Genomic DNA, 72089 nt, shown 5'->3' with positions numbered 1-72089 from the left:
GTAAATTCATCATGTGTGAGGGAAATCTCTGCATCTGCCAGCATGAAATGCGTCAGAGCTTAGACACAGAGCTGAATTTTACACCCGCTGAAGTAAGTGGTAAGGCTCCCATGGACCGGGACGTGTTCCTTAATGCTTTCTGTAGGTAAGAGCCAGGTTTCTCACTCAACTTCTTTGCTCTCTTACATTATAAGAAACCAAAGCTCACTTGCTGGGAATATAAAATATAATGAGTTTCAGCAAGATGTTAAAGCAGCTAGCTGATGAACACCGTACTTATGAGATCAGGCAGCATTTTACATCACTGAAACAGCATGTCCCATATTACACGAGGGAAAGTGCAGGTAGCTGGGTCTCATGCCCGAGGTCAGAGCTGCTCTGCAGCCATGCGGGTGGCATCCCCCAAGGTCAGACTCAGTTGCCCTGAGCAGAGGGGGAATTGGGTCGTACCTGTCACCACATGGTACAAAAGGTTAGTGCAAGTCTTCACAATTAGACAGTGTCAGTTCAGGTAACTGCCACTCCTGGTTTGGACCAGGATCAATAAGCTACAGCAGGGTAAGGGTCAGTTTTATTCCAACACACCTGCCCTCACCTTGGTGCTTTTGCAGGTCAGGTGTTCCGCCAGCCCAGGCTTCTTTCTAACCTGTCAGAAAGTGACAGCATTCTCAAGACGAAATCAGCAGCACTCCGAGGTTGCTGCAGGCATAATTAAAAGAAACTGATTGACATTTTAATATGCATTGCTCTTGAATCAGTAATGGGGTTGCTGAAAAATGCCTTGGTCTTAAGCTTCAAAACACGAGCCCATCAGAGAGTGTGCGTTATGACTTTGGCCAGTATTCAGACTCCAGTTATAAACTAAAATTAATGCAGTTCAATGTTAGACTGTAGCTTAACTGAGCCAGTGAACAGGAATGTTTTATGCTCCAGTAGGGTGTGAAGAATATATATAGAGACAAGGCCAAATTCTGACCCTTTCTACATTGATTTAGACCCAACCTTATTGCTGCTGGTGGAAGCTGTCCTAGGGAAATCTACAGGCATGCTAAAAAGTGCAAAAACGCCTAGATGGGTGGAACATCAGCTAAATGCATCCAGAAAGGTACCTTCAGAGGGTCCCAGCTGCACCACGTGTCAGCATGACTATAACTGGGTTCACTCCAGCTAAGCAAATCCTCCTCCAGTGAAAGACTGGGCTATGGGAGGCTGCAGCTCCCGGGATCCCCAGATGGCTGGAGCCCCACTGCAGCAGCAGGTTGCTGGTAGAGGAGCAGTAGTTCATGGTTCTGATACCCCACAGGGATGTCCCACAGAAGAAACCATTGCTGTTTCCTCCATGATGGCACCCAATTCACAGAATAAATCACCACAGGGCCAAATTAAATCATGAGGACTACCTCCACATGAGCCAAGAATAAGCAGTATACAGCAGGGCCTATTAATAACTTTATTCCAGGGCAAGATCAGTTTCTCAAGACTAGCTACAATAAGGATCTATTAAATCAATCACAATCAAAACCTAGTCTGCCTTCAAGTGACTTCCAATGAGGATGCAGTAACATTATTAAAGGGCTCAGACAGGCAAATTAAAGAGCTACACTGAGGAGGAATCATTTCCCAGAGAGCTAATTTTCATCATCTTCAGAAATAAAAGCCTCCAGAAGTTCATATTTCTGATTTAAAAAAAACAAAACAAAACCTACATTATCAAAATAAAAGACTTGCTAGCATTATGTCACTATTGAGCTTTTCCTTTTTGGAGACTTTTTTTTTCCTACCCAACTGCCACCTAACTGAAAGGGCAAAATCATGAAGCAGTGCCTTCTTCACATCTGAATACCCACACTTGATCTGAAGGCTTGATAAAGAAAAGGACATGATGACAGGAAAATATTAATTGCAGCTTTGTCAAACGGTTTGTATTTTTAGCAGGGGAACAAGGAGAGGAAGCCTACTTGATCATTCAAAGAATCAGGAGCCACCCTGAAACAGAGTGATGAGCTTGGATTAAGGGAGCAGATTAGAAAGTGGAATTTTGCAAATCAATATCAAAAATATGAGAGCAAAGAGGACATGATCCATTTATCTGTTCACTGATCCGAGCAATAACCACCTCAGTAACTCCTGGAAGTCTTTGCCATACATTCAAAATGAACCAAACACAAAAGTAGTAGTTTTCCATGCCTGGGAGGGGAAGTTTTTACATTTTTCATATATATATATAAAATTGATTACTATATTAAGAGACTAGAATTATTAATAACTTTATATCAACATATTATTTCTATATAATTTTTAAGTATTTTTATATATATGAAATTAAAATTAGCTACTCATCAACAGCAACATTTGCTCAGCCTGAACATTTAACTAAGAGCCTGAAAAAGTCATGTTCTTATATCACATAAGAGACCTCATCAGCTATGAGAGGCAGGTGGTGGAAAATTCATCTCCAAGAAACTACAGGAAGAAACATCCATCATCTTCCATGCCAGAGGTCAGGTGGAGCCCTAGCATAAGTCAGGGATGTCACAGCTTTTCTTATTTTCCTCTGACAAACACTAGTTTGTACAAGTCATCTCTGAACCAAGATTACTACACTTTATACTCATGCAAAATAAGGCATTTTTCAATTTGGAAGAGCCAGAAAAAAAAAACAAACCTGAAAGAAAAGACCCCAGCTTAAATCATTCCTGACCTGAAACATCATTGCTCTCACCAACCCCTCCCCACACCTCACATTCACTTGGCTTCAAGTTCAGCATTTGCTTTCATTCCTCTCCATACCTACCAGCCCTTTTTTTTTTTTTTTTATATGTGTAATTGCAATTAGTTCAACTCCTGAACAAAAGCCATTGAGAAACAATAGAGTTTTGCTTAGAAGTCTGAAATAAAATACTTGAACTTTCCCAAGAGAAATTTCACTCAAACAGCTGGCCACATTTGACTAGCAAAGTTGTCTGGCTGACCTGAAATTGCTTTCCACCCCTGCCAGTTTGGGGTAGGTTTGTTTTTCCCCTTGTTTTCCACCCCCCTGCCATTTTTTTTTTTTTTTTTTTTAATAAATAACTGTTCACACAAAAGTGCCACCCAGCCATATTTCAGTCCCCATCCCTGGAATGACAGCAACAGCTAGCTCAGGGCAAGCGTATGGTCACTGTACATGTATTTCCACATTGGGGGAAACCCTGCTGTTGGGAATCTCATCCCAGTTCACATACCCACTGCTGAAACCTGTCAGATACAAGACATGTCAGAGTTGATGCCTGTTTCTGACTTCACAATTTCCATTTGAACTGCATGGGAAGTGGAGCTGAGGAACCAGGCATGTTTTGAGCAGAAACTGTGGAAGGCATGGAGCCTGCTGCTCTTGCAACTAAACACATTCACACATGGCCATGGGAGCAATTGCCTCCTCCCCAGGCTCACCTGGCCTCAGCCAGCCCGTTATACCTACAAGCAAAATACATCTATGGCCTGAAACTGGAAGGAGAAGAAACATTTCTTCCCACACAATCTATAACCTGCATCTGAAAGGAGGACGTGGATGACTCCACTGGCATCTTTAACACCTTCCCCATGTCCTTTTTATTTAACTCTTAAAATATTAGCTGTTGAATGGCAGGACTAGGTGGCAATCACTGGGAAGTGACAGGAAATATTAAAACTGAAACAGCAAGAAAACAGAATTCAAGAGGTCTGGGTCTACTTTCCAACTGCAGTCTTGGCTGCTGTGTGACCGTGGAGAAAGCCGGCTCCCTCTCCTCCATGCTTCAGCCTCCCCATCTCCCTAGTGGGGTAGAAATTATTCTCCACCTATTAGGGGTCTTCTTTCACAATACATGCCCAGCTGAAGGAAAAACAGCTGGACTGAAGTATTTTTCCACAGCAAAGAAATTTCATATTAAAAAATTATTTTTTCCAGTTGGATTTGGCAATTAACCAAACCTCTGCCTTGCTCCTGTGCGGAGACACAAAGAAGACATATACAAGGATGGGTTTTGTTGTTTTGGGGGTTTTTTAATGTTATGGGATTTTTTTTTAAAAGCACCTTAGTTATCTTTGAGGCTGTACAGGAGCCCAGACACGAGGTCACACCTTGCTGTGCTGCTTCTGCAGTTCTGCGTAAACCCAACTCTAAATGTTAAATCAGAATGGAAACCGGCCTGCAGGTCTCACGCTGGGCTGCAGGAAACACCTACACTAATGTCATACAACATTGTTGTCAGCAGAATGAACAACAATTGTAGCAGCTGCTAATTTCATGCCTCACTTTCTAATTTCACAGGCCAAACAGAGCATGGGTGCAGGACAGCCGTAATTCCCCAGTACAGCAGCAGCCAGCTGATTCCACGGCTGCCTCGGCCAATGACTAAGGTGGCTGCTGATTTATCTCAGCAGAGAATTTGGCTCCATAACACAAGACTGAAAAAAACCCGTTGTGGACTAAATTAGCACTGGTTTATCTTCACTGACAGCAAAAGGCAACAAACAAATTTGGCAACATGAAACAGACGAAGGAGGTATGAATGCCGAGGCAGACAGCACAGGCTCATGTACTTCGTCTGAGAGCTCTTATGTTTATGGCTTTAAAATGCATGCCAAGTTCTTTCTCTAGAAGTACATATTTTTAACGTAAAATATGCCTTAAAGCATAAAACTATCTCCAGGCACAAGGTCATAAGCGTTTTGTGTGTAGAAATATTTTCGAGCATCATCATATATGGGATTACCATGCTTTCTGTGAATAGCAAGTCTGGAAATCACACCTTTTATGCCTTGCTCCAGGCACCACATGTGGTTTCTGCTGGATGTGAGATATCATACGTGCACATCACAGCTCCAACGTCTGGTAAACTGTGCTACAGAATGAGGCCAACAGGTTGGTTGCTTCTCCTTCACATGTAGTCTGTAGATAGCTCTCCAGCAGCTGCCAGCTATGACAGCCGTTTTTTCCTGTAGCATTTTGCTTGGAGAACGGATGATGTTTATCCTGCAGTGCCTGGCACCCTGAAGCTGTGATCCTCAAACACAAGCAACAACCCTGCTGTAGTACAGTTGCATGCACACGACCCAAGGCCATGGATGTTCTGCTAATTCTACAGAAGTCAAAATTAACTCAGTGAAGTCAACGCATCCTCCACTCATGTAAAACAAACCAGTGTAAGCCAGAATACTGTTCTGAAGATAAAAGAATCCCTATATGAAGGGTGGATTTGTTTTCACCTCCCAAGTCCTGACATACCTCAGCAAGCAATTTCTTTCAACCCCTTTATTATTTCTCCTTCCTGGAGGTCATCATTCTCTTCCTGGCCAGCCTCACACAGCAGCAGTTTGTCACTCCCAGGTGCTCCCAGTGGGTGTTTGCAGGGGTGCTGTGGAGCTGCAACTCCAGAAGGACGTGAAAGGGCAAAACAGGAGTTTGCTTGAGAAGCCCTCATGACAGGGTCTTGAAAACATCTGTGGAGATCATGATGGGTGGTAGGGGGAGAGGGGCAATGTTTCTGCAGCCAGGAAAATAGATTGGGGCACAAGGGACTGGTGCATATGATGACCCACTGCTGGGGCATTGTACTTTTGAAAGAGACACCCTTTCCCAAATCACTGCCACTCGCCCAGCTTACCAAGACAGACCCAAGAGCTGCTCTTCCCAAGGAGCAGCACCAGCCAACAAGGATTTATCCTCTATTTGGCACCTTCCTCAGGAAACCACGTAGGACAGCCAACATGCGTGGCCTCATCACACACAACTCTGCAGCTCCTAGCTCTGCCTTGGTGCCCTTCTCGCTGCCAAATTCTTCTTGGAAGCATTTGGAGAGAAGCAGGAGGGTGTAAAGCAGCTAAGGCTGGAGCAGAGCACAGACAACAGCGTTCAGAAGGATACATCAGCAGAAGAGGCTGTGAACAGACTGGGTTAAAATTGCAACAGTGGCCTTGAGAACAAAGCAGTTGTGGTGAGGCAAAACGTGCGTCACAAGCACAGCTGAGAGTCGGGCACATCCCTTTTCATCTACAGCCTGTTGCACACACTGCTCTGCTCAGTGGCACGCAGCATTCGTTACAGATCAGTTCCCTTGCACAGGGATTGATACAAGGTGAAATTGTGAGGAGCACCAATTCTCCAAGACTGTGAGCTATAGCCATGACTTGAAGGGGGCTCACAAATGCCACAGAGTCCCAAGGAGCTGGCTTTCACCTGGTGAGCAAAGTATGCTGTGAGAAAGATTATGGCTTTGTATAGGTTTCTGCTTGCTGTTCCTCACTGCTGCACTTGAGTAGCTCAGATATACACAGAGATCCACTTTCCAAAATGCTTCAAAGAGAAATGGAGTGATGACCAGCTAAGAGATCTATTCACTCCCTCTAAGAGAGTATAGGGGGCAAACCAAAGAATATGTCAGACACTCATGGCATGGCAGTGACTCAGCTCCTTCTCATGGAGTTTGAGTGATGGGATGTGGGTCACTCAGGCTCTCGTGGCTCCTTCGGGTGTCCTGTGCACCAGGAAGGGACAGGGAGAGAGCTGGGTGAGCCCCAAGCTGCCTCTTCACAGCTGGGGAGCTTTGTTCCCCATCCAGCCACACCTGCAGCATTCCCCCAGCTTACCCCAGCAGCTTGCCCACCCACAGCTGCTTCAGTTCCCAGGAGCTGCAGAAAGAGAGGAGAACCAGTGTCAGGCTCCGCTGCCCCCCAGCCCGTGGGCACAGGCGGGCGCCTGCATAGCCTTGCCCCTTGGGAAGGACAGAGGGGCAGCACGAGGCCCGTGGGGCAGGACAGGGGTGCTGCCTAAGCCCTGGCTCCCTCTGTCCTGCCAGAGCAGCTGCCCCTGCCCTTCCCTTCTGGGGACCAAAAGGTGACCAGGGAATACAGGATGTGGGAACGCACCCCCATCCCTCCCTGCCGGCGTGCTGCCCGCTCCCTGCCCAGGCTCTGCACGGAGGGCAGAGGCCGTTCACAGGGTGGCGTGGGCATGGTTGGGAACCTCTCCTGCCCGGCCATGGGACGTGGCACTACAACTCACCCGAAAGTGGCAACGCAGGTGCCGGTGGGCCAGATGAGGATGATGGAGGTCCTGTCCTCATCACTGCTTTCCTCCTCCTCCTCTTTGACCTCCCCCGCTGCCTGCTTCCCGCTGCTCAGCACCCACAGCTGGTCCAGGGCCAGGCGGAGCTGTGGGCGCAGGGTGGTGCCATGTCTGCGGAGAAGGCAGACAGGCAGTGAGCTGGAGGTGGCCGCCTTGGGGTGCCCCCGGGCGGAGCCCTGCCCCCCACATGACCTTGGGATGGACATTGCTGCATCCAGCACCAAGGCCCCAGGACCTGGGGCTGGTGCCAGAGTGTCCCTGGCCTGGTGCCAGGGATGGGGGAAAGGCAGTTGGGCTCTGAGGGTCTTACTGCAACTTGGCAACCACCAGTTCCTCTTGGAGGAGGAGAAGGCGCCTCTCGCTCCTCTTGTGGCCCCAGGTCAGCCACACGTCCGTGCTCAGCACCGCCTTGGCATCGGTGAGAGCCTCCCTGCGGAGCAGAGAGCGGTGGGCATGAGAAAGGCCACGGCTGTGGGGCCCGGCCGTGCCCGCCCCCGAGCCCTGGGGGGAGCCTACCTGGAGCACCAGCAGCAGTTGGCCTGGCCCATCCTGCCCGGGACAGAAGGACCCTCGCTCTGCACCAAGGACGTGGCCCAGCTGGCCACAGCGAGGACGGGAAGTGGGGTGCCGGTGCCGGGGAGCGCTGCTCGGCCAGAGCCTGCCTCCTCCCAGCGCTGCTCCGTGCCAGCACAGCCCCGTGCTGCCGGCTCCAACTGACCAACAGTCCGACCTCAGTGGAAACTGGGAAGGGCCCCGGGCTGGGAGTTCTCTCCAGCATGGCCCTGGCTGTCTTGCCCTGGGGAGCCCAGCACAGGTCAGAGCAGAGGGAAGGACTCCCTCCCTCCACTTGCGGGCAATGTCTCTTGCCTTGGGGCTCACCAGTGGTTCCTGGCCTCCAACTAGACTTGGTGCCACTGCTCACTGCCCTCTGAGCCTGCCCGCTTGGGCACTTTTCCTTCCACTGCACTGGTCATCAACCCAGGGGGTGTTTGCTTTCTTCCAGTCCTCAGGCACCCCTCCCTTTCAGAGTGGCCTCACAAGTCCATCTGCCAGCTCCCCCAGCACTCAAGGGTGCACCCCAGCAGGGAGTTGTGCATCTCTACTTTGTTTAAGTGTTGACTGATCTCATCCTCTTCCACCTGACCCTACCAGATTCTCTTACACTAAGGGTACCTCTTCTTTGCTCCATCTGAAGGCTGCTCTTGATAGGACCATGATGTCCCAGGAGGACTGGCAGAACCTAGACCAGCCTCAAGTGCTGCCACAAAATAGTGAAGGCCAGGAAAGTTTTGAGACGGAGCAACATGTGACCATATGATGAGCCTAATCATTACATTTCTTCATAGGAGCCCCTTCATAGGGGCTACGATTTGCATCTGTTTGGAAACAGCCTTGATGACCCAGGGATGCACTAGTTCTTACTGAGCAGTGCTTGCACAGTACCAAGAGCTTTTCTACCTCTCTGGCTGCCCCACCAGGGAGCAGGCTGGGGATGCACAAGAGATTGAGAGGGGACACAGTGGGAACATCTGACCCCAACTGACCAAAGGGATATCCCACACCATACAACACATTCCTCAGCAATGAAACTGGGGGGTGGAGGTTGGGCGGGGCTGCCCTTGCCGAGGCATCAGTCAGCTGGTGGTCAGCAATTGCTTTCTTTGCAACCCTTGCTTTTCTTGAGCTTTATTTTCCTCCCTCTTTCTTGTTTGTTGGTGATTTTTTTACCTATAAAATTGTCTTTACCTGAACCCATGAGTTTTCTCCCTTTTCCCCTTCTGATTCTCCCCCTGCACCCCACTGCAGAGGGGCAAGCAAGCAGCTCTGTGCTGCTGAGTTGCCAGGCCAGGGCTAAACCGCAACAACTTGTGAGCAAAATAGCTACCTAATGACAGGGAGAGTGCTCATCCCTCCTACTCTGTCAGGGTAAGGCGTTCCCTGGATGCCACCAGGGTGCACGAAAGCCTCAGCAGTCCTGCTGCTGTTGGAGCCACTTCAGAAGCTTTTTGGGTGAGCTGATGCATTTATACCGCCCGGTCTGGAAGTTAATCTCTACCATTGCCATGAGTTAGGGGGGAACCTCCTTAGCAGTAACACATACAGACATCCTTCCTTGCCTCAAAATATGCCTTTAGGCCAACGTAAGCACACATCTTAAGGCAATGAGATGAACCCAGAATGGTGTATTTAATTTGCCTCTGCCACCAAAGCCCTGCAAGACTCAGAAAGGAAAGAGCACCCCTTTCTTTTCTCTGGTTGATAGGACTCTCCAGGAGAAGTCTCGCCTGCCGCAGGCTGCCCAGGCATCAGGCCCCAGCAGTCCCTCAGTGACCGCACACGCTATCGGGGGGGGGAATAATTGGGAAAGAGAGCCTCAGAGCATAGATGTTTTGCTTGGGCCATCACTATTAATGCCCTTTAATAAGGGGTGATGGGGCAGAGGAGTGCCATAGCGGCAGAGGGAATCTGCATCTGGGGATCTGTTTCTTCTAGCTGCTGTTCAAGCCAGGAAGAGGACAGTGAGTCCAGTTTTGCTGCAGCCCTGAAATGCTCTGCGGTTTGCCCAGCCCACGGACAGGGATCTGCATGACTAGATTTGATTAGGTGCTCTTGGCACTGGCCTTGGCTGCTGGTCTGAGCTCCCCTATCATAAGCAGCAGTAAATGAAACTGGAATTATGCAACATGAGTGCCGAGTGATGGAGTAGCAGCTGGAATGGAAACAACTGCCCCTCAAACCAGTAATTTGCAGACATGCCATATCATTTACTATCATTTCACTGTAACCTTTCTCCACGAGGAAAAATGATATTGTGGAGCAGGGGGTTCTATGTGTGGTGTACAGCTAAAGGCTCCTGCAAGGAGTTGACTGCTGGCTACAAGATGTTTTCACAGCCAAGCCCTATGAAATAAGAGGCTCCCCTTTCAGTTCAAAGTCACCGCTGGATGCAAATGATTCAGTTTCTTCTAAGTCGCCATGGAATTTTTCAGCCTGAGAGCAGAAAAAAAAAAATCAAATCCTTTCTGGCTTTCTTTTCATTGGTAATAAATACCCACTTGAATTCACATCAAATCTCACAAAGCAGCAGGCAGGCACAGTGCCTGTTGCTAGTGCAGAACTTGCTTGTTTCTTCCATCTCCACACACCTTTTGGTCTGATTTTCCATACCCCCCAACTTTCTCTCCAAATTTCTGGAGGGGTCAGGGAAGGCAAACACACTTCCCCAAGGAACTTGCCCATGCACTGCCTCAGCCAACAAACTGCCTGGGGAAACATTAAACTGAGAAGTTTGGTATCTGCATTGCAGAAGATAAACACCTTGGCAAAGCAGGTCAAGCAATATCCAAGGACAAATCTCTGCTTCAAGGGAGGCAAACTCAGAGCAGGACCAAGGGGAGTATAAGCAGAAGAAAAAACAACAACACAAAGGCACTGGAAGCAGAAATAAAGATGCTAACTGTAGCATGAAAACTGAGAATTGGGACAATGCAAAAGAAACCTGAACCGCAAATACGCTCATACTACAGAGGGACACGCCTGATGGGGCTGGCTGCTGCCTCCATAAAGTTTTCCACCAGTGTTATGGAGGGACTTTAACCAATCAGCACATGTGCGGAGGGCAGAACTGCAAGTGCTCAACACAAGCCTTTACAACCGCGATGAGTTTTTACTCACCTGAACAGAAACACCCTACCACACTTTCAACTTTTTGCTAAGCAACATGCGACTTCCTAACTCGCTCTTTGAGGTATTTTCAAGAGCCTTCTGGTGGGTGTTGTAGGGGTTTTTTTTCCCCGTAACGTCCCAACCCATTCACCCCACACCACAAAGGGACCCACACAGGGAACTCGCTCAGTACACGACTCTGACTCATCCCTGAAGCACCATTTAACAGTTGATTCAAGACAAAAATCATAATGCACATCCTGAAAGAAACATTTCTAACCACCCTCACTGCACAGAGTGCTCCAGAGCTGGGCTCTAGCCGTGACAATTATGGGTTTGAGCCTCAAATTCTATAGCCACCAACAGTGCCACTTCAGTAAGTCTGGAGCTTTTGTCACCTCTGAGCCACTCGACACCCAAGTCATCCATTTTACCGAAAGCACAGAGTATGGACGAGTGTAACCACAAATGGATAGCTTTCAGAATAGGAGACAAAGGCTGTGACTTAGGAGACAAACCTTGTAGGGAAGAGAAAAAGCAGGTACAGCAATGGGACTGAAGTTGTTTCCTCCCAGGTTTATGCTGTGATCTCAAATATACAGAATCACAGAATCATTAGGTTGGAAAAGACCTTGAAGATCACCTAGTCCAACCATTAAGCTAACACTGACTGTTCTCAACTACACCATGTCCCTAAGCGCTATGTCAACCCGAAAAGTTGATGGCTACAGCCTTGCTGCAAACCCATTCAATTCCAGCTCAAATAAATGAAGTAATAGAAAGCACTTACTCATTCAGTGTGTATCATTGGCACTTAATACAGTTAACTAGTAACAATAAAGTTATCAAATGCATTAAGTTTTACTGGATGCACATGTTCCTCAGAAATACAGCTAAGTGGGGAGAAGAAGAGAGAGTAATTATTACCTGGTCTGCACAGTCCCACACACTCATTTATTGTTTCCACTGCGGTTTGGGTTTGCTCCCTAGCATGCTCTGTGTGAAGCAGCATGACAGAAATGACTTATCAGCAAGCGAGACCTTCTTGCTCTTTTATGAATGATCCCTCTCCTTCCTCTTAACCTCTTCGCACAGTGGGGAGCCCAGGTTGCTACATATACCGCCTGCTGTGGTTTGTCACTGGCTGCTGTCAGCCTTTTTTAATGACATGTTTTTCCATCCAGCAGAGCTACCACCCTCATGTAATTTCCTAGTAGTGCATTAGTGTCTCATTATGCACTGAGGCACTAATTGAAACACAAAGGACAGAGAGCCCCAGCATTAACCTGGTAGCAGAGGACAGATCCATCACCAAGGCCTTTCCCGTTATGGCTGGTTTTAAGCTGTGATGAAGCTTCTGGTTGTGATTTAAGGTCAGGCTATGCCTATAGCTGTTCTTCACTGTACCAGGAAGGACAAGGTGAGGCTGGGGATTTATGGGCAGCTAATGGCCTGTGAAGGAGGAACGGCCTGCTGACAGGCACCCAGGTCAATCACTCACAGCGCCGATGCCAGGGCCCAATGGAGAGGGGCTCCCCACCAGGTAGATGGGAGGGGGGTCCAGGGGGCAACAACACTGTACAGCACAGGAAAGGTTGTTTCAAGGAAGGGCTCTGTAAACTTGGTTTATTTGCTTCAGTATTTTACAATCTAATTTGATTCCTCTTGACCAAGAGCTAACTCCCCCCTGCTGACCTATGCCAGGGGACAGCATGACTATTTCTAACCATGGTCTCCATTAGCACCATCATTTATTTCACCACCTGCCACCGTCTGAAATTGGGATTACATGAGGTTTATGGTGGGCAGTTTTCTTCCTGATGAAGCCCACACCTGCCAAGAGAACTTCATCAAAAGGAGGAGAATATTTTGACTGAAGCCAGGGCTTGATGCACACAAACCCTTTCTCCAGGGCTACTCCTCACCTACACGCTCTGCCTTTTCTCAGAGTTCTGTGTGAAGGGCAGCCAGCTTTCCAAAAGCCCACAAGACATTCACCTTTCAAATCTACCCACAGGCTTTGTATGACCTTGATCAACTCTGCTGCTGCCATGAGCAAGGGACATAACCAAAAGGGTATCACTCAAGCTTACTCTTAAAGAAAAGCAGCCTACTGAGATTGAATCATCACAGGTGGCACTGAAGTCATTTGAATTCAACACCACAAAACCTGCGTTCTCTATCTAAATAAGCTTTCCTGCCGAAGTACTCTTAAAGAGACAAGGCTACCAGACCTTAATTGCCTTCTTGCTTATGCTTTTTCCAGACTGTGCAGTGTGACAGATTTTGATGTGCTCCGAGTTGTTCTTTATCATCTCTCTTCTGATTAAATAAGGGAAAGTAGTTAGAATTCAAGTAAACCCATTCTGAGAGCAAACATATCAGTACTTTGACCGTAGTTCATTCCAGTTTTGTGAAAATGAAACAAAGTCTGGCAATGAAACTTCAGCACTACAGAGTTAGAAGTAGTCTATGCCAAGACAAATTTCCTTCTTATCAGGCTCTTTCCACAGTAAGAGTTTTATTTGGGGGGGGAAGGGGGAAACACCTTGAGAAAAATTTGTAGAGTTTGCCAGTAATTAAAATGACAACTGGAAATAAAGCAGTTCAAAAATCTGATTTCTCCATTCTCAACAGATATACCCACACAGCCAACAGTCTAATAATTCTCTCAGATAAAGCTATTAAAACAGAAATCCTAATCTCCAGTTAAATGTAGGGCTTACAAAACCCCAAAATAAAAGTTTTACTAGTGACAAGTTGATCTTTTTAAATTGTAGCAAGCGTTTTTTTTCAAAGCAAGAAAAGAAAAAGCTGGAAACACTATGCAAATGTTAAAACATTTTCAATTTTCCTATATATCTTCTGGAAAGAGAAGCAAGAACTACATGATGAATTGACCTCAATGCTTGGGCTGTCCTGGCCCACATCTTCCTCCTCCCCTCCTCCAGACACGAAGAGCTTAAGATGCAAAACACTCTCAAAAATCTGTGTTGTTCTAATGGGAATGTTGACCCTAAGTCCACAGGCTTGTAATTCATAACAACATATTTTTGGCAGAATGTATTGAACTCACTAAAGCTTCATTTGGTGTCAGTACAAATGGTATTATCCCACCGAAACAAAGGGCAGTTGGATTTACAAACACAGCAACATTTTCTCCTGTTGAAGACACCCCATTCTGTGGCCCATAAACATCCTGCTAGCATGAATCAGCTTTCAGAGTAAGCACGGCCACCCCGTGAAAACAGCAGAATGGAGGCGACATGTTATTATGGAATAACTGCCTGTAATAATCCAGCTGTACTATCAGCTTGTGGCATTTACCTCAAGCCTACAACAAATTCTCAGACTTCACTGACAGACCCGCTGATTTTGATCTCCAAAGACAGATTAGGCTAAAATTCATCCTCTAGCTAGGCAGGTACTCGTGATTTTAAAACAAGATAAAACGCGCACAATTTCCATGGCAGCTTATCCCAGTGGCCGATTGCTTTCTTATCTCTTGATGTCCAATGTCCACTTCAGGTTTGCTGAATTTGGCTTTCAGGTACTGACTCCTGTTATATCTTTTCCTCACCGCTTTCTCCCCAGTTACCATCCATCACTGACCTCAGACTTCCCTTCCACCTCTGATCTCCTTTCACCAGGGCCGAGTTCCTGGATTTCCCCACAAGAAGGCATCCTCTCTAACATCAACCCTGAGTTTGTGGCCCTTGTCTGAATTTCTGCAAGTTTGTTTGGTGCTTTCTTGTTAAACCACACACAGATCCATCAACACAAGGCACACCTGAAATGTCTCCTACTTATGTTAGCTCTCCAGTCCTCCCATTTTCATGCACAGTGATGATACTAGCAGCTTTCCCCCTCCATGTTGAAGGATTTAGTCCCAGATACCCCTTCACAGACAATTCCCAATAGATGCCTGGAGGGATGGAGGGTTACAAGCACCATTCCAACACCATTACATTCACTTAAAAAAAAAAAATTTAAAAAATCTAACATGCAGTGTGTCCCCTCCCCCCTGCCAAGAGCAAGATCGCTCCATCATTAAGGCTTCCTTAGATCACTCCTTTCAGGGACTAATTGGATCCAAGACCTGACAAGAGCTTCAAGGCACCCTAACATATATTCCAGTTAACTTCAAGCAGATTTCTCCTCAGAGCCTTCCTCCTTTTCACGCACACTTCACAGATGCCAACACCAGCAGATCCAGCTCCTCACTACAGAGACCAGTGTATTTATTCTGGGACATAAGCAGTGTATGAAATCTCAAAGGTACAAATGACCCTCAGGTATCACCTCCTACTAGCATTCACTAGCACCTCAATATAATTTTTGTTATTTCCCGCATTTTCACCTCCTGTATACAAGTTGGTCTTGAACCCATGTCATGTTTCCAACAGTTAGTCTTGAACCCATTAAATATTTATAACCAAGTGAGATGCTCCCAGAAATATTAAGCCCTTGCAGCATCAAGGAAAAAGCTATACTGGGGGAAGGGAAGGGGGAAACAATACTTAGCCTTCACTGAACCAAAAGCAGAGTGAGTTCAGCTGTTATCAGACACCAGAAAAATCCATCAGTGATAGGACACAGTCCCAGTCAAGGAAACACTACATTTAGTATCCACACCCTGTTAGACACCAGAGGATGATGCCACAAGGCCTAAACACCAGATTTAATTCACTCTTCCAATAGCTTACAGGATTTTTTAAAATTTATTTTTATTGTCATTATTATTAAAATAAGGGTTGGATCATTGAGGAACCACAAACTTGGGACCCTCAGAGCAGCCTCTGCTGCCATCAGGGCCTCTCCAGCTCTTGCAGGTGGCAGAAAAAGCCTTTGGTTAGTAAGGGCAGCTTTTAAAAACTGTTATTAGCATCTCTCTCTAACAAACTTTAAAACCAAGTGATAACCAATCCCAGGAAAACCTGGCACATTTGTCAACTCCAATCCTACACATACAGGGTTGTTTGATTTGCTAATAAAACAAGACAGAAGCATTACAGAGCAAGGAAAGCAAAACAAAATCTGTTTGGCAGAAGTGAATGACCACAGTTCATACATAGCACACTCAAATGCATTAGTCCAGTACACTGTTGAAAGAAAACAGAGGTCCAGATTTGGCTGCACATGACCCAGTAGTTTACATTAAACATCTAAAATACAGGCTCAGCTGGTAAAATCACTACAGATGTAGTTTTGTCCCCCAGCTTTATAAGACATTAGCTGTGTGTCCAGTTAAACATAACAGCAGCAAGCCTTAAGACTTTAAAGCTTTAAGCCTTTAAGAACTATAATACAAGTAGAAAATGGTTTGCAATAGGGCCTCATGTGCCAAAGTCACCACACACAGTAACTGTTTCCACATCACGCTGCCAGTCCTGGCTTCGCTCACTGGGCCCAAATGGATTATAGGAAAGAAACCCCCCACAACACTTACTGCCCTCCCACAGCTATGACAGCATTCAAGGACCTTTTCAGTTGCAGACACAGAGGTAAAACCCAGCCAAAACGAGCAGAGCTTGGTTTGAGATAACGACTGCAGAGGACAGAAGCATATCACTAGGTTTTTCTCTCCCAGGATAAAACTGGATGCACCAGCAGGTTTGCAGACTTCATGATCATAACAAGCCTATAACACACAAAAATCTTACTTGGTACCAGCAGTAAGTTTTAGTTGGATCAGACTACTTGCTTCCCTCGGTCACAAGCCACAACACTGAGATACTGCAACTAGTCAGGGCTGAGCAACCCAGAGTTTTCCAGCCCCACTGACCTAAAACACCTTGACTTACTGCAGCTGTGACAGGGAATGATGACGAGCCTTTATTTCCCTGCAACCCCCTGTGGCTACTGATTAGTGGGTTCAGGTGGCTGCTATTAAGCTGTAGATAGTGCCACCGTCTTCCAGCTCCTGCTTGGTTATATGAACTCAAAACTATCAAGGGAATGACCCCCCTCTATAATGCACTCTAATAAATTTTGTTACAGCCTATATCACTGCATAAAGGAGATTTATCCAACACAAACAGTAGGGTTCTGCTCTAGAAGGGCTCAGTGTTTGAGAGAAGGGGGGGAAAAGTGCTTAAAAAGCACTGCTGGTTAGAGAAACCTGAACACAAGTACATAAAGCAGGGCCTAGAAGCTAGTACTGTGATAAAATTAGCTCTCTCCCTGCACACAGTCTCACTGGTTTTCATGTACAGCTACCTCCAGGTTCCAAAAACCTAGAAATTTAAAAAAGGAAGGTCTGTCACTGCTACAGGTATTGAAAGCACAACTTGATGGCATTTTTTTAGTTAGACTGTGAAAGCACCATTCCTGTCCAGCAACACTGTCCAGCATCTCACCCTGCACTGGCACAGCCAGCAATGACCCTGCTCTGACACTGGCTGGTGCATGGTGAGTCCTTCCACAACAATTATTCTGTTTTGCAAAGCTGCTTTCATGCTACTTTGCACGAGAAAGCCGGCGGTCAGGCAGCCTGGCCAAGCTGCTGTGGTGAGAGAGGCAGGCGTGCGGGGGGAGCGCTGCAGGGGCGGCAGGTGCCTTGCGAGATTCTGCACAATCCCTCACCGGGCACCCTTAATCCTGTCAGAGTCAATTTGTTGTCAATTTTCCACAGCGCTTAAGTACCAAGAGAGAATTGGTTTATCACAGGAAACACTTCCTCTCCAAAGCTGTTTAATTATTTCCATGTGTATTGGGTAGGTGTAAAATGTGTGCAGGAGTGATTTACAGGGAAGGAAGCTAGAGAAAAGGAAGAATAATGCAGGGACCAGTCCAGCTCATCTCCATCACAACACGCGACTGCTCCTTGTAGATCCTGGTAATGGTCCATGCCATTTGGTTTCTCCAACTACAGGAGACTATAGAATGTAAAGCTGCACTTGAGCATAACATTAGTGTTAATTCCTCCTCCCATTTTTCCATTAAGGAGCAGCATGCACACAGGGAGGAAACTCAGTCCAACTGCCACATCTCAGACCACAGAGATTAACTTTCTCTCTCTGCACTGCTGATTCATTGTATGAATTTGGGCATCTTGCAGGTGGCTTGATTTCCAGAATCAACCGTTTCCAAAAAACAGGTCACTAACATCTGGCAGCAAATTTATTGATCTATAATATGGCTGCAAGAATGTTTACATACCATCTCTTGCAGCAGAGTTACGATGCTTCAACTACTGTTGGTAAGGCTTTTGCAATCCCTGCAGAAAAAGCAACTTACTATCTCATCACTGTCATTACAACATGAAATGTCCCTTCTTCATGTCGGTTTGGTATGCAATGCGTTTGTCACAGTAGGATTTGATGAAATTCTTCCAGCTTCAGGCTGAATTTCTTCTCAAAACCAGAGAAAAAGAGCCACACCAGAAGAACCAGATGAGTTTCCTAACCACTGGGTTGGTGGATATTCTGGGTGGTCTCTTGCACTCTTTCATGAAAAGTACTTAAACGCTTGAGCGTTAAAACCAGATGTCATAACTTTCGAAATTGTTGAGAAAGGAGTACCTCATTTCCCAACATGCTCTGCCTCGTCTTGAAGTCCACCAGGAGTCCATGAAAGCTTCTGAGGCTTAGCATTTGCAAAAATCGAGTGTCAGCCTGGATACCTAAGAAAAGCCCCAAAGTGGACATGCACTTGAAAAGCTGGGGTAGACAGGCATCCTCTCCACAGCACAGGAGACATCTGGTAGAACTTGTTTTCTTGCAATTCAGTATTGCTTTTAGTTTTCTTGCATAGCCCATGCTAATTTAAAAATGGGTTTGTGCTGACTTAGAGAGGTTTATCAGCCAATGCACAGTTAAGCTGATAAAATTTCTTCTCTTACAGCATCACTTCAAATCCAAACAAATTACTTGAGAGCTACTGTCATTTCTGTAAAGAGACAGTTGTAAAATTGTCTGGAGAAGAATGAACTTTCTACATGCTAGTATGGTAAAATTTACCCCTCTGGTAAATAATAAAATGACACAGTCATGGGTGGTCCAGCTGCCCAATGGCCTCATGTGGTCAACAGATCCAGTCTTCAGTAAGAACGACACTGGCTACGACATCCTAGAGGAATTCAAATTTGCACAAAGTGTTTTATAAACTCCCAGTGTTAGAAATGAGCGCAAGGCTTGTCTTCACTCTCCAGCTTCTCCATTAACATCCCCATTACATTGTTAATGTGGCACTTTATCCTGCCTGGAGACTGAGGAATATCTGGAATATTCTTGACTCCTCCCTGTTCAAAATAGAAAGCAGAGGTTCTCGGTTACCACCCTGAAATTTGCAGAGGAATTTCTTTAATGAGCTTAAGTAAATAATAATTTTTCCACTGAATATTTAATGTATGTAAAATCTAGACCACCCTGCCACAAAAAGAAAGAAGGAAATAAACCAAAACCTGACCATTCAGTGGGAGATGCCTCGTTAAAATAAGCAATAATATTGTCAGTAATTGATGATTTAGAAGGTTTTTAAGTAAGAAATTCCAGGGCTGGGCATGGATTTGCTTCCAGCATTACGGAAATCACACAGAGAAACAGTGCCTCTTTCAACATCATTATCTTGAATTAGTTATTGTGTCCACTTCAGATTCTTTCAATCACATTTTTCCTCCGCTCAGGCTAAAAAAACCCACCTTCTTTTTCCTATCCCGCTTCAGGATCCTTCCTTCTCCTTGGAGCAATTCGCCAAACGAAGCAAGCAGTTGTTCTGCAGTGTCATGTCTCTCAGTAATGGTGTTATAAATAAGGAGAAATAAACCCTGGGGCAAAAGATGATATTAGTTGCTCTCATACCTTTACTGGCAGAATTATTGTCTGGAGTGTAACCCTGACTCTAGTTGATTTTGCTATCTGTCACTGCTGTGGCAGGTTACAATTGCTTTGCCCTTTCCCTCTCTCTGTCCCGTTGTCCTACGTTTTCCTGATACCTGGGCTCCTGCCATCACCCCTTCCTACCAAAGTCTGGTATAATTCTGACAAAATTCACTCTTTCCTTCACCTGGTCTCCTCTCTTACTGTATCATATAATAAAATACCATGTGATAAGGGATTTTAAGAGGGAGAGGTGATGGCCAGAAGGGGAGGTATCTGGGCCAGTCTGGCAGGATGAGGCTGAGCAAATGTGGGGAAGAAGGAAAAGACGGGCAAAGCAGCCCCATTTCTACATCTAGTGCCCTTTTCCCTTCTGTCAGAGCATCACAAAGACATCAACTGGCCAAAGGTCTGAAAAGAAAGCAAGCCCCAGAAGCGTACCTTGGATAATCAAGGATACATGAGGAAAGCTGGTATGAACCAACAAGAGAAACCCCCCAATGGCACAGCTAGATGAATTTACAATGGCAAATGAAGTAGCAATGGCACAGTGCGGCAAGGGGAGAGGAAGGAAGGACAGTGCCACTGAAGCAGAAGGATGAGCCATGTCCTATGGGAAAGCTGAACAACAGTGATGTGACTTAACACAATGAAGGCACTTCAACATTGTATGAAGGAATAGTCTAGCCTACTGCCAAACTTCTCATCACCTTCACTTATGGGTTACACCCACCTGCACTCCTAACTGGCACGGAGCTTGTATTGTTTTAACTTGGAGGTAGGTGAGAAAGAGGATTCTAGAGCTGGAGCTGAGCAGCAGCCAAGTTCAGGGTGCTGTTTGCCTGCTGGACCCTGATAACAAGCAGCTAAGCCTCTGAAGCACAGCTGCAGTGATCAGCTTGGCTAACAGCATAGTCAAGGTCTGTAGGTGCAGCAGGACTCATGGCATTGAGCTCCTTGGTTGTTTTTAGTATCGTTGGGACTTTCAGGGCAGGGAAGGTGTCTTTTTTGTGAGCAAAAAAAGAAAAAATTAATATGTGCACACAGGTTTGTTCCCCACTGCTGAAAACAGGAATCTGGGGGAGGAAACAGGAGGTTTCGGTTCTGGTTCTGGTTCTGAAAGGGGGTTCAGGTTTCAGAACTGCCAAGCAACCAAACCAAACTCCCACATCCCTACAACCTGAATGCATGCAAAACTGGTTTTGAAATGGAAGGCTGCACAGGACGGATAAAGAGGCCAGATTAGCATCACTCCACTGAGCCCAGCAGAGAAGAGCAGGAGTGGATACTGCTGTACTCTGTGACCCGTGTATTTTCAATGTCCTTTTATTTATTAACAGCCTGCCAAAAATAAATCCTCATCCAGCTTTGCTGCAGAGCAGGAACATGGGCCCTTTGAAATTTGCCTGCAATTTGGATGCACCAGTACAGCACTCATGATACAAACACACTCCCAGAGACAGGACAGGAGGCAGGCGAGTCAGTAACCACCATGGTGTGGCCCACACCTGAAATCTCCACAGGAGATATCTGAGGAAACTTTTCCAGGAGAGGAGATACCATGGGGGCTAACTATAACCCACAGAAGAGAGTAACTGTGGATTAAGCACAGCCTCTGCAAGAATGATGTTCCTTGCATGTACATTTTTGTTTCTCCCAATGGAGACTCACTCAATCCTCCTCCTAAGATACATCAGCCAACACCCCCGTATTTATTTCTGGAAGTAGAGAATGGAAGCATATCAAGGTTCCTGAAATGGATAACAGCAGCCTGTGCTCACCTGGATTTGCTGTGAATCCAGAGTTAAAAGAAGTGGAAAACTACAGTGATCGATGGAGTCCTGGGGATTTAGGTTCGTTCACCCTTCTGAACAAGCTGAGCTTCTATGCCTGCAGACAGCAGGAGCACTATCAGTGAAGCTGTATAAAGACTGAGGCACTGTGTGTGCTGTAATCAAGTACACTTACTCAGTTCTCCTTGCAGTCTAAACCCTAACGCTAAACGCTAACACTAACTCCTAACCGTAACCCTAACTCCTAACCCTAAACCTAAGCCCCCCTTAACGCTAATCCCTAAACCTAACCCTAGACCTAACCCTTAAAACCTAACCATAACCCCAAACCTAACACTATGCCCCTAACCGTAACCCTAACCCTAAACCCTAACCCTAAACGCTAACCCTAATTCCCAACCCTAACCCTAACCCTAACCCCCCTTAACCCTAACCCAAGACCTAACCCTTAAAACCTAACCATAACCCTAACCTAACCCTATGCCCCTAACCGTAACCCTAACCCTAAACTATAACCCTAAACGCTAACCCTAACTCCTAACCCTAACCCTAAACCAAACCCCCCACTAAAACTAACACCTAACCCTAAATCTAGACCTAACACTTAAAACCTAAACTTAACCCTAAACCTAACCCTATGCCCCTAACCGTAACCCTAACCCTAAACTATAACCCTAAACACTAACCCTAACTCCTAACCCTAACTCCTAACCCTAACCCTAAGCCAAAAACCCCCCTAACCCTAACCCCTAACCCTAACACTAGACCTAACCCTTAAAACTTAACCCTAATCCTAAACCTAACACTATGCCCCTAACCGTAACACTAACACTAAACCCTAACCCTAAACGCTAACCCTAACTCCTCACCCTAACCCTAACTCCTAACCCTAAGCCCCCCTTAACCCTAACGCCTAACCCTAACCCTAGACCTAACCCTTAAAACATAACCATAACCCCAAACTTAACACTATGCCCCTAACCGTACCCCTAACCCTAAACCCTAACCCTAAATGCTAAACCTAACTACTAACCCTAACCCCTACCCAAAACCCCCCTTAACCCTAACCCCTAACCTTAACCATAGATCTAAACCTTAAAAACAAACCATAACCCTAAACCTAACCCTATGCCCCTAAGCATAACCCTAACCCTAAACCCTAACCCTAAACGCTAACCCTTACTCCTAAACCTAACCCTAACTCCTAACGCTAACCCTAACCCCCCCTAACCCTAGACCTAACACTTAAACATAAACTTAACCCTAAACCTAACCCTATGCCCCTAACCGTAACCCTAACCCTAACTATAACCCTAAACGCTAACCCTAACTCCTAACCCTAAACCTAACCCTAAGCCCCCTTAATCCAAACCCCTAACCCTAACCTCAGATCTAAACCTTAAAACCTAACCATAATCCTAAAACTAACCATATGCCCCTAACCGTAACCCTAACCCTAAACTCTAAGCCTAAATGCTAACCCTAAACTCTAACCCTAAACGCTAACCCTAACTCCTAACGCTAACCCTAACCCTAAGCCCCCCTTAACACTAACCCCTAACCCTAAACCTAGATCTAAATCTTAAAACCATACCATAACCCTAAACCTAACACTATGCCCATAATCCTAACCCTAAACCCTAACCCTAAACGCTAACCCTAACTCCTAACGCTAACCCTAACTCCTAACCCTAACCCTAAGCCCCCTTAACCTTAACCCCTAACCCTAACCTCAGATCTAAACCTTAAAACCTAACCATAATCCTAAAACTAACCATATGCCCCTAACCATAACCCTAACTCCTAACTCTAAGCCTAAACGCTAACCCTAAACTCTAACCCTAAACGCTAACCCTAACTCCTAACCCTAACCCTAACCCTAACCCCCCTTAACCATAACCTCTAACCCTAATCGTAGATCTAAATCTTAAAACCATACCATAACACTAAACCTAACCCTATGCCCCTAACCCTAACCGTAACCCTAAACCCTAACCCTAAACGCTAACCCTAACTCCTAACCCTAACCCTAAACCCAAAACCCCCCTAATCCTAAACCCTAACCCTAACTCCTAACCCTAACCCCCCTTTACCCTAACCCCTAACCCTAGATCTAAACCTTAAAACCAAACCATAACCATAAACGTAACCCTATGCCCCTAACCGTAACCCTAATCCTAAACCCTAACCCTAACCCTAGAAGTAACACTTAAAATTTAACCATAACCCTAAAACTAACCCGATGCCCCTAACCGTAACCCTAACCCTAAACCCTAACCCCCCTTAACCCTAACCCCTAACCCTAACCCTAGATCTAAACCTTAAAACCTAACCATAACCATAAACGTAACCCTATGCCACTAACCGTAACCCTAACCCTAAACCCTAACCCTAAACGCTAACCCTAACTCCTAACCCTAACCCTAACTCCTAACCCTAACCCTAAGCCCCCCTTAACACTAACCCCTAACCCTAAACCTAGACCTAACGATTAAAACCTAAACATAACCCTAAACCTAACCCTATGCCACTAAACGTAACCCTAACCATTAACCCTAAACGCTAACCCTAACTCCTACTCCTAACCCTAACCCTAACCGTAAGCCCCCCTTAACGCTAACCCCTAACACTAACCCTAGATCTAAACCTTAAAAACAAACCATAACCCTAAACCTAACCCTGTGCCCCTAACCGTAACAGTAACACTAAACCCTAACCCTAAACGCGAACCCTAACTCCTAACCCTAAACCTAACTCCTAACCCTAAGCCTCCTTAACCCAACACCCCCCTAATCCTAAACCCTAAACCTAACCCTAGAAGTAACCCTTAAAATTTAACCATAACCCTAAAACTAACCCGATGCCCCTAACCGTAACCCTAACCCTAAACCCTAACCCTAAACGCTAACCCTAACACCTAACCCTAACCCTAACTCCTAACCCTAACCCTAAACCCTAACCCCCCTTAACCCTAACCCCTAACCCTAACCCTAGATCTAAACCTTAAAACCTAACCATAACCATAAACGTAACCCTATGCCCCTAACCGTAACCCTAACCCTAAACCCTAACCCCTAACCCTAACCCTAAGCCCCCCTTAACACTAACCCCTAACCCTAAACCTAGACCTAACGCTTAAAACCTAACCATAAACCTAAACCTAACCCTATGCCACTAACCGTAACCCTAACCATAAACCCTAACCCTAAACGCTAACCCTAACCCCTACTCCTAACCCTAACCCTAACCGTAAGCCCCCCTTAACGCTAACCCCTAACCCTAACCCTAGATCGAAACCTTAAAAACAAACCATAACCCTAAACCTAACACTATGCCCCTAACCGTAACAGTAACCCTAAACCCTAACCATAACGCTAACCCTAACTCCTAACCCTAACCCTAACTCCTAACCCTAACCCTAAACCCAACACGCGCCTAATCCTAAACCCTAACCCTAACCCTAGAAGTAACCCTTAAAATTTAACCATAACCCTAAAACTAACCCGATGCCCCTAACGGTAAACCTAACCGCTAACCCTAACACCTAACCCTAACCCTAACTCCTAACCCTAACCCTAAGCCCCCTTAACCTTAACCCCTAACCCTAACCTCAGATCTAAACCTTAAGACCTAACCATAATCCTAAAACTAACCATATGCCCCTAACCGTAACCCTAACCCTAAACTCTAAGCCTAAACGCTAACCCTAAACTCTAACCCTAAACGCTAACCCTAACTCCTAACGCTAACCCTAACCCTAAGCCCCCCTTAACACTAACCCCTAACCCTAAACCTAGATCTAAATCTTAAAACCATACCATAACCCTAAACCTAACACTATGCCCATAATCCTAACCCTAAACCCTAACCCTAAACGCTAACCCTAACTCCTAACCCTAACCCCTAACCCTAAGCCGCCTTAACCTTAACCCCTAACCCTAACCTCAGATCTAAACCTTAAGACCTAACCATAATCCTAAAACTAACCATATGCCCCTAACCGTAACCCTAACCCTAAACTCTAAGCCTAAACGCTAACCCTAAACTCTAACCCTAAACGCTAACCCTAACTCCTAACGCTAACCCTAACCCTAAGCCCCCCTTAACACTAACCCCTAACCCTAAACCTAGATCTAAATCTTAAAACCATACCATAACCCTAAACCTAACACTATGCCCATAATCCTAACCCTAAACCCTAACCCTAAATGCTAACCCTAACTCCTAACCCTAACCCTAACTCCTAACCCTAACCCTAAGCCCCCTTAACCTTAACCCCTAACCCTAACCTCAGATCTAAACCTTAAGACCTAATCATAATCCTAAAACTAACCATACGCCCCTAACCGTAACCCTAACCCTAAACTCTAAGCCTAAACGCTAACCCTAAACTCTAACCCTAAACGCTAACCCTAACTCCTAACGCTAACCCTAACCCTAAGCCCCCCTTAACACTAACCCCTAACCCTAAACCTAGATCTAAATCTTAAAACCATACCATAACCCTAAACCTAACACTATGCCCATAATCCTAACCCTAAACCCTAACCCTAACCCTAGACCGAACCCTTAAAACCAAACCATAACCCTAAACCTAACCCTATGCCCCTAACCCTAACCCTAAACCCTAACCCTAAACGCTAACCCTAACTCCTAACCCTAACCCTAACTCCTAACCCTAACCCCTAACCCTAACCCTAGACCTAACGCTTTAAACCTAACCATAACCCTAAACCTAACTGTATGCCCCTAACCGTAACTCTAACCCTAAACCCTAACCCTAAACACTAGCCCTAACTCCTAACCCTAACCCTAACTCCTAACCCTAACCCTAAGCCCCCGTTAACGCTAACCCCTAACCCTAACCCTAGATCGAAACCTTAAAAACAAACCATAACCCTAAACCTAACCCTATGCCCCTAACCGTAACCCTAACCCTAAACCCTAACCCTAAATTGTAACCCTAACTCCTAACCCTAACCCTAAGTCCCCCTTTAACCTTAACCCCTAACCCTAACCCTAGATCTAAACCTTAAAAACAAACCATAACCCTAAACCTAACCCTATGCCCCTAACCGTAACCCTAACCCTAAATCCTAACCCTAAATGCTAACCCTATACTCTTAAAATTAAACCTAACTCCTAACCCTAACCCCTAACCCTAAACCTACATCTAACCCTTAAAACCTAACCATAACCCTAAACCTAACCCTATGCCCCTAACCGTAACCCTAACCATAAACCGTAACCCTAAACGCTAACCCTAACTCCTAACCCTAACCCTAACTCCTAACCTCTAACCCTAACCCTAGACCTAACGCTTTAAACGTAACCATAACCCTAAACCTAACCGTATGCCCCTAACCGTAACTCTAACCCTAAACCCTAACCCTAAATGCTAACCCTATACTCTTAAAATTAAACCTAACTCCTAACCCTAACCCCTAACCCTAAACCTACATCTAACCCTTAAAACCTAACCATAACCCTAAACCTAACCCTATGCCCCTAACTGTAACCCTAACCATAAACCGTAACCCTAAACGCTAACCCTAACTCCTAACCCTAACCCTAACTCCTAACCTCTAACCCTAAACCTAGACCTAACACTTAAAACCTAAACTTAACCCTAAACCTAACCCTATGCCCCTAACCGTAACCCTAACCCTAAACTATAACCCTAAACACTAACCCTAACTCCTAACCCTAACTCCTAACCCTAACCCTAAGCCAAAAACCCCCCTAACCCTAACCCCTAACCCTAACACTAGACCTAACCCTTAAAACTTAACCCTAATCCTAAACCTAACACTATGCCCCTAACCGTAACACTAACACTAAACCCTAACCCTAAACGCTAACCCTAACTCCTCACCCTAACCCTAACTCCTAACCCTAAGCCCCCCTTAACCCTAACGCCTAACCCTAACCCTAGACCTAACCCTTAAAACATAACCATAACCCCAAACTTAACACTATGCCCCTAACCGTACCCCTAACCCTAAACCCTAACCCTAAATGCTAAACCTAACTACTAACCCTAACCCCTACCCAAAACCCCCCTTAACCCTAACCCCTAACCTTAACCATAGATCTAAACCTTAAAAACAAACCATAACCCTAAACCTAACCCTATGCCCCTAAGCATAACCCTAACCCTAAACCCTAACCCTAAACGCTAACCCTTACTCCTAAACCTAACCCTAACTCCTAACGCTAACCCTAACCCCCCCTAACCCTAGACCTAACACTTAAACATAAACTTAACCCTAAACCTAACCCTATGCCCCTAACCGTAACCCTAACCCTAACTATAACCCTAAACGCTAACCCTAACTCCTAACCCTAAACCTAACCCTAAGCCCCCTTAATCCAAACCCCTAACCCTAACCTCAGATCTAAACCTTAAAACCTAACCATAATCCTAAAACTAACCATATGCCCCTAACCGTAACCCTAACCCTAAACTCTAAGCCTAAATGCTAACCCTAAACTCTAACCCTAAACGCTAACCCTAACTCCTAACGCTAACCCTAACCCTAAGCCCCCCTTAACACTAACCCCTAACCCTAAACCTAGATCTAAATCTTAAAACCATACCATAACCCTAAACCTAACACTATGCCCATAATCCTAACCCTAAACCCTAACCCTAAACGCTAACCCTAACTCCTAACGCTAACCCTAACTCCTAACCCTAACCCTAAGCCCCCTTAACCTTAACCCCTAACCCTAACCTCAGATCTAAACCTTAAAACCTAACCATAATCCTAAAACTAACCATATGCCCCTAACCATAACCCTAACTCCTAACTCTAAGCCTAAACGCTAACCCTAAACTCTAACCCTAAACGCTAACCCTAACTCCTAACCCTAACCCTAACCCTAACCCCCCTTAACCATAACCTCTAACCCTAATCGTAGATCTAAATCTTAAAACCATACCATAACACTAAACCTAACCCTATGCCCCTAACCCTAACCGTAACCCTAAACCCTAACCCTAAACGCTAACCCTAACTCCTAACCCTAACCCTAAACCCAAAACCCCCCTAATCCTAAACCCTAACCCTAACTCCTAACCCTAACCCCCCTTTACCCTAACCCCTAACCCTAGATCTAAACCTTAAAACCAAACCATAACCATAAACGTAACCCTATGCCCCTAACCGTAACCCTAATCCTAAACCCTAACCCTAACCCTAGAAGTAACACTTAAAATTTAACCATAACCCTAAAACTAACCCGATGCCCCTAACCGTAACCCTAACCCTAAACCCTAACCCCCCTTAACCCTAACCCCTAACCCTAACCCTAGATCTAAACCTTAAAACCTAACCATAACCATAAACGTAACCCTATGCCACTAACCGTAACCCTAACCCTAAACCCTAACCCTAAACGCTAACCCTAACTCCTAACCCTAACCCTAACTCCTAACCCTAACCCTAAGCCCCCCTTAACACTAACCCCTAACCCTAAACCTAGACCTAACGATTAAAACCTAAACATAACCCTAAACCTAACCCTATGCCACTAAACGTAACCCTAACCATTAACCCTAAACGCTAACCCTAACTCCTACTCCTAACCCTAACCCTAACCGTAAGCCCCCCTTAACGCTAACCCCTAACACTAACCCTAGATCTAAACCTTAAAAACAAACCATAACCCTAAACCTAACCCTGTGCCCCTAACCGTAACAGTAACACTAAACCCTAACCCTAAACGCGAACCCTAACTCCTAACCCTAAACCTAACTCCTAACCCTAAGCCTCCTTAACCCAACACCCCCCTAATCCTAAACCCTAAACCTAACCCTAGAAGTAACCCTTAAAATTTAACCATAACCCTAAAACTAACCCGATGCCCCTAACCGTAACCCTAACCCTAAACCCTAACCCTAAACGCTAACCCTAACACCTAACCCTAACCCTAACTCCTAACCCTAACCCTAAACCCTAACCCCCCTTAACCCTAACCCCTAACCCTAACCCTAGATCTAAACCTTAAAACCTAACCATAACCATAAACGTAACCCTATGCCCCTAACCGTAACCCTAACCCTAAACCCTAACCCCTAACCCTAACCCTAAGCCCCCCTTAACACTAACCCCTAACCCTAAACCTAGACCTAACGCTTAAAACCTAACCATAAACCTAAACCTAACCCTATGCCACTAACCGTAACCCTAACCATAAACCCTAACCCTAAACGCTAACCCTAACCCCTACTCCTAACCCTAACCCTAACCGTAAGCCCCCCTTAACGCTAACCCCTAACCCTAACCCTAGATCGAAACCTTAAAAACAAACCATAACCCTAAACCTAACACTATGCCCCTAACCGTAACAGTAACCCTAAACCCTAACCATAACGCTAACCCTAACTCCTAACCCTAACCCTAACTCCTAACCCTAACCCTAAACCCAACACGCGCCTAATCCTAAACCCTAACCCTAACCCTAGAAGTAACCCTTAAAATTTAACCATAACCCTAAAACTAACCCGATGCCCCTAACGGTAAACCTAACCGCTAACCCTAACACCTAACCCTAACCCTAACTCCTAACCCTAACCCTAAGCCCCCTTAACCTTAACCCCTAACCCTAACCTCAGATCTAAACCTTAAGACCTAACCATAATCCTAAAACTAACCATATGCCCCTAACCGTAACCCTAACCCTAAACTCTAAGCCTAAACGCTAACCCTAAACTCTAACCCTAAACGCTAACCCTAACTCCTAACGCTAACCCTAACCCTAAGCCCCCCTTAACACTAACCCCTAACCCTAAACCTAGATCTAAATCTTAAAACCATACCATAACCCTAAACCTAACACTATGCCCATAATCCTAACCCTAAACCCTAACCCTAAACGCTAACCCTAACTCCTAACCCTAACCCCTAACCCTAAGCCGCCTTAACCTTAACCCCTAACCCTAACCTCAGATCTAAACCTTAAGACCTAACCATAATCCTAAAACTAACCATATGCCCCTAACCGTAACCCTAACCCTAAACTCTAAGCCTAAACGCTAACCCTAAACTCTAACCCTAAACGCTAACCCTAACTCCTAACGCTAACCCTAAACCTAAGCCCCCCTTAACACTAACCCCTAACCCTAAACCTAGATCTAAATCTTAAAACCATACCATAACCCTAAACCTAACACTATGCCCATAATCCTAACCCTAAACCCTAACCCTAAATGCTAACCCTAACTCCTAACCCTAACCCTAACTCCTAACCCTAACCCTAAGCCCCCTTAACCTTAACCCCTAACCCTAACCTCAGATCTAAACCTTAAGACCTAATCATAATCCTAAAACTAACCATATGCCCCTAACCGTAACCCTAACCCTAAACTCTAAGCCTAAACGCTAACCCTAAACTCTAACCCTAAACGCTAACCCTAACTCCTAACGCTAACCCTAACCCTAAGCCCCCCTTAACACTAACCCCTAACCCTAAACCTAGATCTAAATCTTAAAACCATACCATAACCCTAAACCTAACACTATGCCCATAATCCTAACCCTAAACCCTAACCCTAACCCTAGACCGAACCCTTAAAACCAAACCATAACCCTAAACCTAACCCTATGCCCCTAACCCTAACCCTAAACCCTAACCCTAAACGCTAACCCTAACTCCTAACCCTAACCCTAACTCCTAACCCTAACCCCTAACCCTAACCCTAGACCTAACGCTTTAAACCTAACCATAACCCTAAACCTAACTGTATGCCCCTAACCGTAACTCTAACCCTAAACCCTAACCCTAAACACTAGCCCTAACTCCTAACCCTAACCCTAACTCCTAACCCTAACCCTAAGCCCCCGTTAACGCTAACCCCTAACCCTAACCCTAGATCGAAACCTTAAAAACAAACCATAACCCTAAACCTAACCCTATGCCCCTAACCGTAACCCTAACCCTAAACCCTAACCCTAAATTGTAACCCTAACTCCTAACCCTAACCCTAAGTCCCCCTTTAACCTTAACCCCTAACCCTAACCCTAGATCTAAACCTTAAAAACAAACCATAACCCTAAACCTAACCCTATGCCCCTAACCGTAACCCTAACCCTAAATCCTAACCCTAAATGCTAACCCTATACTCTTAAAATTAAACCTAACTCCTAACCCTAACCCCTAACCCTAAACCTACATCTAACCCTTAAAACCTAACCATAACCCTAAACCTAACCCTATGCCCCTAACCGTAACCCTAACCATAAACCGTAACCCTAAACGCTAACCCTAACTCCTAACCCTAACCCTAACTCCTAACCTCTAACCCTAACCCTAGACCTAACGCTTTAAACGTAACCATAACCCTAAACCTAACCGTATGCCCCTAACCGTAACTCTAACCCTAAACCCTAACCCTAAACACTAGCCCTAACTCCTAACCCTAACCCTAAGCCCCCGTTAACGCTAACCCCTAACCCTAACCCTAGATCTAAACCTTAAAACCAAACCATAACCCTAAACCTAACCCTATGCCCCTAACCGTAACCCTAACCCTAAACTCTAACCCTAAACGCTAACCCTAACTCCTAAACCCTAACTCCTAACCCTAACCCTAAACCAAAACCCCCCCTTACCCTAACCCCTACCCTAACCCTAGACCTACCCCTTAAAACCTATCCATAACCCTAAAGGTAACCCTATGCCCCTAACCGTCACCCTAACCCTAAACCCTAACCCTAAACGCTGTCAAGCAGGAATATTTGATATCTTTAATTAAGATCAGCATCTTTCAGCATAACGGGATCAATACCTGGGCCAGCTGTTGAGGGAAGGCAAAAGACCCTAACCATGGCAGCAAGCGAGTCACTCAAGACTGGCCTTTTCAGGTACACCAGAGAAGCCCAGGAGCAATGAACCAAAAATGAGTGATTATCTAAAGTGACAAAGGGAGGCAGAAAGAAAGATTGGGACAACAAGTTTCTCTCTAATCACTTTCTGCCTTTGAGGTGGTATGATCACCTCACACCTGTGGGAAATGGAAGAGAAATACTGCCTTTTCCAGCAGCTCTGTACTGGTCTACATCAGATGACTCACAGATCCTCGGCAGAGAAAAATCTTGTCTAGCTGGGCAATGTGTTACTCGTGTTGCTATCCACAGCTCCCATTCCTGTGCTTGAAGACCTCAGCCACTTCTTGGCATGCTGTATGCCCTTGGATGGATGATACAGCCTGGGTTCCCTTAGGTTGAAACACAAAGTATATTTTTAGTACATTGCAGATGATCTGTAGACATTTAGCACTTTCTGTGGTGCTCAGACCCACTCAGTCAGGGAACAGAGTCACCAGCAGACTCTGCTCTAGCTGTGAGTGGTGGGTGGTAACACAGTTAAAGTCTCTTTTAGTCCCAGGGAATAAGCAGTGCCCAAGTATACCTTTCAGGTCATTACGACAGTCTCATTTCCTTGCATGTTTCTCATGGATGAGGTCACATTGCTATTCTCCTCTGGTGTTGTCCAACTCTGGAACTGAGGAAGAAAATTACAACACAAAACTCAAATCGGGGGATTTTTTGAAGAACTTGAAGTAGTACATAATAAAAATGCTAATAATATGTTGCAATCCAGTTCTCCTCCAATCAGATGGTTTTGCACCAAGAGGAAGCTGTTGCAGATGCCCTGCAACCTGGTTAGTGTAATATCTAAGCATGAGAGGACATCCCAGAACAAACTGTTCTGCTCCAACTTCCCTAGAGACCGATTAACTCTGACAGCTCTTTTCTTTTGGGCTGAGATAATTTAATAATTCAAACAGTATTATTACACTTTCATCTGTTCCTGGTCTTCCCTTTTCTAGACCTCGGTGATGTGAGGTGTAGGAATCAGGGTAAAGAACAAACCCAGACTGGTGGACAAGACCTGATCCCACTTTTTATAACATCTCCCTATCCTTGACACGTTGTTCCCTACTGCAGTAGCTGTGATGAGAGACTGGCGACTGGTACGGGTGACCTTCAAAAGGATTAGCCAGAGATGTGTGACTGCCAGTGAATAACTCCATTTATTATGCATGATGAACAGTAAATCATTCTAGTAAGATACTTTTTCATTCATTCGTTGCTTGAGAATGATTAGCAGCAAATAGCTCTTAAAAGCTTTTCCAGTGGAGCTGAGAAAAATACACACAGGGAGAGCCAAAAACTTTGTCCCATTCACTTGTGGTCAGCTCACATCAATAGAGTTGGCCAAATGTTGAGAAAAATGGTGTGTGAGCACGTATCTGTGTGAGCATACACAGATGTCCTTTCATCCTAACTCTTATATTTTCTGGTCTCCTGACCATGCCCATGCTACTACTGGAGACAGCATTTGCCCAGTTTTTTGTTCAGATGGAGCAATGGTTACTCTTTGAATAATAGAGTTCCTGTGTAAACTAACATTACTACAGATAAAATGGAGCATTTCCCTTACCCAGATGGATAGCCAATGGATGCCAGTGCTAAGATTACTTCTACATCTATTTGTCACTGTGGACACCAATGATTTATCAGAACTAGCAGGCTTAAGACGCTGCTTAATACAAGGAGCTGCAATTTCCAGCTACCCACCCACAGATGTAAATACCATACCAGAGACCCTGAATCAAGGTGTAAATGAACATCCCCTGTCATACGCCCATGTGTTCACCTCTTCCCCCACGGATATGAGAGATATTCCTGTGTCATGTTCACCAATGTGGTACGAATGCACCAAATGGCTGGAGCATGGCTAAACTGGATGCAGCTTGGCTAAATGGATCAAGGACCAGTGTGTGCCGAGACTGTTGCATGGGATGCTGCCCTTATACGTGTGAGACCCCTGCTCAAGTCCTTGCCATCCAATTTGGAGTGGAACCTTGCCTTCAAACACTGGCTGCAGAAAAGGCGACTCTCATGTTAAGGAGGCATGATGGCCTAGCAGCTATTCTACCAGGCATAACTCTGGAGACCTTGCTGATCTTCCCTTTCCTATGACCCTGAGCAACTCCATCTATCCACCTGTTCCCACCCAACTTCACCATTACTTCTACTTTATTTTTTAGGTAGTGACTGCTTCCAGGTTCATCCCAAAGGAACTCTTCTCTCCCTCTGTAGGCATGACTGAAATTCAAATAATAGTAAATTAATTTCTCTTTTCAACTGTACTCCAAGTCAAAAGAGGTCATGTGTACATAGACACAAACAGAAAACCAGTGGGGTTATTTACTTCAGATGATAATACTGTATTTCACAGCCCCATTCTCCAGCAGCAAAATCGTTGGCATTTTGCTCAACATCATATGACTCAGTGCATCTCCAGTTGGACTTAACAAAATAATTAACTGTTATTCAGCACAAAGAGAAAGTCATGAGATTGCAAAGAGCAGTGCTAAGAATGCAGCTACATGGAAGAAGAGCAGCTCTCTCTGAGCTGATGATTAACTACCCATATAGCTAAGGCACTGGCTACAGCACTGTATCATTTTCTGTCTATTCACAGCTGCTCTTGGCCAGTAAGAACTGGTATGAAGCACAGGCTCCAGATTAGCTTATATTCATGCAGAGCTAACAATTACCTTTGGTTTTGACTGTTGCAGGGAACTCCACAGCTTCCTTCCTGATCTGCACTCATATTTTCCAACCCTCAAAAATGTCATGCAGGCATAGAAATAAATTCACAGTGGGAAGGAGTAGGTAGAAATCTCACGTCTTTCATGGGTCGAAGGGATTTCTTGGAGTAACAGCTATTTTCCTAATTTACATCTTTTTTCCATGTAACCTTACCATTCCTCCCTCTTTCCTCCTGAAATCTATGCTGCACAGTTCTTCTCCCAACAGCCATAATGTTTATAAATCATTCACAAGAAGTAGCTACAAGGAATGACTAAAGTTTCAACTTTTAAAAAGGGCTTACAGTGCTATCCCTTCAAATGTGCAGTGGATTTGGGGCTCCCAAGGCTTCACCAGTACCATTGACAGGGCTCCAAATCACACCGTGCCCTTTCTGCATGGCAGCTTCAAGGCCACTGAACGCCCACAAAGACTACTCCTTCGCAAAGACAACCTGCGACAAGCTCAGGTTTTTCTGCTGGGTCTTCCCACACAGCACTAACTAGTAATTCCCACTGACAACAATCAAACTTCTTATGTGAGTAATCACATATTAATTTGAGAGAAAAAGGATATTTCATCATTCAAATCAGGAGCAGCCATAGCCTTCTAATTAAAGAGGCAGTTTGTTTTCTTTGCATATGAGCATGCAGATATCTCAGAGACTAACAACTGGTCTTATCTATACTTCAGTGCTGGAAAAGCACAAGAAAAATGCATGCCATTCTGGACACTGAAACAAAGAAATCTGGCTTTATGTGCAGAATAACCACAAACAGTACATGACTGATTGATTACACATCATCATACGACAAGCCTGCAGCTAATGAAGCATAATGCTGAATCGACAAACATGGAATGAACTCCATTAAATAGCCTATAATAAACATTTTGTTCCAAAGAAGTTTTCTAGACTCTTTTAAAAGCCAAAAAAATCACAGTAATATTTAATACCTGGACCGCTACGACATAATTAATGAACTCTCAAAAACTTAACAACTGTTGCAATAAAAAGAAAAAAAATATAGTTGGGCCAGGCAAGTCTCATTGTCTGGAGCAGACAGGACTCCCTTGTCTCAAAATAACCCCGGGCTCTTCCTTCTTTGCAAGATGAACTATGAAAGGCTGTACAAGACCATCCCACCCTGGCTATGTCAGAAGCTCCCTCCTGGGGCAGGGAGAGCAATGCCAGCCACGGGTGAGGTGGAGGCTCTAGCTCCAGCCTTTTCTCAGCTGTTTTCCACCACGCTGGGGGACAACACAAACAGCCACTTCCAAGCGGCTGAAGTAAATGGCTCAGCTGGCAAATCGATCCACTTCAAAACCTGGCAAAGATTTAAACGCAGCAGTACAGAACATGGCACACGGAGGAGACGGACAGCACCGAACATAGTGTTAACCAGTCTGCGGAAGATGGGCCACCACCCCACAGACTCCAGGAGCACCTGGTCTGTGCCAAGCCATGCATGTTTACTTTAGCTGGAAACCCAAGCACTGGCTGTCTACTGTCCTCACTAGGACACTGTATGCTACTTTTGCCCCAGTGTTACCAACAACGATCATTTTCATGGATCATTTTCCCTCTTTGGACAAAAGTACAATTTCCTCAATATCAGTCAAATGCTTTTCAATCCTGAGACATGCAATCACAAGTTTTTGAAGGCAGGCAGACCATCAAGTCTGAAAAAAACACTAATTTTTTTAAGCACTGACAGACTCCAAGAATCATGCTAACTCTGAAGCAAGAACGCTCATGGACATATTACACAAGTGAAGGAGAAAAATCAAAGTATTTTCTTCTTCCGCAGCATCTCACATCCTGATGTATCAAAGCACTTTACAGCCCAGTGATCTTTCCAATGCACCCATGGGGTTTGCAAATATTATGCCCATCTGAGATGGAAAAGCTGAGAAATGCAGACTATATTTCTACCTATTAGAAATTACTTCTCTCAACCACTATGAAAGAATATGTTATTTTGAGTTTTGAAACGGAAAGTGTGAAGAAATGTTCACCAGAACTCTCATTTTCCACAGATAAGGTAAAAATGCTTCGAACAGCTGAGCTTTATGATACCTTTAAAAAAATGATGGTACTCCCACAAAACACATTTGCAGGATTAGGCATTTCAAGCAGAGGCACCTTTTTTGTTTTCCTTTCAGAAAGGTTCCCTGGGATGCTTTTTTCGTTGTTTATGTTGGAGTTGGAGTGACTATTTTTGCAGGTGCTCAAACAGTAAATATCTCCCTTGACTCTCCCAACTTTTGAAAATCTCAGTAATAATTATAAAGGATAGAATGAAAGAAGTGAGTCGTTGTTCTTTCTCTAGCCAGTGAGAATCACTAAGACAGAAACGTGTGATGTGTGGTCCCAGCTGCAAATGGGCAGCTGGACCTTTAAAGACCCGTTTGCCAACCTCATTTTGTACCTCCACCTTCCTGCCACATCACCAGCGCCCTCTTTTGCCCCAGAAGACAAATGCTCACCTTCATATCTTTGAAATTAGCTAGCGTAGAAGGAAATAAATTAAAACATGAAAACTTGAATGTGTGATTGACAGAAATCCATTCATCCACCTCTAATAGCTGCTCTTAGAAAGCAGGGGTGTCAAAGAAAGAACTGCTTTCAGAGGATCTCTGTTCATACCAGATTGTACAGACCATGCTGAGGTAAACATCTACATTTCTGCATGTCACTATCAGACCTGATAAAACTCATTCCTATGGAAAGTCTTCTCTATCATAAAATGGTGGCAGCTAGTAAAATATTTCTGTTTCTTTGGGGTTATCCTACACTGCAGTTTTGGTAGCACCAGTCTGTCGGTGCGTTCTTCCCATTATTACCATTAATAAAAGAGCACAAGGTCATTATGTTCCAGTAACTGTGTTGACTGTGTAATAGTAGGTTGTCACGGCTCAATGTGATGGGAAGTCACTCTGGAAATCTTGCATGACCTTTCACCCTCATGTTATAAAGAACATCATCGCTGTTTGCCTCCATTTATGCTGATCACTTCATATAGCAGCATTTCCACCAAAGAGGGCGGTTAGAAAGAAAGAAGGCATACAGAAAGAAAGGAAGGAGAAAGTATGTTTGCATACACATAATTTCTCGTGAATCTCTATTAACCCAAAGACGACAATCCTGAGGATCAGAAACAGTGGAAAAGTAAATTTCTACTAAAATGTACAATACCTATTTAACACAGCCCACCTGAAATAATTTCAGCTACATTTTTAACTGTAGGAGCCAAGTTAAAATACTTCGGCTGGACTGGCTTTATTAGGAGGTTATGAATTAAATTGAGAATGAATGCTTTAGTAGAGGTTTTCTGGCATCAAAGAACTAGCTGCAATAAGCTTTCTTGGCCTAAGCTGAATTATTAATGTTGATTATATAAGAGTACCATTCACCTTTCAAATGCTGAGGGTAATTAGGAGTCACTCAGCAGAATGGCTGGGGAGAAATCACTCGAACAACTTTCTTATGCAGCTCCTTAGAAAGAGAAAGAAAATTTAAACCCTGCAAGAAGGGCTGCTCTGCTAATATGCATGTTTTCAGCAGATTTCAAAAAGACAAAAAAAAATATTTTCTCAAAAATTACATTTGTAGTTAAACGTTCGCATTTGAAATAGGATGTGTTTTCAGCATTAGAAAGGAAATGGAGACGTCGTTCTGAATGCTTAACGATACACTGAGGTGCATGCTTTTAATAAAATCTCATTTCGCTAACATCATTCTGCTGAGAAAGATGTGTTGAATAACGCCAGAGAGCCACTGAACCAACGCCACAGTATTACATCATCGATATTAAATATTCTTCTTTGTGCATTCACGGCATGTTTCCACACATTTGATGCATGAGAAGTGAAAACGGCAGTGAGCTAAAGCACCTCAGTGTTCCCTTCAGCATTAATCAAGCTTCCAGGATGTTAAATGCCTGCAGGGTTACATCCCTGACCCAGCCAAAACAATGCCACCAAACTTTGTCTCACACAGGCAGGAGGTATCACCCAGCACCTGATGCAGGGAACTCATGCAGCAGTCACGCACAGGGCAATTAGAGGCAGATTTTAGGTATGCTCATTTCCCAGACAATGTTTCTCTTAATCTCTGAAAGATGAAAAAGGACAGCAAAAAACAAAATGTAGATATTAAAGAACTGCTTGCTTTTAAAACAACCCCAAACGATCAGTACTTCAAATAAAATGGAAGCCGGGGCCTGACTCTGAGCCTGCCTCACCCTGCTGGTGGAGCCAGCAAAGCCAGCTGTGCTCGTCACTGGGATGCATTTTGGGGACCAAAAAAGCCCCCAAAAGCCAGGCCCACACCTGCTACCTACAGTCTTATATCTCTCTGCTTTTTCCTCAGCCCCTGTGCCTTTCTCCTCTCTCTACCCAACTCCCCTCTCCCTTCTGATTAATCTCAGCTCAGCTGAGCTCTGCTCTAACAGCCTCACCTTAGCCTCTTCATCTGCCTCCCTATGTCTCTCTCCCTTCTCACCCCAGTCACTTTGTGACTGTTTTGAACATAGGGAGAACACATTACCCACCTGCATGCAGACACCACTCAAGTCATTCCAGGTGTGAAGAGCAACTGAAAACAGCAAAACCTTTGAAGAACTTGGGGACAACATGCAGTATCCCACTTTCCCATGAACTGGAAGGAATCTGCTGCCAAAAGCTACTTTTAGTTTTTTTCTGTTTCTTGCCGTCAGTGTTTCATAGCTGTTTCTGCTTCTTTTCCTTATTTTTCTGTTCTCACTCTTACTTCTCTCCCTCCTTCATGCACAACCCAGACCAAAACCTAGCAAAGCCTTCTTCCCAAAGGGTATCATCTTTGGTTTTGTTTCTGGCACCGTTCTTTGCATCTTTTTGCTTGGGGGCCTCCATCATCTGCCTCCTGCTACAGAGGTTTTGTATGGGTGCTTTCAACTACTTTCACCATAGGGCAGAGGCTGCCTCGCCATGGTGGGCAGTGTTCAACCCAACTGACTGCAGTGGGTCTGGAGAAAAAGCAACCTCTCAACTTCAGAAGAGAGAAAAATTTATTAAAGGCTTGTGAGACATTTATTTTGTATGAGTTTTCTTACTGTATTTGAGGGGCTTTTTTTTAACAAAGAGTGAGCCTTGCCATGAAGCAGAGATCAGTTTGCAGTTAGTGTATGTAGGGAAGCCCAAGCCGGTCAGCTCTACTTTGTTCATCCAACTCCTCTGAGGTGCAGGAAAAGGAAGACGTCTCCCAACTACCTCCAGAACAAGGGCACAGAAGTGATAGATAGCAGGGGTGGGAGGCGCAGGCAGGAAAGAGGAAGAGGGCCTTGGTTTACATTTTTTTTATGTAAACATTCTTTAGGAAAAAAAGAAAGAGGCACAACATATTTGGACACTCTCCTGCTTTCCCTGCCTTTACAAAATTCTGTTTCCTCACGCAACTGTTTGTGCCAAAAAAATCAGCCCACTGAGCACAGGGTCTCTGGATGGGGTAAATCTGAATGTGGCTCCTGTTGCTGCCAGTCACGCCTTGACAGAAGGATTATACATACAGTAACTGATCCCTCAGGACTTCATCGCCTGGCTCCTTCACCAGCAGAACAGCGAGACACATAATACACACTTGCCATGTGATACTTTAACAAATCTTTTGCCATCTACATCTTCATAGGCTTCACCTCAGCCACCTGGGCTCATGTGTGTGAGAGTGACAAGTTAGAGGCTCTCCAGCATCAAATGTACAACTTCCCTGCAAATCAGTGGGATCTGAGCAATGTAACACTGTCCCTTTCCCTCCAATACAAACCAAGTATTCCTGTTTCCTTCACAGGACAAAAAAAGCACATTTGCACTTACCAGGTCAATGCTACCCTAGAGGGACAGACCAGGACTTAGGGTAAAACTCTGGACCTAAATTTCAGTTGCACAGAGAAATGGATGCCTCATTCCCACCCTGATTTGAAGAGTCTTCCATGTCTTTAATGGGCCAACCTGAAATCCCCATTCAAACTACTTCTGAATCCTGAGGCAGTTAAATTTCCCTCTGGTTTGAAGAGAGGGAGTTTAGGAGTGGGTTTGGGGGAACAGGAGAAGAGGCTTGTTCGTCACATTTGCGGGAGGAGAAGGGTATTGTTTGTCTACAGAAAAAGCAAGCAAGCAAACAAATGAACACAGTCTTTCTTTCGGAAGATCAGATAGACTATGAGATTAATAAAAGGAAAGCACAAAAGCAGGACTCCAGAGGGACACCTAGGCTAGCAGTCAGTGCAGAAACAGGCCTGGAAAGGCTGTCTGTCCTTTCTGCAGCAGCAGCCTTGAGCAGACATGCAGCACACAGAAAGCAGCAGCGTGGTTATTAGGCAGTTAAGCCAGTCACACATATAGAGCCAGAATATGCAGCTCAGCCTGAGCTCCTTGTTAACTTGAACTTGTTTGCAGGACCAAGGACACATAACCTAGCTGATGATGCTGCTGCTTTCGTAGTGATGTCCTTGTAATTTGACTAGCTTACCCTAGCAGATAATAAATTAGGTGACATGCTAACCGAGTACATGCGTATGGAGAACAGCTTCACACTTGCTAACATCAGTGATGGCTCTGGCAGGTTAGCAATGCCTTCGCTGTGGAAACTAACTGTATACCATCTACTGAAGGGCAGGAAAAACATTCAAGTTCTCCCAGCTTTTACAGCACGAGATTGCCTACAGGGAGCAAGTTTCACTTTCCTTATTATGCCACACAAATGTATTACCTTCCTTGGGGGAACACTCAGGCTGATGTCATCAAGCAGAAGGAAAGTCATCAGGAAGGGCACAGCTCCAGGTGTGTGTTCTACCAGAGCAGCTGCGGAACACTCTGCCCCTCTTACAAAACCAGCCTTCAAGTCCTTCCCATCCTCCCCTCCATGCACTGGAAATTGTAACTGCTCAGGAAAAGGATGATTTGAACCCTTAATTCATCAGTTTATCCTGTGAACATTTTCCACTGGTTCATTTTAAAATGTCACTCTCTATAGAAGAACTAATACAGACGGCAACATAATGTCTCTGGTCCTATCCACTCTCAAAATATTATTGAAACCCCTTTTGGCCCCAGATGCTACAGAGCAGGGGACATGGGTGCACGGTGCATCTCTGCATATCCACCCAGGCTCTGTGGGCAGAGGGGTGGCAGCAAGCACTGGCCAGATGGCAGACTCAGGACTGCCTGAGGCACATCCCTGTGATCTCTCCTAGGTCAGCTTCTTTTAAAAGGGGATGAGGTAATCAAAGTGCCCATATTCACATTGCCTAAGCACTCAGATAAGCCAGTTTGGAGTATGGAATATCCAATTTCTTGTTTCTTAGCACACATTTTGAATATGTCAGAGATGCTACATAACCCAGAAATAATTTGGAAACTGAGGCACGGGGCAATTACACAACCAAATGCAACTGGCAAGCAACTTAACAGCCAGCAACATCTCCACGCTTCCACCAAGCAACTCAGGAGAGCAATCAAAACCAGCATTACCCAAGAGCCAAACACCAAACAGCTCTAAAAAGCAAAGAAAAAAAGAAAGAACAAAGCATGCCACAAGCAGCAGGCGACCTTGTTCCACTTAACAAATCTCTCAAAAATGCCGTTAGATGGGATTTTACAAGACAAACCAAAACATCCTTGTGAATGATTCCACTGTCAGTAAAGGCCAGATGTAAAGGCTAGAAAAACAGGGATCAACTGCATCAGTGCTGTTATCCCCCTTACTTCACTATGGCACAGCAAAGAGTATTCCCTTTATGTTCACAAGCACCGGCTGAATGCTGGGTGTGCTCTGCGATGCCTCAGATGGAGCAGCGGGCCCAGAGCTCCCTCTCAATCACAGCCCTCAGAGGTGGCAAGGTGCTGCCCATCAGCCCATCCCCACAGAGCCAAAGGAAGAAACCGCACCTGCTTGTGAATGAGAGATCGTGTGTCTGAGGACAGGGGGTCCTTGCTGCACCCCACAGACCCTACATGGCCTGAAGCAAATCATTTTTCCACCTCCACCTTCCCACTTGATCTGCTCAGATTGTGAGTTCTGTGGCCTAAGGTCTTCCTCTTTAGACTTGGCATCAAAGTAATAGTTTCTACGTGAAGCAGGATTTATATTTGTATAACCTGCATGGCGTAATTGGAGAGCTTTGCCAGTAACTTTTCCTTTGTCGGTCAGGGCTGGGAGAGGACTCCCAGCAAAGGACACATATATAACTGATCTTTATAAGCATGCATGTATAACTAGAGCTGATTGAAACTTGTCTCAGCAGGCAAGGATTTACTGTGCATTCGTACCAAGACTGTAGAAAAATATGGTTGCACTTTGAAAAAGTGTTCCCTTTTACCTTGGGCAGACCAATGATATGTGTTTCATCTTGATAAGGAAACCCTGTTCTCATTTGGGACATTGCTTTTCAAACGTAGTACTAATGTCGGTGATGAAAATGCTCCTTATTAAATAATTGGCATTATTGGGCAAGTGCAGCATTTGATGTCCTTAGATCTTTCCATAGATAGACATAAATGCTATAGATGAATCCGACTGCACTGATCATTCACAGTTCACGATTACCCTCTTCAGGGTCAGTACTTTTCCTGTCTTCAGCTCCTCCCTGTGTACAACCACATTATAAAAATCAAGTGCTGGCTGTGAAATTTCCAAGTTGAAACTGTTTTCTCTGCCTCCCTTGCTAAAAAAAGCCCCAGTGCTTCCACAGTTTCTTGCAGACTCTTTGTGAATCCTAAGAAACAAACGGTATCCAGATTTATGGGTTTTCATTTTCCTGTTCCAAGTTCAGACACAGCTTTGCCAAAGCGCTCCTTCCCACAGAAGGTAAATCCAAAATGTGAGTTGTATGCTCCCCAGTGGTTGTTAATAAATTTAATCGGCAATAATTGTCCAAAACAGATGCTTGCAAAGATCAAATTACTTTTGGCTTCATCTCTCTGCCTGAGAATACTCTTTTATAACAGGCAGTTACAGTGCAAATGACAGTAGTTGTCTATAGTTGTTGTCGTCTATGTTAACGTACCAAGACATACTTGATAAGTCAGTGCTGCTGGTTAGGTGAGGAAACACTCACATGCTTCTCATTACTGTGCAATCTAATCAATATATAATTGCCTCACTACACAAATCTTCATTTAAGTAAGTAATAGTATGAATGCCAATAAGCTCCTTTCTCTCATGCTCACTCAGAATGGCTTTCGAGAAACAGATTAGATTCTGCTACATTTGCAGGAAAGAATGGATTTAATGCGGTGAAGTGTTGTCCTCAAAATAGCTAACAAGGTAAATAAACTCCAACTTTCTCTTGCTCTTCTGCCTGAGTGATTTAAAAGCCTTCCTTCTGGAGCATGGCATCCCTCCACTGCCACCAACCTCAGCTCAGCACTTTTGCTGAGTGCACGCTTGCATGCCACAGCTTGGTTTGGGTGTTCATCTGAGGTCTGTGAATTTCTGGCTGTACTCATTTCCGTTCACTATCTTTCTTCTCCCTTGTCTCACAGTGGGGATTTCCCCACTTTAAAATGAACATCATTAGAGGGAGAAAGTAAAGTCTCTTCCTTCACAGCCCCCTCACGCAGGAGTCAGTAGCAGGTTAACTGCATGTACTGCACCACCCCATCTTCCAGAAAGTTTTGGGCCCTCTTCTCCTGCAACAGGAACAAATTGGATTGACAGGGTCTGATGGCCAAGCAGCTTTCCTGCTTTCAGTCACTGTCCCTGACGGCAAACAAAGCTCAGTGAATATGAGGCAGGTAAACAGCCACGAAAATGAGCGAAGCAGGCGTGGCCTCCAGAGCTCCTGCAATGCCTGTCTCTTTCTGCATTTGCTTCAAGGGATGGACACCTCAATCTGAGGCAAACTCTTTCAGATCTGAGGATTCAAATATTACTATGGCTTTTGCTCACACCTATCTTCAGCTGCAGGAAATGATGAGCCACAAGAAGAAAGGAGTCTGGAGATCTACTCTGGGCTATGGTCTGCTGCACCACCACTCCAGCACAGTAGTAACAAACCCAAACCAGCAAGTAAGGCTAAACTGAAATGATTAAACCAGATTATGGATAAAGGGCCTGGATTAATTTGTCCACCTGCATGGTAGAATTTCACACAGCTCTTGTCTGAGTAGAGCCAGAACTATTACTCCCCTCCCCTTCATGGCATTTTAGCTCCTGAAAAAAAAATCTGAAAGTTGATCCTGGAAATAAGAAACAGGTTCGCTACAAAAGGAAGAAGTTGTACTTGTCAGTGAAGCTTTGCAAGGAAGGTGAAACAAATGCTAGTAATTTTTGAAAACCAAGATGAAACACATATCATTGGCCTGTCCAAGGTCAAAGGAAACAGAGTAACATACATTTTTCAAAGTGCAGTCACATTTTTCCACAATGCCTGAGTGCAGTATGTATTGATTTCTGATTTCAGCATCTAAGGCCCCCTGCAACCAAGAACTTGATCAGTCTGGAAGGAGAGCTTTAAATGAATATCTACCTTCAACCACCACCACATAGATACAAGATGGACAGATGCCAAGTCATCTGTTTCCCATGGAAGAAGAATATAATAGTTTCCACTATTGACTCCCACCTAACTTTCAGATTCTAAAATAAGTAGGGAAATTTCCTGGAGTTTCAAAACTCTTCACATGACAATTTAGGGCAGCTCAGATATTTGAAATTCTTCTTTAACATGCTAATCTACCCATTGGTTCAAATCCATGTCTCTGCATTAATTTACTCATAAGATGATAGTGCCTTCCACAACACCATTTCCCATCCTAAAACTTCCAATGCAGCCCTCAAACTGTTCCTGTCAAAATATCTCATGGTGGAGAAGCATAAACCACTAAAAGTAAAGTCTCACTGACTTCCTTACATCACCTTACTGACACGGTGGCATCCTCAACACCTCAGCACACAGGTAGTGAAACATTTGACAGCATGGCATCCTTGCAAGGTAGATCCAGTGAGTATGTGCTTCTGCTTACTGAGTTACCAAGATGAGCTAGTGTCCCATGTTGGAATGAAAACCTGGTGTTAGATACCTTTGGGTTATGCCTCTATGTGATTTCAAGATGCAGTTATTACATCATTGCCTACCTGAGATGCTATTTGAAATCACTTGTAGTCTGTGAGTGCGGTGACCTACCAGGAGCAGTTGGCACAGTGTGAGCCCCCAAACATGGAATATTAAACCACCATTAGATTATGCAGGTGCTAGCAAGCTTCCACAGGTTAAAGGAAAGTCCTGATATCCTTTAAAATCCATCACTTGAGTGGTATCTGGAGCCCACAAGACAATCTCTGTGGAAAAGCACCTATCAGTTGTCATTAGAGTTGCTCACAACTTAACAGACACGGAAGTGACAAGCACTGAATAAAAGCATTTTTAAATACATATCTTCTGCTTTAGTCAGGATTTATTGCAGACATTATACATGATTGCTCCAGTTTTCCTTTAGAGAACCATCACTATGAATTAGCATCCAAGAGCCCCCTTCATACCAAATGTTTAGTTGGCAAGAGTTAATAATTGAATGAAATCATTTCTATACTTAAGGGGGCAGAATATAGATCTTCAGACAGATAGTGGTCAGGGTGACTCACTGTGCTATTTCTCCTCCTTCCCTAACCCCTCTCCCTTCCTTTTCTTCGTTCACATACTAGGTTACTCACAGTCTATAGCTAGCTGAGAGAAAAAAAGCCATGGAAAATAAGATTTGCTCCTCTTTATCTTCCCCCATTGCAATAATGACTGCCTGAGTAAAAATCAAAGGTAAGGACTGAAATGGGCCTGAATCTGAGTCTGTTTGGAGGGCAGGACCCAGCTGAATCTTAAAATCTCTCTGCTGGAAGATGACTGCTGATGTGCACAAGAAACAGGAGGACGATGACCTTGTACCTTCACAGTCTGCTTTCTCCTATGGCACAGGAAAAAGCAATTATAAATATAGTTTCAAAGAGTACAACCTATTGGTCTTGCAACTTGTTTTCTGGGTACAGAGCCTTTCATAGATTTCAGATGTCCTTTACTGTCTAAATTACGTCTGCCATTTTATTTGCACTAGAGTATGCTACAGAAACCTGAAAACATAGACACTCTTTAACAGAACAAACACCTTAAAAGTTCTTAATTTCTTTGTTCTCTCTATATATAAACTTCAGATAACTCTACCCAAAACATTTAAGATGGCCCATTAACACAAAGAATTCAATTTACTTCAGTGAAATTTTGATAAGGCCTGGCCAATGGAAAACCATATTACTGTTAACTTAAATGAAATAGATTTTTCAATATTATTATAGACCACTGACTCCATAGTCACAACAATATGCCACCCCAAACCTTTATTTTGGGATAAATCTTTTGCTGGCCTTTTCTCTTGGGGTTCCAAGCCTGTGTCATACTGAAGACAATTTTAAGTTTCAAGAATAAAATACCTCTAATTGATGTTCTTGTTCAGGTCTGTTCAAAACAGTGGAATAATTAGCTTCATATACCAGTTGTGCTCCCTGGCCATAGCTCACCTTCACACTTCAGTTCAACATATTTTACTTAAATTCCAGCTCTCCTTCCAAAAGAGAGAAACTCTTTTTTTATAGGATGCTTATTAATTTAACTGTGCTGTCTGAAATTGGTATGATCATTTTTATTCTCTCCAAGACTTTCACCAGACTAAAAGCTAGAGCAGTCCTGATTTTGGACTGTCATTGCCTGAACACATATTGGTAGAAAGGGTAAATGGATCATGAAGAACCATGTGTTAATTACTTCAGAAATCAATATGCTCAACTTGAATATCCCCAAGCAAAGATTGTCCTTTGCTACGTCAAACCACAGATATTTTGTGCTCACTTGCTTTTTCCCCAGTTCTGAATTCACCACAGACTTATTCCTCTTCTATTTCAGTTGTGGTTCTGATCATATTGTCCTGAAAGCTTAGATGCAATAAATATTGGGGCAAATGGACCCACTGGCACTGGAACAGTTTGTGGATTAGTCTGACAAATCAGCTGCTTTAGCTCCAAACGGGAATTTATTTTTTTTTTTAATGGAGTTTTCTTAGCTGCTGTAGCACAACTGCTACAGTCCTAGCCAGACAGCATTGCACACAATACCTACTGTGGGTTTTTTATTCCTCCTGCACAATTCTTCTCTGCTGCAAGGACACTTGACATTTAAGTTCAGGTAGGGGAAAAGCAAATGTTAACATTTTGAGGCATCCTGTGAAACAGTATGTCCCCTTGTATCTTCACCAGAAGAGTTTATTTTCACCATAACCACAGTACCTAATGTACACCTGGTTTAAGACTCAGCCAGGAACCAAATTAAACTGACTTATTTTAGGTCACAACAATATAATCAGCATCCTTACTTTATTTCTTGCTCCTCCATGAAGCACAGATGCTTTTTCCTTCCAAAGCCTGTGATAAGTTTAAAACCATTTACTTTTCAAAGTGTATCTTCACGGAACAATGTGTTAGAGACAAACTCTTCATGGAAATTATCTCAGAGAAGCTCAGTTAGTCTCTTTGGTCACAGATGGTACATCCTTCATCAGGTCCAAGCATTAGAGGACATGCTATAAAACAGCTACTCAGGCATTACTCCCTGTCTCCTGGACACTAGGCTTTTGGATAACTTTCATTTTGCTGTTCTTGTAATGGAATAATCAAGGCCATCTCCTGGAAGCGATACACCCGCCCATGGCCATGGTAGGACATGAACCTCATATGGTTTCCTGCGCTTGCCAGCTGGCCAGGAGGACATCATCTCTCCACTTAAAGAAACCAAAAAGTATTGTGCTTCCCGCAGTGCACATGGATCCTTGTTCTGCCATGCTGTGTCCATAGCTACGCCAAATCATTTCATCACAGTGGGCAGCTGAGCAAATGACAGCAACTCAGGGGCTTTGTCAAATGGCCGGTTCACTCATGCACTTGACCAAATTACAAAGACTTCCCCGCCATTACTGGGATGAGCAAAAACGAGGTCTCATATCAAATTATTTTAATCTCCATGTACAAGAATAAAAACTATGTGATACACTGTTAAGCACAGGAGAACATTTATCATGCCATAACTGTAAATGCCATGTTGGTTTTGTATCACTGTGCGCCTCATTATTGGAGCAAATGAGGCTCGGGTGACATTGGCTGCCACATTCCAGCTGCTTTTTGAAGTGCCTCCACCTGTTGTTTTGCCCTTCTCAGACCCCAAGCAGTTACATTTAATGAATCTTTGTCGTACCAATGGAAGATCATTGTTGAACAGCTTCTGTCACACATACAATGTTCTCAGGGTTTACATCATTTTCACTCAACAGCTCCTAGGGTTGGGCTGTAAGAAGCCTGCCCTCCCTTGGGTTCCTATGTGGCAACCAAAAATAAGTAAATAAATAGAAAAAGAGAGAAACATGGCTTTCCCAGGGTCCAAAATAACATCAAGAATGCATCCTGAATGACTCCATCCTCTGCCCACAAGTGGAAGAGCCACAGTCTCTCTCCTCACCTTACCTGTAATTGTTGAACATGTGCTCCACTCTTCCTGGCTATAGCTCTCAGGAAAGTGTTTTCTGTCCTTGGAAGACAATCAGAGCCCACAGGCATCATCCCACAGCATGTTACATGCTGGCACCACAAGCCAGACTTCATTTTAGGTCAATGCCTTCTGCTGCAGAGCAGGACGCCACCTCCCTGGAGCTGGTCTACAGAGTATGTATGGGGGCACAGCAATGGCGATTTGCCTTTATGTCAATTGTACAGCAATGTTTCAAGGACTCCTTAGCCAAAATGACTTGCCTTCAAAGATACAGGTCTCTGAAGGAGAGACATCACTTTTGGAGAACAGCTATAAAAAAAAATAAGCTTTACAACCTTCTCATTGTGTTTCACCCATCTCATTCTACAACTGCCCCAGCTATAATACATTTCTGTTTCTCCTTCACCTCTCTGGCTATTGTTTTACTACCATGTCTGTCATTGCAGCTTTCAACAGATGCTGCTGTAATCTTATCGCTGTAAAGTCCCATTAACTTCAACAAATAACTTATCTCCCTTAAGATGCTCAAAGGCCTGTCTTTGGTCACTTTCTTCTCTGCTTAAATGCATCATTAGAATTTATTGCAAAATATCTGGACATTCCCTCATCTGATTTCTTCCTTCATGGTTCTGTTTTACTTCACACTGTAGCTTTTCTGTTCTTTTTATTTATTTGCAACTTTGGTTAATTGTCTGTTTGGTTTTCCTTCAAAACAAATGTCATAGATTCATAGAAATGTCAGTTGGAGGGAACTTGTGGTCTCTAGTCCAGCCCCACACTTGGACCAACTCTATCTACCACTAGTGCTAGACCAGGTCACCCATGACTTCATCCAGCCACACCATGAAAACCTCCCCAGAGGCTTTTCACATTGTCTTGGGGTAACGTGACAGTGCTGCACATCCCTCCTGGCCTTCTAATCTCATCCCAACCGCCATCTCCAGAGCTGCAGCAGCTTTGGCTGAAACAAAGGGCTCTGAGGTTCACTCCTGGCACATGGAGAAGGGCACCATCAGCACTGCCCCAGGAGTGGACACAAGAGGCACCAAGTACCTTGCCCATCTTGTGCACAGTGCACAGGCATCCCAGCAACCGAGAAGCTATGCAGTTGCTTGCCTCAAGGGGCCGCATGATCCAAGTCACAACAGAAAACCTCTACAAAAAGGGCCTAGAGTTCCCACTGCACCCAACTCTGCTATCTGTGATACAAATGAATGTCGGCTCATTCCCACGGCAACTCTCTTCAGGGAAAAAATATTTCTCAGCAGAAACAGGGCTGATACAAAGAGGGTCATCACCAGCAATCAGGGAATTTTGTGGCCATTCAGCTGGCTATTTTAAATTCAGCTGATCACAGGTCTGCCAGGAGCCAAGGGAAAGGAAAAGGGAAGATTGAAAAAGATATACAACCCAAATGTCCTCTGGACCCAAGCATGCCCTCCCTCAAAATCCTGCACTCCCTAGAAGGTCTGAGGAGAAAAAAGGAGGAGAGCAGGAGCAGGCAGGCCAAAGTCTGCAGTGTGACAGGGCTAAGGAAGGGCACTGGGAAACAAGACTACTGTCTATTTTTCATATAGCCAGGAGAAGAAAAATAATTCTTCACATATATTAGCAGAAGGTACAGAAATGCATACACACATTGCTGTGGAGACTGGTGATCCACTGAATACACCTACAAGGCCAACACAAAGACTGCGAGGGCCACTGGCCCAGCACAACTATACAGCCTACAAGAACATTAATGCGAGGGGCTCTGAGAAAACCAGTGAAGCTCATCAGTGAAAGAATTGTTAGGGAAGTTTAACAGTGTTATACTGAATGCTGGTACATTTTACAGAATGCTTTGTGAGCCATTTGCTTTGTTAAAGCAGGCAAGCTCTAATAGCAGGGTAACAACTGTATAAAATGTGTGAAAGCCAGCAAAATCATTCCAATAAAAGTGAAGCAAATAACACATGGTGTAAGAGCAAGCAAGAAAATTATTTTACTTATGAGAAAAATTAAGAAAGGCTCTGTGGGGATTGTATGCATGATCCCAGAAATGACTGGAAACAAACAATGAAACAAGTTCATTCCTGATACTGTTCCAAAGGAGACAGTGAGGAAAAAAATGCACTGGGGAAAAATTTGGCCCTGTTGGAGTATTTACATGGACAGTGCAAATATTTTGATCAATAGCTAAGAGAAACATGTTGAAAAGGGAGGCGCGAATTAACTCTAAAATGTGGAATGTCTCTTTTAGTAAAGAAGATGCACATTGCTAACCTTAAGAAACCAAACCTTAAGTGATTTCCAAACATTATGTGAATACCCAATAAGTGATACATCTCAGCCGCCTCATTTTAAATCACTACCATGTAACTGAAACTATATTAACTTAATGTGAATGACCCTTAATTTACACTGATATAAATGAGAGCTGGTCACATATAAAAGATAAAGAATCAAGCTCTTTATCTCTGAACTATACAATGGAGAAGGCTGGAAAAAGTCAACTTCTAATCTGAAAAGCTGAGTCAGGCTGATTAACATCCCTTTATGAAAAAAAAACATTTCTGCCTGCTGGAACAACCGAGGTCAGATTAACCTTATAGAAGCAAGCTGCCTGCTGAGATGCAATCCAAGTGAAAGTTGTTCTTCATAGATTTCTTTCTGTTTCTAACCTAAAACTCAGAGCAGGTTCCAGACAAGTGAGTTGTGCTGGGAAAATAAGAAAGAAAAGACTGTTTGGAAGCTTCCAAAAATGGACAAATTAAGACTTTTTGCCTGGTGGTGATCCACAAGTGAATTATTTCAATGGTGTTTTATGGAGTTTATAAAGTTGTTATACAACTGCAAGCATAGTTACTATTATGGATGGTGGGATCTGCGAATGAACCTAAAGGAAATTGGCCACTTGAATCCCATGGCATTAATCTAGCCTTGGACAGGAAGTCCTTCTGCTCCTTGGGATTCCCCAGCCATTTCTACCAGATGTCTACAGCTAAGCCCACATGATTACCATCATTCCTCTCCTCTGCTCAGTCTTAATATACCATTGGAAGAGGTAGATTTTTACCCTCTTTCGGTGCAATAACAAAGCACAGTGGATTGCTAAATTCAAAGTAATAGGATGTGATTTGCCATGAAACGCAGATCACTTCAGTTAACATTTATGAATTGCTTTCAAACGGTTGGATGACAGAGGCTGGGGAAATTGATGCCAGGAGGTACAGAGCAGAGCTGCCGCTTGTGTTTCCTCCCATAAGACTGTTGTTTGCACACACCAAAACTACTCTGTGAACCAAACCAACACAGCAGCAAGTGCAGGATTTGCTTCCCCACCACGCTGCTGCTCCGAAGCAACACGCTACTGTCAGCTCAGCTGATGAATGGCTCTTGCTTAGGGCTGCAGTCAAACACACAGCCCAGGGTCAAGCACTGTCAGTAAAGAAGGGTATTGTATTACTGCTAAATCAAAGCTGGAGAAGCAGGCCCTCATCATCCACATCATTCTATTGACAGCTGGCTTTGTCTAGACCGCTTGAAGGCAATTCCTGAGCGTTTTTCAGGAGGTGGTTCACTCCAAAGGCTGCTTCCCCAAAAGCAAGAGGGATAAGGTGACATCAGCAGTTGTTCTCTTCCTTACATTGTACCCCAAAACACCTCCAGCAAGCCTGGAGCCCCTAAACACTCCAAGGGTCCCTCATGCTACATCCACCTCCTGTTTGCTGCTGTAAGCACACCACTGTGGGAGTCTGTGACACACACTATTTCAGACTATTTGACCTGAAGCTCCCGTACACGCACACACAGAATGGTAATTATGTCCCAGGGTCACAGGGACAGATATTAACCTTGGAGATGACACAATCCCCACTCAGCATTTTCTGGAATTTCATGGTAATTCCACTTTGTAGAAGTTTTATGTGTTCTTGAAATTTGTTTTCACTTTGGTTAAAAATAGCCACTAAACAGAAAAGCCCAGCATTTTGAAGTTTCCATCAAAGGGTAAATCCTAGACCTGGAGTCATCTGTGTGACCTGCTGCTTCAGAGCCTGGGGCTCCGGGGCCGGGTGCCACTGACTGGGGGAGTTGGTGCACTGGGAGCTGCAGCCTCCCACCAGCCTGCAACCCCTGCACGGTGATGGGAGACACCCACCCAGTTTTCCCAGAACCATTTTCTGTGATGGACCATTTAGTAGAAAGTTTTTATTTCAATTCATTCCCCTTCCTGATGTTAATAAAAAGCAAAAATTGTGTCAGAAGCTTCTGGACCAACTCCAGCGATGAAAGAAATTGCAAATCTCAAAGTATCTGTGTCTGAATACTTGGTATCACCCCTTCCAAAAAAAACCCCAAACCCACAACCCTACTGATAAGCCTACCTTGTTACAACATGAGGGATATCCCCCCCTTGGTCTGTATGGGGGTTATAATGCAGAACATTTAGAGTCACGTGGCTCTGCCACTGTATAGTTACACATAGTCATTATTTGGGAGATTACCAAGAGCTCAGACTGGGGAAAAGATCCAGTCCCCTTTAAAAATATCTGTTTCAGCAAGTTCTTATTATTAGTTTTCTTTAGAATTCTTTCCACTATTTTACTGCTGTTTCCATTATTTTTATGAACTGCATTATTTTCAGAATGTTCATTCCTCAGAACCACACAAAGCATCTTCCCTTTCAGAGCATCACAAATTCACTTATTCCTGCAATTAATTCCCCCTAGACAAGCAGCTAAATGTCCCAATTCTGACAAAAGTGAGGAACAGGCCAAGCCAAACATGGCAGAGATGCCCATGAGGAGAAATTTGCCCTAAGTGCCTTCAGGAAACACAAAGCAGGTGGACACAGCATGCCCAAATAAGACCATGCTCATGAAGGGGCAATGTGTAGATGTGGCAGTGGCACAGGTGGTGCTGGAAGCCAGGCCAAAGTACAGACCCATTTAATTTCAAGGAGGATCAAAGGTGTCTCTTTTTGACAAGGTCCTTAGTACTTTTGTCTCCTTTGTTAGTGACAGAAGTTAGGCACAGTTTAAAAAAGCCCAAGATGACAGAGGATATATCAGCATAAAGGTCAGTTTAGATGGAAAAATATTATTCTCAATTTAGCTGCAAAGTTTTCCACTCAAGAAGCACAGCATAAAGCCTCCCACCTAACCTTTCTCTATTAAAAAATGGCTTTGGAGTCTTTTGTCTGCATGCCAAGCAAAACAAACTCCAGGAGCTGATTTTTTTCATAAATCATGATAGCATCACTCTGCAGAAAAGAAAAGCAGCTTGGGAATTTCAAGGCTTATCAAAAACAACTGTGTCCAGAGCTCAGTCCTGGGGAGAGACATGAAAGCCAAACCCAGGTCTGCAAACAGAGGTGGCAAGAGATTCCCGGTCATTAATCATTCACAACAAAGCATCGTATTTTAAGTGAGAGGCAATTGCAGCCACAGTCTCAGGTTTACCTCGCCTCTTAAACTGTAGATTGCACAGATCAATCTTACGAGGTGTGCAGAGGGTAAAGTGCCTGATTTCAGTTTTACAGATGCTTTCTATAGGGTTGAACAGGTAAGTCAAAGAGGCCAATTTCTACAATAAATTTAATATTGGTTTTGTACAGCAAGTGTATATTCCTAGTGAGTTTATGGGTAGAGCTGTAGCAATAACAGATTTCTTAGTTTATGAAAGATGTGAGAAAATGGCATTTCAGCTCCAACTAGAAAAAAATCTAGCTGCATTTTAAAAGTTGCTGAAGACGTTTAAGTGAACCATATTTAAGATCAAATAAAACGGTTACTTTTTATGAAAGTGAAAGGTTGCATTCCAGTCATTTAAAAATATTTTTAACATCTATGTCACATTGAAGAATATCGCAAAACAAGACATTTCCAACTTAATCCAAATATTTTGTTTTGAAACTATAAGAGGATTTTTTTTCCTTGAACCTCTACAGTGTTTTCTAAACACAACACACACCAAACTTAGAAAATATACATATCTGAGCATTACCAAATCTGCTATCCTTACTTTCTCCTCTCCAAGAAACTTTCTTAAGGCTTTGACTCCCATGACATCCAAGCATCTCACCACACACAATGCTCAGCATCCCTCTCTTACAGGAGGAAGAAATGTAAAAGGAGGCCCAGTTACATGGAACTAATTTGCCCAAGATAAGCCAGAAAAAACAAAACAGACTATAGCACCTAGTCTGTCCCATGTTACGAAGCATTAGCCTTCACTGATCAAAAAGCTTTGCCTTACAGTATACAATGACCTTATGAAAGTTTGGTTGTGTTTTTTTTTTTTTTTTTGATAAACCTCATGTCATATGTGCTGGTGGAGATCAGGAAGACAGGCTGGGAGTCTGTATACTGGACATCTTTGTGGCTAAGGATTTCCAGAGGATTCTACAACTAAAGTAAGTTTAGAAAATGAAGAGAAGTTGAGATCTGGGCACCTGAATTTATTTGTTTTCTAGAGCTTTCCCACAAGCACACAGAGCAAGCTCCAAACCCTTGACAAACCACCTCCCTGGGCAGCCCATTCCAATGCCTAACAACCGGTTCTGTAAAGAAATACTTCCTAATATCCAGTCTAAACCTTCCCTGGTGCAACTTGAGACCATTACCTCTTGTTCTATCGCTTGTTACTTGGTTAAAGAGACTCATCCCCAGTTCTCTGCAACCTCCTTTCAGGTAGTTGTAGAGGGCGATGAGGTCTCCCCTCAGCCTCCTCTTCTCCAGACTAAACAACCCCAGTTCCCTCCCTGGAGGTGTTTAAGAGTCGGGTCGACATAGCGCTGAGGGATATGGTGCAGTTGGGAACTGTTAATGTTGGGTTGATGGTTGGACTGGATGATCTTCAAGGTCTTTTCCAACCTAGACAATTCTGTGATTCTGTAAAAAAAAACAAAAACAAAACCAAACAAACAAAAAAACACAAAAAAAACCCATCACAGTGAATTGCTGGGTTGCAGGTGTTTTAATGCACCTTAACCACGTCCATGGGCTTCAAGTAGGAGCTTGAAAACATGGCCACAAGGATCTTACTGCAATTACCTGTCCCAGTTGTCTAAAGTCTGGTACTATGGGCACAAGGGCAGAAATCATAACACAGTGTCAATGATTTTTATGGTTGCTTTCATCTCACCACTTTTTTTTGTGAGTTTTTTCAATGTAGCTATTAAAAAAAAGGCAGGAAAATAAGTGAACTGAAACCATGACAAGTCTGGTGTTTAAGCCCTTCTGAAGGTCTGTGGCATAGTTCACAGGGGATTGGTTCTATTCCCCCATTGTTCAGCTGCAATTTTTAGGAGAAGTTTCATGGGGTGAGCCCAGACTTATGGGTAGGGCTTGATCACAAGCCTCCCAAGCACAGCGAGCAGTCCCTTGCCCTGCGCAACACAGCACTGGCTCCGGCAGGAGCAGGGTTGACGTAAAGCACCAGTCAGCAAGCAGGGCTGGGAACTGCCAGCTGAATTTGCTAGAACAGTCATGGAACAGGAACAAGCCATGATGCAAACAGCTGAACTCATTTTTTTTTCATTTGAGCCCATTTTCAGACTGCTTCAAAAAAAATATTCCCTGCTCATTTCATGACAAACCAGCCAAGTTTACTCCAAAATGACTCACTCTGTCACTGAGGGAGAAGGTATGATCTGCCACATGTGTCAGAGAAGGCCTATGAGGTAATTTAATTCTCTCACCATATGAAATCTATTATTTCTTCATATAATGAAAAAGCAAGGAGGTAGGTGGCAATCCCCAGATGGACACAAAAATGAAAAAAGCTCTGGTGGATTGCTAATCATGTTTTGAAAAAACAAATGCATTTCAATCATGGTGAATATTTCTTTGTATGGAAAGTAGGTTTTTCTCATCTGCAGCATCCGCATAACATTTGGCAATAACAGCATAAGCCAGAATTTGTATATGAGTATCTCATTTCTGATGCTGACATTTCATGATGAATTGAGTTACCCAGGAAATTCAGGTGCCATAAGCAGCCACATATAGCATATCTTTTGCTTCATATGTAGTCCCATTACTCTTTGGTACACGTCCAGATCATATGAAATACAATCTTGCTCACCAAGTTTTCTGGACCCTCAGCATTTGAATTAAGCACTCACAGATGTTCCCTTTGCTCTCTACTTCTTTATGCATGATGGATCCCCCGCACTGCAGGCTCTCCGCTGAGGTACAGTTGTTTTCTCACTTCGAACGGAATTTCAGAAACCATTTCACTTTGTCTGTGGAATTTTCCATCTGAGTGTTGTTATTTATTTGCATTGTCACCACACACCAGAGGCCAGTTATTAGCAAGGGTCCTACAGTAAAGGTTCTGATGAAACTTATATGGTCCCCACTACAAGTTTCTCAGAGGGCTGTGACAAAGCAGAACCCAGCATTTTTTATTTTTAATTACCTCAAGCTAAAAAGAGAGAGTGAAAAAGGAAGCCTAAATAGGGAGGAACCAGAACTGAGGACTTGTCTGGTGAATCAGTAGGGTCAATGCCATAGTTTTTCTGCCTGTGAAAGTGCCACTGAGACAGACAGCTGAGGACCCATACAGCTGAGCTCCAAAACCAGTGAATTCTTCAAGCAGCATTTCACAACATCCAGTTTAGGAGAATGTCTTTCCCAAGAGATACTTTGAGCTCCTAATTTTAGTCTTTGGAAACACACACAGTTGAACAAACCATATGAATGTTTCACCTGCACTGAGACATGTATTGAGTGGGAGGTTGTATACCCAGTTAGGGCTCAGTGGGCAGGAGTAGACCTCATCAAGCTTTCCTACTGAGGTGGGACACCCACATTTCAAACCAGCCTCTTTTTGCGCTACAGCACTAAAGGGCTGTTTGATCTTTAGAGGGCTGCTGGGGCTCTGATGGACCTCAAAAAATCTCAGGGCACAGCTCAGAGTAGTCCCTGGTGAAAAAGGAAAAATACCACTATTTCACCAGCTTGCACCAGCTGAGGGTTACACAAATCACAAGGCTGGGTGGCCACAGTAAGACCCATATGTTGAGAAATATTGAGTCATTCTGGAATTTCTGTGCTGCTGCACAGAAATAAGTTCATAGCTTATGTACATACACCAGTGTGCTCCAACCTGCATTAGAGAGCAAGACCATGACACAGCTGGGAGAGGAGCCCCATCCTCAGCAGCAAACCTCCATTTTGCAGCACTAGGCAATTAACTCATTTGCTCTCCACCCCAGCACTAACTAAGGCAAGACAGCTGGTAGAGCAAAGGCCTTGTGTCCACTTTACAGGACATACTAGGCTTTGCTGTTCTCCTGGGCTAAAGAGCCCCATAGGGGAGAGACAAGCAGGACCCAAGTGGACCAGAGCCTCCCCACAACAGGAACCCATCACAATCACTGGAGAGGCACAGCTGCCCAGACCATCATCATCATCTTACTGCCCACCCAGGACAGAGCTGTGCCACAACTGCTTCACCACCTCAAGTCCCAATCCAATTCTGTGCTCAAAAAAGCAGCAGAGAACAACACAAGAAGTCAACACTACAATCCAAAACTTCTCTATTCTCTCTCAGGCCAGCAATGTACCCCTCCAGCTACCAGCCTCAGTACAAACTGCCTGCAAAGCCTGCCATGCTAGCGACCAGACTCTGCTCCACAGGCTGAGACCTTACACAGCATCTCAGTACCAGGAACATAGAAAAGGTTGCCCTTTGGCTTTTCTCAGAAACAGCAGCAGTGACATCCATGCAGCTATGGGAAATATTGGACCAGTACAACTCCTGGGATGGTTTTGATACACATTCTCCTTCCCTCTGGCAGCTGGATTTGAAATTTGGCTTCAAACCTGTGCCTTCAGGTGCTCTGGAGGGTGAAAGAACATTGAGCATCATCAGGGAGCAGGAATGGCCAGAGCGTGATCAACATGGAACATGGGCTCAGTGCCTGTAGCAGCAGAGTCCCGACAAGATGTACTACACATGTAAGTGGGGATTTGGGGATGCAGGTAATCAGCAGTGGCAGCAAAAGACATGTAACCTCTGCAGTGTTTGTTTTTTTATAGGCACCTGTTCCAAATGGGAAGGTGTTCCTAGCGGAAATATTTTTCAGAAGAGATTAAAAAGGCTTTGAGAACCCAACCTGTTTTCTTCCAGTTCTTGGATACTTACTAGTTTACTAACATTTTCCCCACCCCTAAGAATTCACACAGTCAAGGCAGAAAGCCAACACAAATACTCCTTACTCTTCCAATTGAAAAATGTAAGGAAAAGAGGAACTTTTGAGGGGGTAAACTCAGCTCAGCTGCAGTGGTGGCTTTTATTCAGGATGGGCCTGAGCCAACTTTCCTTACTCTCTCCTCTCTCCTTTCAGGACCGTGCTGTCATGGGAGCCAGAAACTCCACACAGAGACCCAGCGTTTCTGCAGATGGTCTATTTTAGGAGGTGAAGTGCCTTGTAGGTACATCTCCCCCTTGCCTGAAGTAGTGATCAAACAGAAACCTTACAGGCCAAATTGCCCTTGCACTTATGCCCGTTCTCTGTGGACTGACGTCAAAGACACTACACATTTGTGTTGGCATAAATAGCAAGAGAGGATAATCAATCCCTGTTCAGCCAAACGCAGGTCACTTCCATCCCCTGGCCAAAAGTACTCTCAGGATAGCGCACAATTTGGTCCATCGATTTTAATATATTGGCATTTCCTCCCTCTTACTGTGTGAACATTGTGTTTACAATTTCAGTAAGCCACTTTGGAAAACACTGTTATAAATCAGGATAAATAAAAGCTTGGCCTGTTTGCCTCCAGTGTCAGACACTGCTGGTGTGGGAGGTAGGGCAATCAGGGATACAAAAAAACCCCCAAGCTTTCTTCACTAATTCCTTACTGTTTCAGGTAGGTCTGGACTGTAAATCTGTTGAGCATTTCAACAGTCACTCAACAGGAGTCTAGTTCAGTGGAGGCATTTGACTCTTTTTACCAATTCATTTACAGTAGCCATCAGTATTCCTTTAAAGTGGCCATGGCTCACACACTAAATCTCTCAGCAGGGAGGCAAGCCTTGTTCATTTGCTCTATTTGTGTGTTACTTTAAACCAAAGAGTAAAGGGATAATCTAGATCAAATGTGCATTCCGGATTGGCTTGGCTCTGTTGCAAAGGGTAAGCATGAAGCTCCTCTTCAATTAGCAGAAGAAGAGGCAAAGCTGAAATTGCTCTATGAATTGGCTATAGCATTTGAGGAGACAGCAGAGGATATGGCTGTGCTTTCCAAAGCAAAATGAGTCACCTGTTGTCTGCAGGAGCTTGTGCCAAGAATGGTCAGATTTGAGCTCAAGGGAGCTTTCCAGAGGCCTTCAGCCAACAGCTGTTTCCCTTCAGCTGGATTGTGCTAAGAATCTAGCCTCCAGTTAAAGCATGAAAAGAAAAAATGGCACTAAATGCCAAAAGAAGTGAGAAGGCCAAATTTCCCAAGAAAATGGAAACATGGATTGTTGGAATTGTTTACCCTACACACAGTCTGCTCACAGACTACCCCTCGCTTAGTGTGGTGAGCCTGCCACAGCACTGGGGTTGCAGGCAACCGACAGAGAGCCCTGGACAGTTCCTGCTCCTTCCTGAACAGATCAGAGGATCAGTCTCATTAATACACATGTTCAGTCTGATCCAGAAGTTCAAGCAGAGCTGAAGTCCAGGGATAGTTTGGGGAAGGCAATTTCCATAGTGGCAAGTGAAGAGACAAAAGTGGAGATGAAGCTGACGATATGTTAGATCAGCATCCTGCTCCATCGCAGACTACCTCTAGGCATACTGCTGACCTCCTGAAGGTATTCTAGATTTCTAACCAGCCCACCTGATTCTGGTGGGAGCTAGGTGCTCTGCATCTTCAGAGATCTGGAGCTTGGTCTGTTTAGTCACCTTTCTATGAAATGGGGTTAATGTTTTTCTCCTCCATACAGGAATTACTGTGAGAATAGCTGAGGAGCAGAGACCTTCTCACTCTTAAGGCCTCATCAGTGACTTATCTTCCTTGCACAGCCCTGCAGCAATTTTAGCACTCATAAAATAACCAACCAGAGCCTACATGGTGCTCTCTAAATGACAAGTCACTGCAGAGGAATGACACTTGAAACCATTTCCCTCATCACTTTGAAAATATGAGCTAGTTTTAAGTAGGATCTTAAAGAAAAAAAATCATCTTTTCCACTGCAATTATCACTGGAAGCCTTCAGATGGTCAGTGTAGGATGCAAGAGTAATTCTGCCTGCCTAGCAGCTGTAACACTTGGCCAGATTCTGCAGTGATTACGGCAGAGTGCCCAGCATGGCAGCTTGCTCTTACTCCCTGACCCTTCTCTCTCCAGAGATGTGTATGACTATCACAGCTATCATGTTTTTTATATCTTCACCTCTCTGCAAGGGAGCCAGAGTGGCTTATATCTCATTTCAAGAAGTATGTCTCTCAGAGACAGGTGATTCCCAACATGGACAGACAGCAGAAAGTGACTATATAATGTTCATTTTTGTGTTAGTCACGCCTCAATTCTTAAAAAGAATTTGCCAAGCCTCAATTCTTAAAAAAAGAAGTTACCACTGATACAAGAGAAAGATCTTTTTAATAGACTTCAAAACCAGGAAGGATCTCTGATCAAGTCCAACTACTAGTAAAACACAAGTCAGTGATTTCATCCAGTGAAGCCAGTATCCTGCCCATGCAGGCAAACTGAGCCTCCCAATTAGTACCGGTTAGAGCTTTCCAGTGCAGTATCAGGAAACACTATTTCATTGGAAGTGAAAGGTGTCAGCTCCAATTACCATTTCATTTTGAAAAAAAGTATCAGACTACATATTTTCCAGGACAGGCCAAAAGTAGCATTTCACTTTTCCCTTTTGTAAGGGCTTTTTGTATAATTTCTTGGAGGAATAGGTATACAAACACATCCAAAGTGAAATGTTTTGATGAATATTCAACTGTCACATGAAAATTAAAACAAATATGTTTACTCTTCTCTTTGGACAAAAAGGAAAACCTCATTCCCACAGTGCCATCAACAAACCAAATACAAGATCATACACAGACAGTAAGAGGAAGGCAAATAGGATTAGTAGATACATGGCAATATTCATGCAATGTTGCTCACATTTATGCAGTAACACCATACAAACACTCATGCTTACACCCACATGAGTAAAGGCAGTAAGGACAAGAGCTAGCCAGGAGTCCCTCAAAATCTCTTTAGAAAGAAACCCTGTGGCTAAAATGCATGTGATGTTCAGCCAGAAAAATATTTTCTTCCCAGTATTCATAATGATGAGATGATGGGAAAGCAATGTCATTCTCAAGACACAGAAAGTACTATTTAATAATTGAAAATTCTAATGAATTTTCACACCCTATGTCACAAAGCCTTGCTTACAAACATCAAATGATCTTCTAATTATTGAAACCTTTAATTCAAGCTGCTTTGAGGGTCTCCCACAGTGCTGAGGCTCTTCCTTCTAAAGAAATTTCAAATTATAGCACAGCTGACTAAATGAACCTACATGTGCCACCCTTGCTTTTGACTGTCTGGGACACTAGTAAGGAAGCTTCACAGTGCAGTGCATTTTCCAGGCATTTGTCTTATAATATACCTACCAAAGTTTTTCTCCTTCTTCCATTTTCTCATTTTCCCCCTCACAGTTTATATTGCCAAAATTTTCCCCATGGGAGCTTCAAAGAATTTTAATTTAAAGGAGAATAATATTTTTTTTTTGGCAAATTACTATATTTGTGGTGGTCTTGCTTATGCCTCAAATAAAAAAAAAAAAAAAAAACAAGCTTAGACATCAGGACTAGATACAGAGTGGGGAAAAATATAAGATTTTGAACTGGGTTCCAATTTTGAAACCAGCACTGTGCATTAGGTGATGACTTTAACACTTTGCTTCTGTATATCAATTTTAAGTTCTCATTTTCTCACTTTCAGCCACAGTGAATCTATTCCTGTGAAAACTTCACACTGCTTTCCTTCCTGACCACAATTACTTTCTGGGATGCTGAGCTTAAGCATAAGGAGGACCCTGTGCTCTGCAACAGTTACACCACACTGAGGAAAGTGTTGCTGATGGTCCCAAGGACAAAGCACACAGCAGACTGAAGGGACTCATGCATTACTGAGGATACTTAACTTTGAAACACACCCTCTCTTGGCATGAAACCAAGTTTCCATCAGTACAGTATCCTTCAATATTTACTTATTTCAGGTGCTTGGTAAGACAGTGTAATTTTAACAACCAGCAATGTATTCCTCAGACAGGAGAAGAAACTTGTAGGACATACAGGGTCCTGCTGCAACAGACTTGTATCAACACTGACACCCAACTCTACATAAATCAAAGGAAAACTAGTACTGTAGACCCATGTCACAGGCACTACCTAGAGGTAATTGTGTACCACTCCATGGAGCTAGCAGCGGACTGGATGCCTTTTAGACACAGAGAAAGTCTCAGCATGGAAGAGATTACAGTCTGTAGACATAAATAAAAGTCCAAAGCTTCTTTGTCTGAAAGAGTAATTATCTGACTGAAGAATTTATGCTGTTACTCATTACTAGAGTATCTGAGCACATTCCAGTTTAAATTAGTGGGAACAGAAAAATATCTGGTGATGGTGCTTTTTGAAACTTCCTACTTAATAGCTGAACAAATACGTACCTTGCATCCATAAAGATTTTTTACTTCATCTGAGAGCAGGCAACAATCCTTTGTTAATGTTCACAAGGACATTAAGGTCCAGTTCAAAATCTGTGCTTGCATTAAGATGAAGTAGCAACACTATAACATCAATTAATTTGACAGTAGAAGGAATAAGCCACAGAGTGCCTACAAATGCACAATGCACGAGTTCTAAATACCCGTTTCTGTTGCCATATTTGCAGCTGTCAGAGACGTGCTAAGTTCACCTTGATGTTGCAAGCAAGCAAAGCAGAAACTCCTTACAAGTAATTATGACACCAATAGGAAAGGGCAAACAATAAACCACCCAAGAAAAAGGCAATATTGCAGTATCTGAACTCAGCAGTAGCCAATGAAAACCAGTTTGGGCTACCTGTGGCCATTCACAACCTATAGGAGAGGAGGGAACTATAAAAAGGGGACAGGCTGAGACCTTCAACTAGAGCTGGAACCTCTTCATTTTGTTTGGGAGCCTCTCTGACATTTACATCCACCTATGTCTTTATTTCCACTCCAACAACAAGGAGATCTCTAAGCACCTCTGATCAGAGAGCTTAGGAATTTAGTGACTCATACCCTGTTGCACCCAAACCAGCACTTATCAGCACCAAGAGTCAAACCACTTGGTGTCCCACACTCCATCTTCATCAAGCACATCCACCTAGGGGAGAGACACTAGGGAAGACTGCAGCAGAGGTAAGCAGCAAACTGAAAACGTCAAGCACTTACCAGGAGGGGACGTGACCACAAGTTTTGGTGGCCCCTCATGCACCTGGCAGAGGAGTGCTTTGCCACAGGGGTCCTTGGAAACTCAGAGTAGAACAGGAAGGTTTTCCCTCCTGCTTGAACTTCCCAATGACTTGCTTAGCTGTGGAAACACCTCCCATCCAGGAAAACCTGGTCCAGCCAGTGCAAAACTGGTCATCTTGTTAACCGAACATTTTCTGCTTTCCTGGCCACTTGTCACTGTGGCAAATGCAATGAGAGTCAGGCAACTCTTCAGAGTTATGGGAATGACACCTCAAAAGTTAACTCAGTGACTTTTCTCAAAAATACAAGGCCTAGTTCTGCTCTCAGTTACACCCGTGTAACCCATTTGACATTTCTTCTTCATTCATCTCTAACACAGTGAAGCAGCTAACAAGCTTATTAATTGTTGGACTCTGACTTGTCACAACAAAGAAGTAAACAAATTGAATATTAGACAGACTGCTATGTTGGATGAGATCCTGAGACAATATCTGTATCACATACAGGCTTTGAGAAGAGAGGGGGAATTTCCTCAGGTTCTTTGGTGAAAAATCCTTTGCATATTCTCTTGCGCTGGGCTTTGTAGGCTGATTTTCTACCAGGTGGCCACCTTGTACTCCAGAGAGGCTGCATTCACCTAAAGACAAATGGGTGAACTAGATTAAATAATCTGCAGTCTTCTCACATAGGAGGTGTGGGCTGTTCTGCAAATGCCAGGGAGCAGAAAGAGCAAGGCTGTTCCCTGAGGGTAGTCCAGACCATAAAGCAAAATCACAGTGATGAGGCAGGTCCAAGGTGAAATTCAATCCACAAGCCAGGGTTAAGGATCAGGTCCAATAACATCCAGGGAGATCTACAGCAACAAGGCAGAGTTTAGGTCAAGCCAGGTTGAGGTCTAGAGCAAGGTACTCTATGGCTGTGGCTGTAGATCAGTACTTCTCTAACATAGCTCTGACACAGAAAGACAGAAGGCCCAGGGCTGAGCTTAAATAGTGCCCTGGGGCCCATGGGTGTGGTTGGAGCAACCAGGTAAGGTTGGTCAGGGCAATTAAGGCCCATTAGTGCACTCAGGAACCTGACAGCAAAAAATACAGACTTTTTTTTTACATGTTTATGAAGTTACTTAGGGCATGACACAAGGTCCTAATCAAATCAATGCAAAGACCTGGGCCAGTCCTCAAGGAGGCCCAACAAAGAAATTAAAATGAGCGTGAAGTTGCAATAAAGTGTACAAGTGCTCTTCAAGTCAGCCCTACCCGGTTGGAGTTGAGATGCTGTGGGTCATCATGTGGGAAAGATCAGGTCATCTCCACATCTGATTGACAGATAAAAGATTTTTGAGAACTGACTCAAGCCTTTTTGCATGGAATCACTGAGCTTCTTTGTAACAGATGTACTACTGTGTATACACCCTATTAATGTGGGTAGTAAAGCAGAAATCTGACATGCCAACTCTACTGGAGTTACTTACAAACAGATTGAGTGTGTTGGCTCATCCTTGTTTGAAAGTGAGAATAAATAAGTATTATCATTTTTGTGAGTATTGCAGCCATCAGTGATTAATTGGAATAATGAGCCATGACAGTGAGCTAGCAGAGGTTCCTAAAGATGAAAGGTATGTCATACCACAGAGAGAAAATCACTGGCCCTTACAAAAGACATTCACTGTCTCTAGGGGAAAAAAAAGTAGTACAATTAGAGGAGTACAGTAGACATTATTCCCTCCCAGAACATAATTGTGAAGTATGACAAAATGGTATTTCACCCAGAGATTACGAAACATTCAGTTCTGACACAGTGGGAGATCATTTTCAGCAGCCTTGAGCTGGTACTGCATTTAACACGACATAGGGGCTTCAGGGCACTTAAAGCCTATTTGTGGGGGACATGAACATAAACTTAGCCATATTCACACAGACACGAGTATGTAGAGATATGACACCTCTTTTGCAATCACATGGCTCTACTTCCTCCTGCCAAAAGAGAAAACAATAGAAGCATGTGCCTACTGCACAAGTTTCTTTCTGAGCAATCTTCTTTATAAGTGACATTCTATTCATATCCAATCATTACAACCAAAAGAATAAATAAAACATCTAAAATATACATGAATGGTATTGCTCTCCAGACAGCATGTGATGTTCAAAAGGACTGAGAAACTCAGACATCAAACCCGCAACTTTCCTTTACAGCTGGATGCATAACTCCTCTAAGGTCCAACCATAAAATTCCCTTCCATCCCTGAACCCTGCTGAATTCCTGTGTTTCACAGGGGAATTATGTCTTTTGTGGAAGAAAATATTTCCTTCTGCTACTACATTTGCAGCTTTCAAATCTCTGAGTGTTTGAGGAGGAGAGATAAATAAGAGCATGTGACTTATTTTCCTTAGCCAGACAGAAACCATGGCCTGAATGAAAGATTAGGGCTCCAGATGTACTTAACAACCACCAGTCACTGCTTTCAGTGGATGTGCAGCTCTTTTTAAAAAGGGACTGTTTCCATGAAGTCCTTTAGCTGAGGGCCAAACCCTTGAAACCTTAACCTTAAATGTGAGCATCTTCTCAAAACTTCCCCCTACCCTTTTGAGTGGGTTTGACAATGTCCACTATCCCTGCCTGCCCTCCATTGCTGCAGGGTGTAATTTAATTTCTCAGCAATGCCTGATGCTGGGGGCCAGTGAGAATACGCAGACTCTTGTCACTCATTGGGGAAGGCTTGCAAAGACAGAAGTGAGTGTCCCAGTCACTCCATGTGAATGCTGATAGTAGCTATACATCAACCCACACCTTTGTGTGTCTTTATCTGCATCTACCAATTAAAATTGCTGAGTTTTGTCCCAGAAGTCTGGGCCTTGAGGAAGACAGCGAGAGCTAGCAAAGATAAAGAAATCTTGAAAGCTGAGTCTACCTACCTTCTCTTTATCTAATTGTATCAAGAAGGTTTCACAGAGAGAGCCTGACTCACTTCTCACATTTGCTAATCAGACCTTGTTTCAGCAGTAATTCAGTGTTAATACTCCTCCCTTACAAAGTTGCCTGAAGAACCAGTAAAGACCTCTGTAAGAAAACTTACTGAGAAGCTCACCCGAGATTGGACTAAGTTTCTGACAAATAAAAAAGAATGGCCAAACCCAAGGATGATTTCTTCTGAGAATAGCTCAAAGCCTGGCAAAAGTAACACCGACCTTGTCCTGAGAAACCCAGGTCAGATGCTCAGTTTGAGCTCCTGAGGGCATGGACTGCAGTCAATGTCTTCTCCACCTCCAGCAACTGCAGGCACACTGTCTGTTGGGCTTAAGGCTGGCCTCATGCTTGCTGTATGGGGAAAAAAACCCAAAAGGTCTCAGGTTAGTCCTGGAGTGAAATGATAATTATAATCCAAAATATATGTATGAAATGGAGAATCATTTCTTGTAGGGTCCTAGGTAAGACACAGGACTATTCTGAGGAGCCAAGTGTTGAGAAGACAGAAAGGACACAATCACTGTGTCCTTTAAAGGTTGCTAATCTGCTACCCCCTGGCCAGGTGGTTTTGAAGGCCTGGACACACACAAAAAAGCCCACGTCTCTCTTCCCTCCCACCCTTTCAGCAGCCCAGCCATGCCTAAGCCATGGGGTGACTTAGCACTCACAAAAGAAAGGAATTTGTTCTTACAGCTGCTCAGGCCTAGAGACAGCCTGACTCAAAGTAGCACACGAGATCATGGTTTTGCTCCTTGAAGAGATGTCTGCCTTTTGCTTTGCTTTGTGGAAAACACAGACACATGGTCATACAATCACAGCAAGTGGTGGATCCTGAGAGGTGTTTTACATCAGCATGGTCTACCCCTGAATGAAGCTGAGTACAGGATCAGAATAACAGATGTGATGCCAGGTACACTGCAGCCATAATTAATCAGTTGCAATTATTATTCAGGTACATTCATGTCCTATTTGGCCATCAGCATCAAACACATGAAAGGACTCCCTTAGCACACAGTCAGCACTATTTTATTGTTATCAATGAAATAAAGCATGATAAAGCAATGGAGTATTTGCAGGGAAGAGCCTGAGCCTTGGGGAGGATTAGAGTTTTGTTCCCATCTTTACCACAGACCTCATCTATGACTTAGAGTGAATCACTTAATTTTTTCCCTGTATATGGGGATTTTCCCTTTTCTTTGTTACTCTTATCAGTTTAGGGAAGAGTCTCTGACAATGTGCAGGCATCTAACAGCCAGCACACAGATGCCTTAAATCAGTTAAAGGCTTTGAGATGCTTCAGTAATTGTAAGAAAAAAGTCTGCTTTGATAGATGAATTATATTGTTCTGTCTCTCAAACACATTCGCTTGTGTAACATTAAGCAAGATGGTTTTTTCTTAGATATTTTATGGAGAAAAATGTCGTGTTAGCATACTGGGAACTAGAAGGATCTACTGGGTGGCCACCCACATTTGTGACCTGAGTAGTGATGGACTGAGAACACTCTTCTGAAGAACTTCAGTTCCTCTCTTTTATTTACTCATCTACCATAGTCAGCCATGGGGATCAGATGTTGGGGCTGTGTGGGAAAACCTGAGGAAACTGATTCTCTCTTCAAAGAACAGTAGATATCACTCAAATATTTTGCCAGTGTTAAACCCAAGAAGGCCCTACTGTCTCAGCTGGATGAGAGGGTTGGTCTCATACAAAGGCTGTCTTTACCCACATGCTCCACAACTGAGTGAGAATTAAAATAAACCCTTCTGAGCTCTTGCAAATTTTTCCAGCAGTCAACATCCATAGCCTGTCCTTAATTATCAAGACCAACTCATCTTCATTGCATTTTGGAGACAAACTGACTTGCTTTTACTGTGTGCTGTTACAGCCCACCACCACTCCAGTACTGCTGAATGTGTGGGTTCTGACTCAGGAGAACATTTTTATTTCAGCCATGCATAGGGGTTCACTATGAAATAAAACCCTGTAACTCCAGATAACTCTAAATAACTCTTTGTTAACTTCAAAGCCCTGGCAAGAGCTTTGGAGCTGACAAGACACACTGTGAGCTGGCAGCTGAGACTACCAGGCTGACAAAGAAGCCTGCTGGACACACTTACCGTATAAACAAGAAAGGTCAGATCATTCTCCTATGGAATATGATACTGATACCACTTACCCATGGGGTAACTATTGGGTTACATGGACTGGCATGACCCAACCTCTGCGTGGGAGAGTGAAAAGAGCTGTACACACCAGACTCTTCTTTTGTAGACCTTGCAAAGTAAAGCCTGATTGATGGTGTGGCTTTCTAGTGACAGTGCATAGAAAATACCTCCGGCCATGCCCTTCACTGAAAAGGTGAACATAGCCCTTCACCCTCCTGAGAGAGCGATCAACACCTCAGGGCCCTGGCTCAGCTAAACCAGCAGCTGGCAAAAGCCTCAGGAGAGGAGAAAAGCAACTGTGAGCTGCTTCTCCAAGGCTGATGTCTTTCAGGGCCATTTCACAACAGAATAAGGATGACCAAAAAGACTCTGCCTCATCCACTGCCATTGCCTGCATTCTCCACTGCCATTCCCATGGGCTGGCAGTATGCTGCTTTCCCCCATGCTGCACTCCCCCTCTCTGCAAGGAGGTAGGACCCATCTCAACTATCAGCTCCTAAAGGCAGGGATCATGTTTGCTATACATTTAAGCAAAGGCAAGCACACTGCTCCCAGGCCCAGCAACATTAACCCTCTGCTGGTGCAACTCACTGGCGGAGCTCAGAAGAGTGGGATCCCTGGGAAAGCTGAGTCACACAGAGGTGAGGTGAGCTGGCGGACTTGTAACACCACCAGGTCTCCATATTATCAGACAGAAAAAATGTGAAGTACATATTGCAAAATGTGCCTCCCACAGACAGACATGGAGTCACTGATAAACAATCTTCAAACATTGTTGTTCAAATAACATTTGATTCACTCTCTGACTCAGTGATCAATGAATGACGGGTGACAGAAATAACAACGGTTAGCTAAGACAGCAGAAAATGTTAAAGAAAGCAGTCAGCGCGGTGTGGTATTCACAGCTTAGCCTTTGGTGAGTTGGGTCAGAAAATTACTGAAAAAGTCACTGTTCTAGATAAATCCTCTATAAAGCTTTAATAGTGGAGCTTACATTAGAAAATGTTCGTTGGCTGCTTTGCAGTCAATGGGAATTCTTAAAATGGGATAGCATTTATACTTTGCTCTGTCCAGTTTCTCCTAATCTTCATGTGCTTCTCTGGCACTTTTCCATTTTCTTGCTCTTGATTAAAGAGCACTGAGAATCTTTCTCAAAATAGCAATGAGAATCAAATTACATCTGCTACAAAAGCAGGAAAGATAATAAGAAAATTAGGAGAAAACTTGGTTAAACATTGCTTAGATGTATCATTTAGGTCTTTGTTAGAGGAACTTTCTCTTCAATGAGTTAAAAGTTAAATTTAAAAAATTGCTGTCCCATGGAGAAATCCACACAGTTGGTGTCTCAGATCAGTGGCTTCCCAGTTGCCTGATAGGAAAAATCAGTTTTTCAGTAAATGACTAAACAGATATGAATGTCCATGACAGGAATTACCTATTTCTGTAGTTGCCCAAGATGATCAAGGCATCACCATACAGTTTTTTCATTTTACAGAAGTAGTCTTAGTCACACCATTTTGCCATAGGCAAACAAGTCTGCAAGACTTTTTATTAAAAAAGCTCAACATAAGCAACCACCCCTCCCAAACCAAACCCAGTCAGAGTTTAAACACCCCTCCTCATGGGCTTAGTTGTATATCTCTGGAGCAAAACAAAAGCTGCCGATCTTTGGAAGCACTGAATAGAATGACTCCCATTTACATCGTAAGACCTGTTTTGAGGATTAAAAATTACTTGTGTGATTAAAAGGGCTGCAAGACCATGTTTTGCATGGTTTGGCCAAAGTAGCACCAGAATTCAGTAGTAAAGCAGGAATTTAACCTCTGAGAACTTGTCCGTCTATCTAATCTCCTAGCAACCTTATCTCCCTGCCTAATGAAGTCAGGGCAAAGTCCAGAAGACACATGAGGGAATCATGACCGCACAGGTTAGACCAGATGCACCACCAGCCACTGCTGACATGTGGTCCATGGTGATGTGCAGGATGACACCATGCACACAC

The 72089-nt window shown here is 43.9% G+C and overlaps 1 long non-coding RNA gene across 1 annotated transcript; it reads right to left on the bottom strand.

The window, feature by feature from the left end:
- Positions 1-19508: 19508 nt before the first annotated feature.
- On the bottom strand, positions 19509-56542 carry LOC141921710 (uncharacterized). The gene is made up of 3 exons (XR_012622746.1): positions 56135-56542; positions 32781-32873; positions 19509-19520 (listed from the first exon to the last, which is right to left on the bottom strand). It is a non-coding gene; the product is annotated as an uncharacterized LOC141921710 (long non-coding RNA).
- Positions 56543-72089: the final 15547 nt, after the last annotated feature.

The sequence above is a fragment of the Strix aluco genome, chromosome 3 (genome assembly GCF_031877795.1).
Source record: "Strix aluco isolate bStrAlu1 chromosome 3, bStrAlu1.hap1, whole genome shotgun sequence".
Taxonomy (NCBI): Eukaryota; Metazoa; Chordata; class Aves; order Strigiformes; family Strigidae; genus Strix; species Strix aluco.
This window is presented reverse-complemented; position numbering and strand designations above follow the sequence as displayed.